The sequence below is a fragment of the Elgaria multicarinata genome, chromosome 3 (genome assembly GCF_023053635.1).
Source record: "Elgaria multicarinata webbii isolate HBS135686 ecotype San Diego chromosome 3, rElgMul1.1.pri, whole genome shotgun sequence".
NCBI lineage: Eukaryota > Metazoa > Chordata > Lepidosauria > Squamata > Anguidae > Elgaria > Elgaria multicarinata.
This window is the reverse complement of record NC_086173.1, coordinates 45,246,394-45,318,215: the sequence shown is the minus strand read 5'-3', so window position 1 is coordinate 45,318,215 and position 71,822 is coordinate 45,246,394. Positions and strand designations below refer to the sequence as shown.

General features: G+C 46.6%; 2 protein-coding genes across 2 annotated transcripts in view; one reads left to right on the top strand and one right to left on the bottom strand.

Annotated features, from left to right (window-relative positions):
* Positions 1-30,329: 30,329 nt before the first annotated feature.
* Positions 30,330-55,237, top strand: FSCN2 (fascin actin-bundling protein 2, retinal). The gene is made up of 5 exons (XM_063123188.1): positions 30,330-31,149; positions 49,099-49,255; positions 52,697-52,818; positions 53,954-54,121; positions 55,032-55,237. Exons 1-5 carry the CDS (start codon positions 30,330-30,332, stop codon positions 55,235-55,237), a joined length of 1,473 nt encoding a protein of 490 aa, XP_062979258.1.
* A 9,522-nt stretch (positions 55,238-64,759) lies between these two features.
* The window catches only part of FAAP100 (FA core complex associated protein 100), a 17,600-nt gene continuing 10,537 nt past the window's right edge, over positions 64,760-71,822 (bottom strand). Inside the window, exons 5-9 of the mRNA XM_063120089.1 lie at positions 70,823-71,631; positions 68,646-68,782; positions 66,222-66,338; positions 65,780-65,866; positions 64,760-65,027 (exon numbers count right to left, since the gene is read on the bottom strand). Coding sequence (XP_062976159.1) covers positions 64,902-65,027; positions 65,780-65,866; positions 66,222-66,338; positions 68,646-68,782; positions 70,823-71,631 — 1,276 coding nt within the window. The 3' untranslated portion in view covers positions 64,760-64,901. The remainder of the gene's footprint in view (positions 65,028-65,779; positions 65,867-66,221; positions 66,339-68,645; positions 68,783-70,822; positions 71,632-71,822) is intronic.

Below are 71,822 nucleotides of genomic sequence, written 5' to 3'. Positions count from 1 at the left end.
ATATTTGCTTGGGAAGGACATATTTTAATTGTTTCTGGTCTCTATGCTGCAGGAAAAATCCCAGGGGTGCTTCAAAACCCAAGGTCTCTGCCCTCAACACTCTTCCAATTATTAAGCAAGGCACATTACAGGAAGGGGATGAAGGAGGGGCTGGAAGCCGGAGATCGGAAGGCCCAGTCGTTTCCTGCCGCAGGCCTCAGGATAGCATGGGGCTCTTTCCTTCCAGTCATTTGCATTCCTCCCAGCTTCTTTTGTGCTGAAGGGGAGGGTGTGTTTCGTTTGTAGAAGCCAAGGCTGCGCTCATGAGACAGCCTGCTGCTGCCGGTGCTAAATCTCCCGAAATGGGCGAATCACAGCTGCATACAGCGGCAGCGGAGAGACCCAGTTCTCGTTCAACGCTGGTGCGCCAGTGCAGAGATGCCCCACCCAAACCGGGGGTGGGGGGGATATTTCATATCATCGGCCGCAACCCGAGCCGCAGACTGCTCTTTTGGCTAGTCCTCGGCCCTCCTTCCTTCCTCCCCACCATCTCTGAACAGTCCCGGGGTCTACAACGGCCGTGCGTGAGCACTAAAATGTGGACGGCGGCCATGCCCCTGAATCTGTATGCATCATAAGCTCCGGCATCACACTACTACCTGCTGCCAGTTCGCATCGCCCCGCGCGCAGCCCGCCTGCTGCTGGCCTAGCAACCCTGCTTAGGGAGCCCTGCTCGCTGATGCACGGAAGCTGGCCGCTAGGCCCGCAGTAGAGGGCGTGGTGGTGGAGGGGATAAAGGTGGCTGGCTCTGTGGCCAAGTATAGCGCGGAAGCCGGTGAACCCCGGAAGCTCCATCCCCCGGCCTCTCTCAATCACTGCCCTGCGGGCGCGTGTATGCCTATGTCACGTCCTTGAAATCTGCAGCAGCGGGGACGGGGGTGGGGAACTTCTGGGGCTGTGCTCAATGCAGAGGGTTGGGTTGGATGAAACAATACAGGGCACAGCAGCGTCTCCCAAAGGGCGATCAGACATGCTGGCGATGGTGGGGCACCTTTCCCGGGATTTGCGCATGACGCATCGTGGGAAGGGCGAGGCGCGGCTTCTGCTCATTTGTTTCTCGAAAGGAAGTTCTTTCTTTAAAAGGCCGTGCCTCCGCTCCGGAACACGCCGCGGCGTCGCTCGCAACCTACCGCCCCACCCCCCTTGATGCGTTCCACTCCGCCGCTGTTCTTCCATGTGGTTTCCCCACCCATCGCCCCCGCGCCCCTTGGACATTTTGGTCCTAGCAGCATCTCTCCAAAGCGTGGGATGTAAAGAGCCGGGCTCCGTCGGACCGCCCCTCTGGAAGCCTTCCTCTCCCCCAATCTGTGTCAGGCTGCTTGAGGAATGGTATGGGGGAAGCTCTCTGCACATGCTCAAGGGCACTCTTGATTCTAACATTTCGCCGAGCTCCGGCGTGGGAAACACGTCCTGGCTCCAATGAAGCCCTGCGGAGCCTCCTTCGTTCCTTCTTTCGGTTCCTGCAACTGAAGTGAGTGAGACAGCCCCCGCCCCCCTCTGGAAAAGGAAACCGGCAAGTGCTAGTTTCTCGCGCCGCTCTCCCTGGATACGAGTTTCCCCGTCAGCTCAGGCGGTCGCCCCCATTCCCTGATGGAGAACCCCGTGACATTCATTTCAGGCACAGCAGGACGGGACGAGGAAGGCCGCGAACCGAAACCACGTGGGTGTATGTTGTCCCAAGGTGGCGCTCGGTAGCCCAGGTGACACGGCCGACGGGGAGGGGAAACCAACGAAGGCTCTTCGCATGCCTATATTTGGAGATGGCTGGCCACTGGCTCGGAGATCCGCCCTTCGGTAGCTCGAAGGCTCGCACACCTAGGAGCCTCCCAGCAAACGCGGCGTGAGAGCGTTCCCGCTGGGGGGGGCGGGAGACTATCTATTAGACTTTGATCCCTGGTCACGGATCAAAGAGATACCAGGGGAAGGACGGAAGAGAGTCGATGCGGGGGCCACGGCGTTCTTCAGGCAAGAGTCACTTGGACGCTGGGAATCTTCGGGCTGAAGTAACGTGGCCTTCTCTGTCCCACATCTTCCACCCTCTTTGTAGTCAATGCAATCCTATGCTTGCTTAGGAGAGGGCTGGGGGAGCTGTTCAGACTTCAACCTCCATCAGCCCCATCCAGCATGGGATGCTGGGAGTTGTCTTTCAACGTCTGGAAGGCCGCAGCTTGCTCAGCCCGTTTTAAGTGGGGCTTATTGTCAGCAAAAAACATGCATAGAACTACTGCAGCCTCAGGGTGAAAGCAAGCAGAGGTGGACAAATCTTAACACATGTGTAGGAGGTGATACAGCGGCTGAGTTGGGACGGTTGTTTTCCACTTTGTTCCTGTTAAACACTCCCCCCCCCCCCCCCGCCGCCCCCTTGGATTAGCTTGTCCGAACTCAGCCAGAGTGAATAATAAGGATTCTAAGGCTGCAATCCTGGGCACACTTGCTTGGAAGTAATGTGCATGGAACATTTAGAGGAGGCCTTGCTGGTTGTATGACACCCTGCAAATGTTAAATGTTTTAACTGGGTATTTTCTATTTAAAATTTATTTATTTATTTATTTATTACATTTTTATAACGCCCAATAGCCGAAGCTATTTATGTTGTAAACCATTTTGAGGTGTCTTTTTAGAAATAGTCAAGCTGTCTATACATTGATAAATAAATAAAAAAATAAAATGTTCCCTTGTAATGGACAGGTGATTTCTGCAAAAGGGTTTAGACTTCTTGTATGGGATAGCTTTGTGTATAGCTGTGTGTCCAACTACATTTATTTATTTATTTATAATATTTCTTGGCCGCCTTTCAAGGCAGCTTATGAAAATGAAATATATAAAAACAGTTAAAATGTTTAAAGCAATAAAAACATGAACACAGTAAAAGGGCAATTAAAATAATAAAACCTACAACAACAAAGGCAGTAACAGCATCAGCAGCAATGATATCAAGAGAAGACCGAGGTAAAATAATGTTTTGAAGGCTGCCTTAAAGCCTGAAGTGACCGAGCACGTCTGATGTCCAAGAGCAACTTGTTCTTTTAATAGCTGTCCTCAGTATTGTGTGGGGAAGTATCCAATGTTAGTCCTATGTAAAATAGACTCATTGAAATGAATGGGACTTGAGTTAGCGATTAACTTAAGTCGCATTCATTTCAATGGGTCTACTCTGTAGGACTAACACTGGATACTACCCAATGGGGTTACAGCCTGCATAACAATTAAAGGAAATAAGGGTGGGCAACAGGAAAGGGTCTTTAAGTAGTATGGTCATTGTTTGTTGTGGGGAGGAAATAATTGCTCCAATTTCCCCAATTTGCTTTAAATGTTAAAAAGGTTACATGACCATTTCACGAATTAAGAGTTACAATAGAAGAGCACATAATCCCTAATTTATTTATTTTTTGCTGTATTTTTAATACTGTATTTTATTTATTATGAATTGCTGTAAACCGCCCAGAGAGTTTTGGCTGTTGGGCAGTATAGAAATGAAATATGTAGTAATCATAATAATAATAATAATAATAATAATGCAAAAAGAATGAATCTGTAGGTGGGACTCTCACAACTATGGTCTGAATAGCAAGCACAATTACAATAGCTGTGCTTGTGATGTGGGATGGGGGTGAATCACATATTCAATCTTGAATTTTGATTGATGGTATCATGCAATTTCCCCACAGCCGATGCATTAGATAGGGGGAATGTCATATGGATGCTCTGACAACCACAATTACTGGGAATTCTGTTTTAAAAGAAAGAAACAATCTGTAGGGACTTCTGAGCAAGCAGTGAGCCTAGAAGTTGTGGCAAGAGGAAGATCTGTGGGATGGCTACTTCTGAAGACGCTGGGGAGGGAAATATGTGCAGGTGTAACCTTACCTTTAAAAGAGGCTTGCCATTTTTAATGGACTCAGATACTGCAGTATGCAAACAAAAGTTAGTCTAAAGGAAAGAACACATGAAGCGAGCTCTATTGGCGGTGTGTCTGCAGTGTACTCAATGAACAACACATTGTGATTAAATCATGAGCAAACTCCAGTCTCACTCTCCACCATCCAATCCCCATCTTATTTTTGCTGATTGTACACTTCTGATCATTGGTCCTTCAATACCTCCATATAGGGTCAGTCTGGGACTGGTTTCATGATACGTAATATAACACACCCAGGGGGTAAAGGTGAAGGCAGTGGTGGAAGGAGAACATTTCTCCGCTTGGCTCTCCTTATCTTCCCAAGGTTAAACATGGTTTTGTTTAACATTCTGTATGCTGAAGGCGGCACAGGCGCACTGGCAGGAAGGGGAGGCGGATGGAGGGGCATAAAGCATTTCCTTGAGTGTCTTTCTCCCCTCACTTGCCTTCATAGGATATGCCCCAGAGCACTCCACTGTCAGCTTCCCGGCAGATTCAGGCCAATTTATTTATTCCATTCAATTTATGAGTTGCCCTATAGCCAAAGCTCTCAGGTCAGCATACATAATTAAAGAAAATACAATAAAACCTATGGTTAAACCCATTAAAAGTATTCAAAAGCAGTAACGCTAATTTAAAATAGTTTTTAAAAGAGAGGTAAATATCAAAACAGCTAAAGCATGGGAAAGTATGATTTCAAAACACAGTTTTTAGCATATTATCAAAAATAAATCAACAGCACTTCATTTATTTATTTTTAAGGCCTGAGAGAATAAACAGGTATTTTCCTGGCACCATACAGACCTCTCTAGAGAGGGCATGCCACAATTTGGGGGCCACCAAATTGATGATCTCAGGACATGAGCATGAACATGTGAGAAAAGACAGTCCTTTTTCCTTTTCTGGGCAAGCAAGTATCACCACAGAGTGTGCATATCCCACCCCCAAGCATTTCCGTTGCTTGAATTTCCCTCATGGTACACACTGTCTATTCAGTTTTATCCAGATGTTATGCCAGAGTTCAGTGGGGCCTGCTTCCTTGTAAGTGTGTGTGCACACTGGATTGCAGCCCTAAATTGGTCCAGACTCCTGTTATGAAGCAATCCTCTGCACAGGAAAGTGAGTCAAGTCCTCTTTAATTTAAGGACATTTAATATTTTTTTCATTGCCTGTTGCAATAAAAATCTGGAACCACAATCAACTAAAAAACCAAAAATGCCCTTAATTCTGAACCCTACTCATTCAAATTTACCCCACCAATTAAAATTGGCCATCCTGAGTAATCGACAAAAGCTTCTGTAGATTAATTTACTGATTTAAAATGATTAAAGCTTGCGGTCCTAACCCTAACCCTATGTCTATTTTTGGCTTTTGCCATTGGTATAAAGTTGATTTCCAGCCATAGAGTTTCCCTTTCAAGGCTATAGCATACCCACAAACAAGGACATGGATCCATCTTATAAACCAAACATCAAAGACACAGAGATATATTTGTTTCTCCACAATGCTTTAGTGACAACCTTCTTGTGAGGAGGCCTAGGCACTATTTTTGTGTGCAAAAAAAGGCTTGAAATGTAGGACCGAGATGGATTCACAATGCTCATATTTTCTCATGCTGGTATTTGCATCCTAGCCTGAATGCACACACACACACCCGCCGCCTGGCTGCATTAGTCAAGCAGAGGTCACTTGGTTGCATAACCATTCCCAGTCTTGCATGTGGAAGCACAAAAACCAGAGATGCCCATGTGCTTTAGCTCTCACTCTGCCAGCTGTGCCAGTTCTCTCGAGGACACTGTCATTGCTCCCAACATTTTTGCCTGAGTGCGTGGGTGGGGAGTATCTCCCAATACCCACTGCTTTCTGATGCAAGTTTTAACTATCACATAACTGTCTCTGTGCCTTGTAACCCAAACTAGGAAATGACAGGAATTTATTAGAGAGCGAGAGGCTTGCTGAGATGAAATCACTCAAACTCACTGGGAAGTCGGAGAAGCCATTTAGTTCGGACAGGGAGGAGGCAGTGCAGCCAACGTGAAAAGCCAAGCTCTTCCACAGGTTCAAAGATAGCAAAAAAAAATACTCAGCCAGTCTGGAAATAAAAAACCTGGAGTCTGGACTATCTTATATGCTTTCCTGACCCAATTAGCTGCACATGGTTTGGTGGGATCATAGAATTATGGAGTTGGAAGGGTCCACAAGGATCATCTAGTCCAACCCTCTGCAAAGGCAGGATTACCAATTAAATCATCCAGGATAGGTGACTATCCAGGCTCTTCTTAAAAACCTACAGAGATGGAGAACCCACAACCTCCATAGGTAGGCTGTTCCACTTTTATACAAATCTTACCGTCAGGAAGTTTTTCCTTTATATTGATACAAAAACTAGGTAGCTGTATACCCATTATTTCAGACCCTAACTTCTGTGGCAATGAAAACTAGTTCTTGACCATCTTCCCTGTGGCACCCTTTTGTGTACTTGAAACTGCTAACATGTCTCCCCATAGTCTTCTTTTCTCCAGACTGAACATCCCAAGTTCCTTCAGCCTGTCCTCATATCCTCAAGTCCCTGTAGCATCTTTGTTGCCCTCCTCAGAACCTGTTCTAACCTATCAATGACCTGGAAATGTGGTGCCCAGAATTGTATGCAATGCTCCAGGCGTGGTTTCATTAAATGTCAGGTAGAGAGGGATGATAAGAACTTCATGTGTCACCATCATATATATTACAAAGTAGGGCAGATGGGTATGAACCTAGGGAAATTATATTTTAATATATTTGTTGAGCTCTCCACACCCCAAACAAAAGCACACAAAAGAAGCTCTGCTGGATCAGACCAAGGTCCATGTAATCCAACGCTCTGGTCACACAGTGAGCTGCCTGTGAGATGTCAACAATCTAAACTCCAACTGCACTACTACGCAACTTTTAAAAACTTCTTGTTTTTACATTCCACTATATATAACTATAATTGAGTGTTGTCACTGAAGACATTAATCAAGATGCATTTATAGTGAACGTTCATGGATCTCAACTGAGCTGCATGCCGTGCTAGACAGGTTAGGTTAGACTCCTCATAAACCTGAATGGAGCTCTGTTTATACCACTCCCAGTTTTCCCTGATCCCAGTCTGGCTGTGAGTTAAGGGGGAGGACACGGATCTATAGCAGAAAGAATACTTCCATATCAGATAGTGAGTGGTAGTAGCTATTGTGTATGTGGGTTGCAAGGTAGTTGTTCCTCCATATACCGGTCAATGCATAATATGCTGAATCAAAACGATTATGCATGGTATTGGAAGGTGGTGTGTGTGTGTGCATGACAGTGTGTGCATGAGAGAGTGCAATTGTAATGTAGCACACTTGGCACTGCTTCTTGCTGCACTCAAACTGCAGCGCATAACCATTCAAACCCTATGAAATTCATTACCAATAATAGTGCAGAGGCATGATGACAGAGACATTTGCACAGGCCTATTTGAGTCATAAGCTTACTGTTCTCCACAAGGACAACATGCAGTTCTTCCCTGCAAGATAGCATCATCCCTGCCTCTCTTGAATAGCACATTTCATATGCGCCATTAGAAGCACCAGGAAATGACTTCTCTCAGAAAGGAGCAGCTTGCAGCTTGTGGGGGTTGGGAGAACGGATGGCTGGGTATGAATCTCCAGCTGTAAGAAAATCGAACCCAAAGCAAGCCTCATCATAAACACATTCCCTTGGGTAGGGCCAGAAGCAATTCCCTTCCTGCATTTTGGTTCACTGATCAGCTCCCTGGATAGATTGCATTTCCCTTCTTAAAAGGAGGAAGCTTGCTGTTTGAAGTACATTTTTGCCCACTGCAGCTCACCCCCCACCCCCAACCCCAGTCTGCTTCCTGTGGCTTCTTGCCACAATTAGGGATCACGGTTCAGTTCACTTCTCCCATTTGTTTCATCAGAAAAAGGGAGGGTTCTCTGGAATATAACTGAGCAGGTGAATAGTATCAGTGGCTGATTTAGAAAGACTTGGAAGTGTTGCTGTCGTTGCAGTAAATTTGCATAGGAACCTGCTTTATAGCAGATCAGACTATTCACTGACCATGCTGGTTGGGGGTGATGGGTGTTGTAGCCCAACACATTTACTGGAGAGTACCAGAGCTGTCTATATGTCTCTGCTTTGCCTCCTGATTTCCCCCAAACCCTACAGCATCACTGCTGCAAAGCGGAATCGAAGGAGCTACATGGCAGGACTAAACACATGCCATCCAGCAGCGCTGTTGTCCGACAGTGGGAATTGGGAGCAAATACGGAGGGACAGGGGAAACCGCGAAACCCTTTTTTTTTTAATAGCAGCTCTGCTCAACTTTGAAAGCCTGTCGCAGCGTTGCTACAGTTCATTTAATTTATGTGTGATATATATTTTAACTGCCCTTGCTTTCGTTCCCCAACTTTTACACTTCAAGGCTTGTAGGGCTCGCCCTCTGCCCTGCATTCCCCTTGTCTACCCTGTGCTGGGATCGACCCCTAGGTATGCCCACTTTCTAAACCCGAACCAAAGCCACCACTGACAGACGGAGAAACAAGTGTGGTGACATCGGAGCAAGGGGGGAAATCGCGGTAAATCAACACTTAGCAAAAATGCAGTTTCAAGGAGGAAAAGTGTGATGTGGCTGCGTCATATGAACAATAGGGCACAACTGTGCACCCTTGATGGGGGTGTTTAGAGCATATAGACAAGCCCCAGGTTGGTGAAAGTATCCACTTAGCTAAGTATTGTCTGAACAGGTAGTGGCTGTCCAGGGTCACTGGTACGGTTCTTCCTTCCACATCAACTTGGTCCTTCTAACTGGAGATGCCAATATTTGAACGTACAACATTTTGCGTGTAAAGCATGTGCACCACTGTTGATCTATGGCCCCTCCCTGAGGCATTGGGAAATCGTGCAGGGCGAGGATGGGTAAATGTACCTCTCCATTCCCCCTTGGCATGGGGAAACTCCTTGCTTTTTGTACAGCCGCATTTCCTCTTTTACCTGTATTCATGATGAGGCAAAGGCTTCTTCCTACATTATTAGAGATCCTCACCTTGGGCAATGCAGGTGCAAGGGATCATCTGGCAAGAGATTAAAGCAGCAGCCTTCAATTTTCTTTTCCCTGGTGAGGTAAACAGTAGGCTAAAAGAGGAACCAAAGAGATTTCTGCGTGTCTCTCACCGTCAACATGGAGTAATTTGCCTGTGTTCATAATAATAGACACACACATTGTTCAGCAAGATCTGTGCAGCAACATAAAAGCGTTTTGGCCCGGAGCATTGAAAAGCCACTTGTACCATGGGCTAGTTTGCATTTGTTTCAGATACTTCTGCAGCACGAGTCTGTAAAAAAACTTCCGAATAATTTAGGAATCACATCAACAGGAAAGCAAAAGTAGAAGTAGCAATGGGAGCTCAAGCTAGAGACTCCAGCTAGAAGCAAGGCACACCTTTTTAACATGAGGGGGATTTAAAGGTGGTAAATGTAATTGAGGGTAGAGTCTTTGTATCTTTAAAAGTACTGGAGATTACTTACTTTCATCAGGTGGAGGTTTTGTTTTGATCTTGGCAGCATGTGCTGTGACAAGCTGCACCAGCTGAGATGGACTCTCCTATACACTTATGAAATGTATGGGCTACCTGCAGTTTTCGTCTACTTTGACAAATGTCAAATTCAGTCATCCAAGAGAGGGATCTTAGACCTGCAGGGTCGTTACCTTCTCTATGACCTAACGTTGGGACTTTAGCTATGGAGTAATCGACATGCTCTCCAACACTTACGCAACACTATCCAATTTGTTTCTTACTGACTTTGTGCAAAGTACACCACCTACAATTGATTTCCAGTTTTGCTAATTTATGCATTACCAAAATCTACTCCTACCCACCCTGCTCTTTGTCTCTCAAGATCCCTGTTTGTTCTGCATCAGTCCTAGGGACAGAACTTTCACAAGATGTAGTGAGGGCCACCAGTTTGGATGGTTTTAAAAGGGGGTTGGAGGACAAAGCTATCAATGACTACTAATCCGGATGACTATCAGAGTCAGTATGCCTATGTACACCAATTGCTGGGGAACATGGGCAGAAGGGCGCTGTTGCACTCAGATCCTGCTTGTGAGTTTCCTGTGGGCAGCTAGTTTGCCACTATATGAACAGACTACTGGTCTGAATGGACCCTTGGTCTGATCCAGCATGGTCCTCCTTATTTTCTGAATTGGATAACTAACTGCTGGCTTTTTACACTTCCAGATGGAGAGTAAACATGCTACTCTGGCCCGTAGACTTGGATGTAACCTGAGATCCTTTTGCACCAAGCAGGGCCGAACCTAATTGTCTACATAACACCTTTTCTCTTTTGTTTAGCACTATACAATCTACTGGAGTGTGTGTGTGTGTGTGTACATGTTGATCTGTACCACTCTTCTCCACCTCTTTTTTTATTCTGTTTTAATGTTTGACATCCAGCCAGAGATGGACTCAAAAGCTTACTTACTTTGTGACCTTTTAATTAAGCCTAATGGAGGTATTATCCTACTATTACTTTTGAATTCCCAATGGACCAATATGGCTACTTGCCATTCCTTGTTCCCTGTGGCTTAGGGTCACCCCAGATGAGAGTTAAGTTTTAGCATACCATACAGGATCTCCCTGCCATGCTCATGGCTCAGAAGATCTGACAGGCTTGTTCTTCTTGCTTCAATGATAACACAGAGATAATTCTTCTTTCCCCATTCGAAACATCACTCACCATGTCATCCATCAGATGAAGCGGACACTCTAGTCTACAGAAGCTTAAACGTGTTAGTCTTCCTTTTGCTGCAACAGACTAAAATGGCTGCTCCTCTGGAAATGACAAAAGAGTAACTATGGGATAACTAACAACAGACAGTGCAGAAATGCTAGGTTTACTTCTGGAAGCTGTCCACTGTCTTGTCTTGGAGTACCATTATTATTTTTATTTATTTATTTATTTATTTATTTATTTATTTATTTATTTATATAGCACCATCAATGTACATGGTGCTGTACAGAGTAAAACAGTAAATAGCAAGACCCTGCCGCATAGGCTTACATTCTAATAAAATCATAATAAAACAATAAGGAGGGGAAGAGAATGCAAACAGGCACAGGGTAGGGTATTCTTACTAGGGGGGCAGATGCAAAAGAGGACACCTCTAATAATTGTGTAGGACAGGGCTGGGACAGATTTCAGGCTTGCGAGATCTAATTTGTTTGTTTGTTACTAGAACCCCAAGATCCATCACTGCGAGTCCTGGTGCAAAAGATACCCAGAATCAAAGAATTCGGAGCCCAGGAATTTGTTTTGAATACTGAATGAACCTCACAGTCCTTTCACATTAAACTCCTGATTAACCTGCAAGCTTTTTTCATTTCAGTATAATTTAGGGTAAGAGGAGTCTTGTTGTTGTTGTTGTTGTTGTTGTTGTTAAACTACTGGGAGCCAGAAATCCTTGCCAACCTACTACACCCAGAGATCTACCAGAAGATCCCCCATCCACCTTCTGCCCATTCCTGATGTAAGAGGGAATTTCAGCAGGTGCAGCTTGTCATGCAAGCAACACCTGCTGAAATGCCCTCATCTACACAATTATTAAAGGTGCGAGAACCTTTCCCTGTTGTTGTTTTTTAAATCTGGTCACCCTAACTCATTGGGAATCCTGAAATAAGCTATTGCAGTTGCAGAGTGCAGGAGAGAAGGTATGTCCTTAAAAAATGGAGAGAGACACTGAGCAGTACAGTGACTGGCAGTCTTATACAGACAGACCTCATTTGAATGGCAAGCCTCCTGCAAAATTGCACACACCGTGTCTTGCTCCAGTGTCCCATCTCTTTCAGATTGAGCTGGGGGGGGGGGGGGAGATTCAGCATATTTAAAGCAGAAGCCAGGTTTACACCACTCTGGTAGCTGGAACTAGGGCTGTACAGATCCTGTTAAATCCATTCCATCTGAGCTTCGTGGGTTGTCAAGTGTCTTTCATTCCATTGTCTGCTCATTGGGAGAATCAGATATTTCTTAGGGACATACAAGAATTTTGTTCCACTCCTGTTAATCCACACTAGTGTTAATTTACATTTGCACTAATGCGCATTAGTGCAAGTTAGCATGAATGTGCATTAGAGCACGTGAGAATTTGCACAATTGCCCCCCACCCCCCCAAAAAACCGGTCCACAAGTCTGCGCGACTTGGAAAAAGCCAGTCTGCTGTGGAATCCACAGGCCGGATTAATAGAAAACTGACCTCATTTGAATCCTTTGTAGATTTCTCCAGTACCCTTACCTGGAACCAGTGACATCACAAAATCACCTGCTTCTCCCTGGAATTTTAAAATTGATTGTGCTTTTTAAAAAGTTTAATGTACAGAGATCACTTAAAAAGCAAACAAACACAGACAGGCTACCTGAAGTATGGAGCAAGGAACAGTTGATTAACTCAACACTCAATTCAGTGATTAGCAATTTTATCTTTTTTTCTTTCTTTTTTGCATTCCAAACATGGGAGGAAACTCCAGTAGCTGGGGTGAAATATACTGCAGCTTTTTTGGTACTTCTCTATGCACCCTTATATGGAGTTGCATGGTTCCGAAATCAGGAATGTCCATTTTGTTCTATGGAGCTGCTCTGAATTAAGGGATGCCTCCTTCAACAGAAATCGCATCTGGCAGCCTTGCTAAGCTTTGTAACCATAAAATGCCTTGCATGACTGTTGCAACATAGTGCAGCCTTCCCCAACCTGGAGCCCTCCAGATGTTTTAGCCTACAACTCCCAGCATTCCTGACCATTGGCTGTGCTAGCTAGGGCGGATGGAAGTTGAAGTCCAAAACATCTAGAGGGCACCAGGTTAGGTCTTAGTTGGGTCTTTGAAGACAGGCTGAAGGAACTTGGATTGTTCAGTCTAGAGAAAAGAAGACTAAGAGGGAGACATGTTAGCAGTGTTCAGGTCCATAAAAAGGTGCCACAGAGAAGATGGTCAAGAACTATTTTGCATTGCCACAGAAATGAGGTCCCGAAATAATGGGTATAAGTTACAGCTACCTAGATTTCGATTAAATATAAGGAAAAACTGCCTGACAGTAAGATGTGTACAACAGTGGAACAATCTACCTATGGAGGTTGTGGGTTCTTCATATCTGGAGGTTTTTAAGAAGGGGCTGGATAGCCACCTCATGGATGGTTTAACTGGTTTTCCTGCACACTGCAGAGGGTTGGACTAGATGACCCTTGTGGTCCTTTCCAACTCCACAGTTCTATGATTCTAGTGGGCCACAAGTTTTTCAGGTCTGCTCTACAGCCAGGATAAGAAAACACAAGCTGTGTCCGTTTAGCCTGCAATCCTGCCTGCTACCGATTTTAAACCAATACGGTGATTCTTAGAATCATAGAATCATAGAATAGCAGAGTTGGAAGGGGCCTACAAGGCCATCGAGTCCAACCCCCTGCTCAATGCAGGAAGCTTCTACTTGCTAAATCTCTACTAGGAAAAAAAAAGACCCCACCCTGATCTATTTTGACTGCTGTCATGAGGAGGCTGTGCTTCATAAGCCTCATCACCCTGACAATTTCACCCAGCGTTTCATTGGCTTCCCCAGGGTGTAGATGCACACAGCCACTGCATTAGTAACAGCCTTCCTTCTGTATCAGTTTAAAGATGAGAAAACATCTCCACTTCAGTTTATTGTGCTGCTATGAGGAGGTTCGCAGGTGGAACTTATTCATGACATTTATCACAGCTGTGATCTGGCAGCGTGGCTGATTTTGTCTTTGGGCTCTTCTTTGTCTAACTGTTCCGCTGTTGCGTGCTTTTAATTTTTTGCCTGCCTTTCCCACAGGGTGCGCTTTTGCGTTGTTCTGGTCTTACATCACGACACAAAGGCTTTAAAAATGAGGAAAGTGACTCTCTAGGAGGGTGACAGACAAGCAAGCCCTTCCCACTCCTCCCAAAGGAGAGGCACACTGAAAAATCAAAGGAGACGCACCACCCTCCCTTGTGTTTTTAATGACGCACAGAGACTGAGGTAGGAAGCAGAAGAAGGACACCCCCTTGGAAGTCTGCCACCCAAAGCCACCGCCTATCACTTCATGGCAGAGCCAGCCCTGACAGAGCCAGTGTGAGGTTGTTGCAGTCTGACATGCCTCATGACTCAGATTTGGCTTGCCTCTGCTCCCTTACTCTGAACTTCCACTAGTAGATCCGTAGGCAGTGCCCTCCAGGTGTTTTGTATTACAACGCCCATCAGCTCTAGCCAGTATGGCTAGTGGTTAAAGATTGTGGAATTGTAGTCCAAAATATCTGGAGGGCATGCTCTTGTGGATTTCATATGCACATGGGCCAGATTCCCACCCAGCATGCTGTCAGACTGCTGCCTCTTGATGGTCTCTGTCCCTTTCCTGGAAGAAGGAGCACATTTAAACAGGGTGTTTTTATCCTGTCATTCTCTCAGCCACACACAAACAGAGCTGTGCATCTGAGAACCCTAGACTCAACATTGATTCTCTCCTTGTGAGCAAAGCTTCCAGGAACTCTGTAAACAACGCTGCTTCTGAGAACATAGATGCAGTTACTAAAATGATAAAGGGCCTGCTTATTAGTGGATTTCTGTTAACAAATTCGTTGCCCTGGCTGGAGTCCTGGCACAAATATAGTCTGCCACCCACAGAGCTCTAGCAATGAACTTCAATCCAGCTTCCACCAAATCCACCACCACTCTGGGGTCAGATCCGGCAATGCTTCTCAGGCCTAGTCCATTTATTACCCTATGCAAACCTTCCCCAAACTGGTGCCCTCCAGATGTTCGGGGCTTCAACTCCCATCTGACCTACCCAGCACGGGCAATGGTCAGGAATCCTGGGAGGTGCCGTCCAAAATGTCTGTAATACAGGAAGGCAGCTCCATGCAAAATATTAAATTAACACACACACACGGCTCTCAATCCCATGCCTTCCTTCATGCAGATTCACACAACTACTAGGGAATGATTCAATGGTGGGAGAATAGGAAAGGGTTAGACTAGTACATGCCACTCATGGGGCTCTTTGGCCTGCAATGTTCTTCCTGAGCATTTTTACCCCAATCTTACCTCTTAATGTAAATCTTCCTGATTTCCCTGGGGCTTGCTGTCAGACATGCCCCATCCCCAAATCCCCAGAGGTGGTCCTCCACAAAACAAAACCTAGCAGAGTGCCGTTACTTACAGAATACCATCATTAACGCATTGTGCTAAGGTTGTGTTTCTTCTAGCTAGCCCAACCTTTTTTCTCTCCTGAAGCTGTACAGCAGGAGTGACGAACCTCTTTCAGCCTGAGGGCCAAATTCAATTGGGAGAAGCTCTCGCAGGGGTGGGTGGGGGGGACACATTCCAGCGCTGGGCAAGGAAGGCAAAACAAGATGGCGTCAGAGGAGAAGGGAGTGGGCCCAAAGTACCTGTACATTTTAACTGAAAGCTCTCACTGCCAGTAACTGATGCCATGGCTAGACCTACCTGGTCTAGTGTGACGGAGGGGTGAGGAGCTTGCAATGTGTTTATCACAAGATCTCCCCTCTGTCTACACACGGAGCGTGACGTCCTAGGAGGAACAGGATGTCACGCCCGCCACTTTTTAAAAAAGGGGACGGAGTGCATGAGTGCTCATGCAGAAAGGGGTAAGTTTTTTTTTTAAAGGGTTAGTTTTTTTTAAAAAAAAATGTTTTTTTAATTTCCACGCTCCCCCACCCCACCCCATATGGGCACAGAGCTCCTGAAGAGCTCTGTGCCCCATGCCCAGCTCCCAGCTCCTCGTGATTACTCGTGAGGAGCCGGGACAAACCACGTCTCGGGATCATCCTGAGACCACAGAAAAAGCGGGCTAAAAGGCTATGCCATTATCCCGGGGCAAGGGAGGGATCATCCCTCCCTGCTCCCTGGATCCCCTGTGAGTCATGTGAATGCACAGGGATGAACTCAGGGTGATCCCTGGGATATTGGCAGGTCTAGCCATGGCCTGAGGCTGAGGAGAAGCATTTCAACCTACCAGAATGGGGGGAACACTGCGCAAAAGCAGGAAACCACCAAATGATCGGCTGCTGGGAGGAAGGGGTGGGGCCAAGAGATGGGGGCGTGGCCATCTGGGGAATCCCAAAGGGCAGGATATGCCCCACCCCGATCTGAGGTTTTGCACACACCGAGAAGTGGACATTTATTTATTTATTTATTTATTTATTTATTACATTTTTATACCGCCCAATAGCCGAAGCTCTCTGGGCGGTTCACAAAAATTAAAATCATCATAAAACAACCAACAAGTTAAAAATACAAATACAAAATACAATATAAAAAGCACAACCAGGATAAAACCACGCAGCAAAATTGATATAAGGTTAAAATACAGAGTTAAAACAGTATAATTTAAATTTAAGTTAAAATTAAGTGTTAAAATACTGAGTGAATAAAAAGGTCTTCAGCTGGCGACGAAAGGAGTACAGTGTAGGCGCCAGGCGGACCTCTCTGGGGAGCTCATTCCACAACCGGGGTGCCACAGCGGAGAAAGCCCTCCTCCTAGTAGCCACCTGCCTCACTTCCTTTGGCAGGGGCTCACGGAGAAGGGCCCCTGTAGATGATCTTAAGGTCCGGGTAGGTACATATGGGAGGAGGCGTTCCTTCAAATAACCTGGCCCCAAACCGTTTAGGGCTTTAAATGTCAATACCAGCACTTTGAATCGGGCCCGGACCTGGACTGGCAGCCAATGAAGTTGTAAAAGGACTGGCGTAATGTGATCTCGCCAGCCAGTCCCTGTTAGTAAACGGGCTGCCCTGTTTTGTACCAGCTGAAGCTTCCGGACCGTTTTCAAAGGCAGCCCCACGTATAACGCATTGCAGTAATCCAAACGAGAGGTTATCAGAGCATGGATAACTGTAGCTAGGCTATCACTGTCCAGATAAGGGCGCAGTTGGTATATCAGCCTAAGCTGATAAAAGGTGCTCTTTGCCACTGAGTTCACCTGTGCCTCAAGTGACAGTTCTGGATCGAAGAGCACCCCCAAACTACGGACCCGATCCTTTAGGGAGAGTGCAACCCCGTCCAGGACAGGGCAAACATCACCTCGCCGGACAAATGAACCACCCGCTAACAGTACCTCCGTCTTGTCTGGATTGAGTCTCAGTTTGTTAGCCCTCATCCAGTCCATTACCGTGCCCAGGCACTGGTTCAGAACAGTCACTGCCTCACCTGGGTTTGATGAAAAGGAAAGGTAGAGCTGGGTGTCATCCGCATATTGATGACACCTCAGTCCACATCTCCGGATAACCTCCCCCAGCGGCTTCATGTATATGTTAAACAGCATAGGGGATAAAATAGAGCCCTGCGGAACCCCATGGCTTAGGAGCCACGGCACAGAGCAATAATCCCCCAGCACCACCTTCTGGAATCGGCCATCCAAGTAGGAGCGGAACCACTGCAACGCAGTACCTCCAACTCCCAGTTCAGACAACCTATCCAGAAGGATACCATGGTCGATGGTATCGAAGGCCGCTGAGAGGTCCAGGAGAACCAACAGGGTCGCACTCCCCCTGTCTCTCTCCCGACAGAGGTCATCCCACAGGGCGACCAAGGCAGTTTCCGTTCCAAAACCAGGCCTGAAACCCGATTGAAATGGATCTAGATAATCCGTTTCATTCAAGAGTGCCTGGAGTTGTCCTGCAACCACCCGCTCAAGCACCTTGCCCAGGAAAGGGATATTAGCCACCAGCCTGTAGTTGTTAACATCTTCCGGGTCCAGATTAGGCTTCTTCAGGAGTGGTCTAATTACCGCCTCTTTTAAAGAGGCCGGCACCACTCCCTCTCTCAAGGAGGCATTTACAACCTCCTGGACCCAGCCGGCGATCCCCTCCTTATTTGATGTAATGAGCCACGAGGGGCAAGGGTCAAGCACACAGGTGGTCGACCGGACTTGGCCAAGCACCTTGTCCACATCCTAAATAAACAAAGTTTAAAATATAATATAAAATATAAAAATACATTTTATCCATAGCAATGTGCTTTGCCTCTCTGTATAAGCACAAGGGAATCCCAAGTGGAGAAATAAAGGTTTAAGAAGCTCATACTCAGACTATGGCTAGAGCCTGGGTTTGGAAGACCTGGGTTCATATCTCTGCTCTGCCATGGATTCCCCGGCTGGCAAGTGGCAAATCACACTCTCTCGTTCTTCATCTACATAATGGGAATGATAATTACCTACTTCGCATCATTGTTGTGAAACAAAAGGAGGCCACAAAACTCATTTCACGTGAACTGTGTGACATACATTATGAGCTCATCATTAGGGCAACTATGTGGAAAGGAGGCTCCTGTATCTTTAGCAGTTGTACAGAAAGGGGAATTTCAGCAGGTGACATTTTTAGGCATGCAGCACCTGGTGAAATGCCTTCTTCATCACAGCAGTTAAAGCTGCAGGAGCCCTGCCCTCTTTTGTATCTGGTCACTCTAGTATAGCTCCTGCAGCTTTAACTGTTGTGACTAAGAGGGAATTTATTTATTTATTTATTTATTTATTATTTATTACATTTCTATACTGCCCAATAGCCGGAGCTCTCTGGGCGGTTCACAAAAATTAAAACCATTCAAAGTATAAAACAACAGTATAAAACCATAATATAAAATACAATATAAAAGCTCAACCAGATAAAAACAGCAGCAATGCAAAATTACAAATTTAAAACCATGTTATTTAAAATTTATAGATTGTTAAAATGTTGGGAGAATAAAAAGGTCTTCACCTGGCGTCTAAAAGCCTATAATGTAGGTGCCAAGCGAACCTCCTTATTTCACCAGGTGCTGCATGCATACACTTGACACCTGCTGAAATTCCCCTTTCCATACAACTGTTAAAGATACACGAGCCCTGGCCTCCTTTCCATGTGGTCACCCTTCTCATCATCATCCTGCTGTGTTTTCTCAAAGAATTCTCTCTATGCTCATTTCTGAGCCTGTGGGGAGATTCAGCGACAACCGTCTGCTTGCTTGGTAGGCCAGGTGCTGCAATTTCTTATCCAATCCACCAGGTGGGTCCATGGGCTGACAGCTCACAATCCAATCTCTCTCTCTTTCTTTCTCTCTCTCTCCCCCCCCCCCCAATCCTTCTCCATCTCCACTGGAGCATGTGTGTCACAGCCTGGCATGACCTCCACACATGCCTAAGAAGGGAGAGAATATGCAGGTTTGCATTCCATCTCAGCACAGGGAACTTAAATGACCCTGGGCCAGCACTGTGAGGACAGCAGCACACCAAACGGTTCAGAAAGGCAAAAGCAATGTGGAAAGTGAATAATCTGATGCCAAGCAACCATCTTCTTGCAAAGATTGTTCCTTTCCCAGTTTCAAGGGAAATGAAAGTCTAAGATGATGATGATGATGATGATGATGTTGATGTTGATGACAGACAGATAGATAATAGTACAATTCTATACATGTGTACTCAGAAGTAATGTGTAACTGAGTTGAATGGGGCTTGCTTCCAGGAAAGTGTGTATAGGCTGCAATCCCATACCCATGTTCCTGGGAGTAAACCCTGAGTAGACGGATATATGACTGGTCTGTAAATGTACAGGCAAGTGAACACACAGGACTCTCTCTCTTGATATCTGTTTCATATGCTACTTAATGAAGTGCAGCCACTTCTGGGTGAGTGCCCAGCAGCCATCCAGTAACAGCAGCTTAGAATAGGAGTTGATAACACTAGAAGAGCAGCTCACCTGAGAGCTGGTACAGTGGGTAGACATGTGAACTGGAAAATCCAAACCTCACCTCTCAGTCAGAAACTTACTAGGCAAGCCCCACTGAGCTCTGAGTAGACATGCATAGGATTGCAGGGCGAAAAGAAAAGAAAAAGGATAATACAGGACTGTTACATAACTATCATATATGTGCAGCAGTTTGAACATTTGAAATTGGCTGCATTAAAGCTAAATATTAATATTATTTTAAAGGGGGTTCAAGGATAGCCCAGTCTGTGAATGGGTTTGAACTCAGACACATATTGTTGAAGTTTGCAGAAGCGTCTCAATTCAGCCATGGGCCTGGGAGAAGAGTCTGGTGGATCGAAAAGACAATCCAATTAAAACATTTTAGCTACCATGGAGGGAGAATCCCAGAGATACATGGCTGGCATTCTGCAATACTCATAACATTTAGTGAGGGAAGGGTGGGGAGGGGCAGCTGGGTGTTCCAGAATTGCACTGGCTCTCGGTATAACTACCTCAGTTGAACCGACACAACTTTTCATCATGGATTGAGCTGTACGGTTGTAAAACAAAACGGAGGCTTTGAGGACAAAGGAAGCAGAAAGGGAAACAGTATGCCAACTTGCTCCCTACTGGGGTTATTATTAGTCTTTCTTGCGGCCCACGTGCTCTTGAATATGCAGCTATTTGGAGGAAGAGACATGCCAAAGGCACGGCAACCACTCAGTGGCAGAGAAGCAGGAGTCAAGTCCCTCTATTTCCCCAGCACTTTAACTTTCTAGACACTGCCATGGCGGTCTAAATGTGACACAAAACCCAGTCCCTCCTTGCTCCATGCCTGGAAAAAGAATCCATGGGCTGTGTATCCATTACAGTGCTCACTTAGCTGCATTAAGTGTTACAAGAGGCTGTTACACTAAACCATAGCTGTGCTGCCCAGGTAACCTACACCTGCCTTGAGGGAGGAGATCAGCCAGTCTCAGGCGACTGTAAGTGGAGCCTGGGGAGAAAGAGAACGCTCTCAAGCATGAAAAAATTATTAGACAACCTATCCTCTGGACCTATTTTCAGCAACAATGCCTGCCACTGGCTACCAATGAAACACGAACTGCCCCTTCGGGGAGAAATCAGAGCCTAGGCCTATCTGAAAGCCCACCTTGGGAGATGAGCCCACACAGGAAGCATTGGGCCGGAACCCCACCCTGTCGTCTTTACTGGCCTCCGGGGGAGCAGAAAGCGTAACATGCAAGGTCTGCCTGGCTGTTTTTTAAATCAGCAATTTGACTCTGAAATTGCAGAAAACCAACACACACACACACACACACTGGACACTCTCTCTCCCCATATAAAATCAGCCTTGCTAGCCCACACATAGTTATGTTAGTCATTTGTGGCACATTGACAGCCTGTAAGACTTATTATTGCCCACAATGAGGCAAGTGGATGTTTACAAGCCTCATGTATAAACAGACGTTGGCATTATTGCCTCTAGCTTTGCTTGGGGCACATCTGCCCATAGAATCATAGAATCATAGAATAGCAGAGTTGGAAGGGGCCTACAAGGCCATCGAGTCCAACCCCCTGCTCAATGCAGGAATCCACCCTAAAGTATCCCCGACAGATGCTTGTCCAGCTGCCTCTTGAAGGCCTCTAGTGTGGGAGAGCCCACAACCTCCCTAGGTAACTGATTCCATTGTCGCACTGCTCTAACAGTCAGGAAGTTTTTCCTGATGTCCAGCCGGAATCCGGCTTCCCTTAACTTGAGTCCATTATTCCGTGTCCTGCACTCTGGGAGAATCGAGAAGAGATCCTGGCCCTCCTCTGTGTGACAACCTTTCAAGTATTTGAAGAGTGCTATCATGTCTCCCCTCAATCTTCTCTTCTCCAGGCTAAACATCCCCAGTTCTTTCAGTCTCTCTTCATAGGGCTTTGTTTCCAGACCCCTGTTCATCCTTGTTGCCCTCCTCTGAACACGCTTCAGCTTGTCTGCGTCCTTCTTGAATTGTGGAGCCCAGAACTGGACGCAATACTCTAGATGAGGCCTAACCAGGGCCGAATAGAGAGGAACCAGTACCTCTCGTGATTTGGAAGCTATACTTCTATTAATGCAGCCCAAAATAGCATTGGCCTTTCTTGCAGCCATATCGCACTGTTGGCTCATATTCAGCTTGCAATCTACAACAATTCCAAGATCCTTCTCATTTGTAGTATTGCTGAGCCAAGTATCCCCCATCTTGTAACTGTGCCTTTGGTTTCTATTTCCTAAATGTAGAACTTGGCATTTATATTGCCTATGGCTGTTCCTGCTTGGTTGCAGGATCAGGGCTGAAGATCTGGGAATGCAAGGAGACATCTGGTGTGCGATGACTGAAAGTCAGCAGCCAAGAGCCCCATTCCAAAGGCAAAAGCTAGGGAAGAGAGGAGCCACGGCCAGCAGCAGCCATGGAACCCTTTCGGAACTCAGACTCAGGGATGTAGCTGGGACAAACTGAGATCTATAGCTGAACAATCAATTCAAATGTGCAGGATGTGAATGGACAGGAAGATGGGATGGGGACAGCCAAGTGGGGACTAGAACCCAGATCTCCTGACTTCCAGTCCAATTCAGGGACTAGAAACAGGCACAAGGCACAGGCATTAGCATCACTGGCACTCAAGAACGAGGCAAAGTCCCTTGTTGTCAGACTGCATCTCCCATCAGCCTCAGGCAGCCCAGCCAATGGTGAGGGATCCTAATAGTTGAAGTCCAGCAACATCTGGAGTGCCACAAGTTGCCCACCTCTGACCTAAATGCATACATAACCAGCAGGACTAAGAGGGAACCAGTCCTCAAGCTGGGCTGGAGCAGACAGGAGGCCTGAGGCCAGAAAAAAAAACCCAAAACCCAATGCCTTATTTAATACCAATACACTGTTCAAAGCAGAAAAGATCCTCTTTCCTGCCTTAAAGCACATTCGGGTCCTATTGACTTCCCACCCATTTGCCAGGCTGTTAGCACATCAGCAGGTGGGGGAAATCCTTCCCAGTTTTGGTTAATTTTGGACCCATTTCAAAAAGCAGACATACTCGAATTATGTGGCAGCCTTTACTTATTCTGACTTTGCTGGATGGGAGAGAAAGCTATCCTATTAAGGACGGAAACAGACTGTGCTAGCGGAAATATCTGTGGCTTCCTTCAAGCAGCAGCTAAGGAACCCACACGCATCAGAACAAAGGGCTTCCCAGTTACAGCTGTGAGATTGATTCTGCAAACATTAGGTTCACACGTGCAGGGTGGGCTTCCTGTTTGTTACAAGAAAGGGATATATATATACCCGAGCTGCTCTCTTCTTAGATGGAAACATTGGATGGGTAAGACAGACAGACAAAAGCTGGCCTCTCCCTCCTGTAATTACAAGGTGGAATAATGATTCAGATGTATGATCATTCAAAGCTAGGAGAAGAATAAAGGAAGCTTAATGGTGGACATTACCAAGTTGCTTGGAAGGTGGTAGTCCTTACAGGAATGGATAAATCTCTCTATCTTTAACACTGAAGTATTGACCCAGTTCACATGTAATGGCAACAAATTGTGGGTTAATTAACCCATGATTTGCCACAGTGCATGCCAAACATGTTCCATGGCTATTTTGAATATCCAACCTGGTAATCTATGAAACACAGTTGGAACGAATTTTACAAAAACTGTGCATCCCTAATTGGGTGTCATCAGCATACTGGTGGCAACGAACCCCAACACTCCAGAAATCTCTCCTGGTGGTTTCACGTATATGTTAAACAGCCTGGGTGATAAGACGGAACCACAAGGGACACCACGGGTCAATGTCCATGGTGGTGAACAGGAATCCCCCAGCACCACCTTCTGAGATTGCCCTTTCAAGAAGGATCAGAGCCACCTGTATAACAGTGCTGCCCAGTCCCCTCTCAGCCAACTGCCTCAGAACGATACCATGGTGGATGTTAGCGAAAGCCACCAAAAGGTCCAGTAAAACCAACTCCTGTCCAGTTCCTGACATAGATTGTGCACCAAGGCAACCAAAGCTGTCTCCATCCCATAGCCAGGCCTGAAGCCAGAATGCAATGGATCTAGATAATCCACATCATCCTGAAATCTCAGAACCTTGCCCATGAATGGAATATTAGAGACCGGCCAGAAATTATCCAATACAGTGGGATTGAGGGAGGTTTTTGTTTTGCTTTTTTAAACAAAAGTCTTACCACTGCATCTTTTGGGCAAGACAGAACCACACTTTGCCATCATTACCCTTATCAACTCAGCCAGTTCCCGTCCAGCTGTTTTTATAAGCCAGGAAGGGCAAGGGTCCAGCACACAAGTGGTAGGCTTCACTTTTCCAAGGATCCTGACCACATCCTTGGGCTGTACAAATTGAAACGTATCCATCGTAACTGGAGAAGCAGGAGCCAAAGTTACATCCACTAGATCTGTATCAACTATGGCATCCAAGTCAGCATGGATGCAATCAATATTATCCACAGGGTGTTACACATATTGGTCCCAGAGGGCTATCGAGTAGTCCACCTCGTCTTCTTTTGTGCCGGAGCATGATAGGTCTCTAACCACCCCAAAAAGCTCAACTGGGCGACTCTGTGCAGGCGCAATGGTAGTGGAGATGCACAGTTTCTTCTTCACCACCTTCGTTGCCCTGGAGTACGCTTTCAAATGAGCACTAGCCTTTGTTCGATTGGCCTTGTCCCAAGTTTTCCTCCAGCATCGCTCTAATCAATGTCCCATTCGTTTCATCACCCGCAATGCCCTGGAAAACCGGGGGGCTCGTTGGGCTCTGCTCTGTGGGAGAGGACGCTCAGGAGCGATTGTGTGAGCTGCCCGGGCCATTTCTCTGTTCCAGAGATCAACCAGGGCTTTGACAGAATCGCCTGTCACAATAGAGAGCAGTTCTTTGGCAGCCCTTCAAACAGAGGATTGCCCTCTGCAAAAGAAGACACCTGGCCACCCTAGAAAATGGAGGGGGAGACTTTTCACAAAACAGTTTGATGGCCCCCTGGAAAAAGGCATCTCCTCTGCTTGGCCCAGAATTTCAGGGACAACTGAGTAATGGCAAAAATATTTGCTTCATGTGCAGCGCTATGTGACAGCAGCTTGATCCTCCCCCTGTCTTGGCAAGACAGTGGCCACTGTAGCCACTTTAAGGACAGGGTTGGCCCAAAATATTTTGCTGCCTGGGCAGAGCAACAAGTATTGCCTTCCCATCCCACACCCAAGTCAAGGTACACAGTGTGATCAAGGCCAAACGTGTTATATTAGTACCAGAGGCACGACATCCCATAAGCACCTCTCCCCCAACCGGGCAGTAAAAATACAATAATACTAAATTAACAACTAATGATTTGCTGCCTTCTCATGACACAGATTGCCTTGGGAGGTGGTGGATTTTCCTTTGCTAGTGGTATTTAAGCTGAGGCTCCCCACCCCCCACCTCTGCACCGTGAGTCATTCTCTTCCAAAGGAAACTTCACATTCCCTACCTTTCGCTAAGGAAAACCAACTCTCTGCAAATTTGATTCGTCCCTAATAGCATGGTAAAATGGACAGAGGATGGAGTTCCAGCACAGCTCCAGATCCTCAGTAAACAGGGAGGGCAACATTGATTATATTTGTGAGGATACAGGGCATAAGTCACAACCTAATAGGATGACCACCAGATGCAGTGAAGGATACAGCTCCTGTCGTTTCAATATTTGCACACATCATCTATGGTGAGTAAGAACATATTCCAGGAGACCAAGGGGCTGCTTTGTTTTATTGTCAGGCCCATTGATATTCCATAAATAACTCACTTGGGACGAAAATAGGGATGGCATGGCAGATCTGACTGTGACTGGATTTTCTGGATTTTTTATTTTTTTTAGCACCCTAAATGCAGATTTGTTTTTGTTTTGTTTTTACCAGTGGGGTTAATAGGATGTTTGTAGGAAGGGGGGATTTTGATTAGGAAAACTGAAAATTGGGGAGAAAGATCAAATACACCCCTCCTAGTGCTGCTGCCAATTGTTTCCACAATTCAATTGTCCCCCTGGGTGCTTTCTCCTTCTCCTTCGTCATCTTGGATTTCCTGTGTCACTTCAGCTGTGTCCCTTATATGTGTGTTTAAGAACAGGTGGGCTAATAATCTTGCAAGGCGGGCTGGTTGCCTGGAAGACAACAGTTTGAAAAGTGCCACTTCTCTCACCCTGCAGCACAGTGTCGTAATGAAGAGCATTGCGCATGCTCTTTCACAGGTTATGATGACGAACACACAGAGAAGGTAGTGGCGGAACCAGCATGCATGATTCCCCACCGCCGCCACCACATGGACCTACAGGCAACATATGAGGCATCCTTCTGCCTGTCACCTTAAGAGCTCTGGGGCAGCCGGGCAGCCTGCAGCACCCTTTGCCACTACGGTGCTTAAAATCGGTGCTCCATTTCCCCACCCTTGTCCACTTCCTGCTGTAGTTGCCAGGTCTTGGTCTAGTTCTACCTTGTTTGAGCACTGGACCAGGGGGTGCTTCCAGATGAGGCTTTTCTAGCGCCATTGCCCTGCCATGTTCACAGGATTTTATAGTGAGTCTAGACAATGATGTCTCCTTTTCATAACCTTCCTGTGTTTTCTCACCATTTCGCCTGACTTTTTTCTTACCGCAGAAAATATGTTAAGGGGGCCCGGGGGGTGGGGGGGAGACAGAGTACAATGTTTTCTGATAGGGAATGCTAGAAGCCCTCTATTTGGAAACACCTAGGATAGTGTGGGCTCTCCCACACTAGAGGCCTTCAAGAGGCAGCTGGACAAGCATCTGTCAGGGATGCTTTAGGGTGGATTCCTGCATTGAGCAGGGGGTTGGACTAGATGGCCTTGTAGGCCCCTTCCAACTCTGCTATTCTATGATTCTATGATTCTATATGCTGTGTTGCTGCTGCTGCTGTTGATATATCCCAGTCCCTTGAAGCTCATACCTCTATAGTACAGACATATTTACAATACACGCTTAAAGTAGTTTAACACTTCCAGTTCCATTGAGTGCTACAATTAAGCGAGAGAGGATGGGGATCTCTAGCAGGGAGCACTTAGCCCCTTCAGCAAACTACAATTCCCAAGATTCATTGGGGGAAGCCACTGCAGTTCAACTGGCAGCCAACTGATACAGGTTTGTAATGTAGATATATTCTCAAGGGCTGAAGCTAGCAACCCTATCTGGTGCTCCTGTCTTATTGTGAGCCTTTGGAGCACAGGGCTTAGCCTCATTGCTGTAACCCAGCCTACACATCTTATATCAGTATAGGTTGTTAATCCAGCAATGTGATGGCTGCTATTCAGAACACAGCAGTGAGTGACGGGGGCCGGCCGGCCGACAACACACCTCATTCAGTTACTTTTCTGCCTAAATAATACAGGCGGAATGAAAGTGAAAGCAGAGGAGAGGGTTTTGAAAAGAGTCCGATGGACAGAAAGAACAAGAAAAAGTCTTGTGGCACCTTAAAGACTAACACATTTATTACAGCATAAGCTTTTAGGAACAAGTGTCTATTTCATCAGATGCAGATGATGGTTTCTAGTCCGTAAAAGCTTGCCTCATACCATAATAAACGTGTTAGCCTTTAAGGTGCAGGATCTACACTACTCTTTATAATGGTTTATACAATATTGACAAGTGTTTGGGCCCAGGACATATTCCATATACCGTTTTCAAACTGTTTTCAAAGTGTTATATATTGCTTGGTGTAGATCTGGCCGCTTTTCTTGTTTTTTTTATGTGTGTGTTTTTGCTGCAAAAGACCAACACAGCTACCACCTCTGGAAATGATAGAAATGGGTTAAACCCATTTCCTCCAGCCCAACGCTCCCCCATATATTGTTGGATTACAGCTCCCACCATCCCTAGATAGCATGGTCCTGGACCATGCTGCTTGGGGACTATGGAAGTTGTAGCCCATCTCATCTGGAGGTTGGCAGGTTTTGGAAGGCGGGCAGAATGGGCAGAACTGCTCTGTTTGGCTGTATTTTTAGGGGTGCCAATGAAGTAGTGAGCAATCCAAGGGATGCAAACCAGGGTCCCTTGCAATACCAGGGAGGATCCTATGGCACACGAATTGTACAGGGCAGCCACTTTGGGATGGCAAAATGCCCTGGCCATCCCTGGGCCTAACGGCCTTGTGGAAGAAGTAGGTTCTGAGGCAGTATTTAACAGCGAAGAAGTTGATTGACAGACGAGGTATCAAGAGGAGGCACAAGGGAACTCTGTACCTCTGTGGCAGAGATACAAAATAACTTTATGGGGGAAGCCCTAAGGGAGGAGAAACCCCCAAACCAGCCCAATGGGGACTGAGCATGTTCAGTGCACACAGAATATAAACCGCTGGGGTGGGGGTGGGGAGATGGAATAGAGTATCCTGGAAGAGAGCATGGCTGGCTCTGAGATCCAAACAGGAGTATTGTACGCTACAACATTTTGTTGCAGGTCATGTAACAGGTCACTATTAACAAAGATATATATATATATATATATATATATATATATATATATATATATATTTAGGACAGGCTAGATTACCAATAAATGCACTGCTCCTCTGTCTTTCAGCAGTGTCTTGCAAAATGTTAAATGGGGAACAAAGTGGGTCACAGCAGAACAAAGTGGGTCACAGCAGAGAGCCCCCATGCCACTCATGTCTCCCTAAGCCCATTGTGTGGGCATCTGAGTAGCTTCTTCCTGGCTGGGCTGGAAATCTGTTGGGCAGGATGTCCTTGTACAACATGTGCTGTTCACTGCAGACTTGTGCAGCTAGTGGGAGCCCCCCCACCCCACCGCCCCAAGCTAGTATGACTCCCTGCTATGTAGTCCTTGGAATTTTGTCTCATGCAACGCCAAACAAGGAACACTGAGCAAGCTTCATCTGCCTGTATGGAAGGATGGCTTCCCTTGCACTTCTAATCACCAGAATTGGCTTGGATCTTACATTGTTCCTGCATACGCGTAAGGGAGAAGGTGGTTTCCACCAGCTCTTTTCTCCGGCAACCCCCACCCCCTCCTCTCAACACCACCATATCCCATGACATTTCCAAGGGCTGTTAACTCCTAGGCGGTGCAATGGGCTGTAGAGGGAAGGAAGGGGGAAGCCAACCACGGGAGGGGAGTTAGGAGCCAAGCCATTGTAAATTGCCCCCACCCATACACAGAGTGGTTATCTTACACTCCGTAGTCATGGAAGTAAAGAGTTATAATGTGCCTGGAAACATCTTGGGTCAGGTTCATTCTGATCACTTTGGATCTCTCCCCTGCCTGTTTCATAACCATCATCTGCTAGCATGTTTTCCTCAGACCTATTTTTGCTGACTGTCAACCGTGGTATCATCAACCAAACCCTCCCATACGTTAGCCTTTCTCTGGCTACATGTGGTGCCCAGAGATGGAACTTTAAAATATTTGTTGTGAAGTCATGGCAGGAGAGGACGATGCTTCTGCCCAGAGAGAGAGAGAGAGAGAGAGAGAGATTGTTTGGTGTGGGCCTCCATTGTATCAGGTTGCAAGTTCTTGTTTTGAAATAAATCATCTTTCCTTCAAGATGCCTTTACCCATCTGCAGTCCTGGCTGTCTCCCATTTCCCTGCCTGCCTGCCTGCCTGCCCTGGTTCGATTCTTGGCCAGGCCATTTCATTGGCTTCAAGGGACCCTGCAATTATCTCTTTTAATAGAGCCGTGGATTTGGGGCTACAAGACAGATGGAGGCAAAGGGGCCAAAGGAGGATCAACGGTTTACACTAATAGAAATGCCCAGCTAATTGTTAAGGAGATTAGAGGCTGGACGGAGGAGGCATTTGGCTCGGAGGTGACCCTACCGCACGGAATCAGAGAGCCCTGTAACTTTACCCAGGTGCAAAGAGGAATAAATCCTCCACCAGGGGAATCGGCGGGGGAAGGTAGCAGCTCGGGTTGCCAAGCCAGTTTTCCGCCTTAGAAGCGGGATGTGAAGAAGGAGCCGGGGATCCACGAAGCACGAGCATCAGGAGAAGAGGAGAACGACCGCAAAGGCAAGAGAGACATAGATTCAGTGCAGAGATGGCGAGCCAGGCTAATACTGGAGAACAGGCCTCATCAAAAGGCCATTGTGCAGCCTGTCAAGCCCCCTTTCTTTGTGGCTTATGCAGAAGCCCCACTATTGGTTACAGGAGGCTGGCAGCTCATTGAAAGCTTTGTAATCCTAGCTGTGCTAATTAAGCAAGACCGCAGTGCCTAAGCATGCACATTTTCTGAGCATTCTCTCCCCCCCCTGCCCCGCCCTGTCATGCTGGAGAAGACGAGGAGGAGGAGGAGGAGGAGGAAGAGGTCACTGTGAGCCCTGTGGGAGGCAGCAGTCCTGCCAGCAGGGGGGAAGAGACAGCCAAACGAGATTGGCTTTATGGGATGCAGATTAAATGAAGGAAGAGCTGGTGGTGTGGAGAGACCGACCAGGAACTGGGGCAGTCGCACGTCACGGTGGCTTTAGCTGAGGTGTAAGGTGCATTTGCGCTAATCCAGATTGCCCGATTGTGAGGCTGTGCATATGTACACACACGTTTTTGTGCCCTAAGAAGGACGGGGAAAACCTAGACTTTTGCCCCAGTCTTTCGGGCTCTTTCCTCTCCAGACAGAAGATGCCAACAAATGGGATCCACCAGGTCTTGAAGATCCAGTTCGGCTTAATCAATTCTGATAACCGCTATCTAACGGCAGAGAGCTTTGGCTACAAGGTCAATGCCTCAGCACCCAGCCTGAAAAGGAAGCAAATATGGACCCTGGAGCAGGATGGAGACAGCTCTGTGGTTTTCTTGAAGAGCCACCTAGGTAGGTACTTATCTGCTGACAAGGATGGCAAGGTCTCATGTGAAGCGGAGAAGCCGGGAAGTGATGGGCGTTTTATCATTGTCACTCAATCGGACGGGCGCTGGGCCCTCCAGTCAGAACCCTACAAGCGTTTCTTTGGTGGTTCTGAAGACAGGTTGTCCTGCTTTGCCCAAACCATCACTGAAGCTGAGCTCTGGGCTGTACACTTGGCCATCCACCCCCAAGCGAACCTCTTGAGCGTTAGCAGGAGAAGATATGCACACCTCAGTGCCCAGGAGGATGAGATCTCCACTGACAGTAACATCCCGTGGGGTGTGGATTCACTCATCACTCTCACCTTCCAAAACAAGAAGTATTGCCTGCGAACCTGTGACAACCGCTACCTGCGCAATGATGGTACTCTGGTCAAGGAGCCAGACCCCCGTGCGGGCTACACCCTGGAATTCAAGGCAGGCAAGCTAGCCTTCAAGGATTGTGATGGGAAATACCTGGCACCCATGGGACCTACCGGCACTCTAAAATCTGGCAGGAGCTCCAAGCCGGGGAAAGATGAACTCTTCGATCTGGAAGAGAGTCACCCACAAGTAGTTTTCATGGCCTCCAATGGCAGATACGTCTCCATCCGGCAAGGTAAATCCACTACCTTTCTGTTCTATGGAATTACATATAGTCAAGGACTACCCCTCTCCTTTCTTGAAAGCTAGAATATAGGTATCTACTTGTTTGTCTGCCTTGTAAAATGGAAAGGAGAGCAGGGGGTGGGGGAGATGGTGGTAATAGTCATCATCAGTTTCCTGATGTTTCTTTGCCTTTTATTTTCGAGACCCCAGTCTGCCATTGACTGCCTGATCTTCATGTGCATTCTACAGAGGTACAGATAGCAAGGAACAGATAGAACTTATTTTATAAGATGTAGGACACCCTTCCCCAACCTGAAGCCCTCCCAGTATTTTGAATTACAGCTCCCATTATCCCTGACTACTGGTTATGCTAGCTAATGCTGATGGGAGTTGTAGTCCAGAACATGGGGAGGGGCAGCAGATTGGGGAAAGTCAGTGTTCAGTGTAGCTTCTCATTAGTTCCCACTAATTCACAGATCCTTGTTTGTAGTAGAGGGCAGGGACGGTTGTCCCAGTTGTATCTGAGAACACGAGATCATGTGAGTAAGAGATGGGAGCAGGTGCAGTGGTGGACAAGTGTGGAACCGGGTTGCCCTGTGTGTGAAAGGAGGTGGGAGGTCCATAGTTTTGTTGTGGCCTCGATGGCTGTGGGTCAAAGTGGAGGTGCCTCCAGCCCACATGACAATCAGTTCTGAGCCTGGGAGCATCACAACCTCACCAGGCAATCTCACCAATTAAAGAACAGAGACAGCAGCCAGATCTCTTACATTCCAAGGATGAGGGGCAGAGAAGAGTATAGCACTCACTCTCCTGTGATGTCACTAAGGCTTGCACAATGGCTGCATGGATAAGACATGCACCTACTGGTCTCTGTTCCTTTGCTGCACGTGACTGGAAAACAAGCAAGCAAACCCTTGGATGCCACCCATCTGTTGTGAAGTTGTTCTGCATGAGCTCTGCTTAAACGAATGGGATTTGTAAGGGGACTTGCCAGCAACTCTCATTAATTTCAATGGCATGTGGACAGATGATCAGCTCATTACATTTAACTTCCTTCTGTGCCGTTAGGCAATGGCACTTGGATCATATCATCCAATTCATTGCTGTCTTTGGAATAGGAAAAAAAAACAAATTGATAATCCTCCTCTTCTCAGCCAGTAGAGTGTCACATATTTTGCTTTTCCTATGTTGCCTATAGCAGTGGTCTTCAACTAGTGGGTCGTGACCCAAAAGTGGGTCACGAGATCAGTCCAGAAGGCTTGCGGCAAAGCTGTTGCTGCCATGTTGGGCAATTGCAGAATTGTCCAGCTGCCTCTTGAATGCCTCTAGTGTGGGAGAGCCCACAACCTCCCTAGGTAACTGGTTCCATTGTCATACTGCTCTAACAGTCAGGAAATTTTTCCTGATGTCCAGCTGGAATCTGGCTTCCTGTAACTTGAGCCTGTTATCCTGTGTCCTGCACTCTGGGGTGATTGAATAGTGATCCTGGCCCTCCTCTGTGTGACAACCTTTTAAATATTTGAAAGTGGGTCCCATGTTACAGATTGGGAGTCCGAGGTGGGTCTCGGGTCTGGACCAGTTGATCGCTGGCCTGTGGCGTGCCTCTAGAGGTATCCAGGAAAAGAGACATTTCTGTCCCCCTTTTGCTTCACTGCAAAGCAACAGTTTGTGCCAATGTAATTCTCCAGGCCTAATCAAATCCGTTTCCCCGTACTTTCTTTGCAATTCTTTAAAAAGGGACCAAGCTGGTGGGCAACATTTGGGGAACTGGCAGTCTCTAGTTTGGTATCCACCTGCCACTAGGGAACCTGACCAGCTACCTCTTTAAATATAATCTGCCCACCATCTCTGAAGGGGCTGTGTTGGGTGGCCACGTATGAATCACCAAAAAGGAGCACATGTATCACCCAAACACACACACACACACAAATATCACCGCATAAAATTTGTACATGATTATTTCTAAATTTGCATTCATTGACATTAATTAGAACATACAAGTTAACATGTATAGATGCAAATTTAGAAAGAATGATTATTATAATTTAAATAGAAATACAGTACAACTATCATTGTGGGGAAGGCTGTGACCAGGTGTCCTGTGTCCCTTGCCCAAACTGCTGTCCAGGTGCAACTTTAAGGCCCGGCTCTTCCTTCTGAAGGTTCTTTACACATTGGATCTGGACTGGGCAACTCTTCAAATAGAGAATGCCTTCAAGATAGAGGACAGTCCTCTGTAAAGGAAGATGACTGGCCACCCTTCACATTCATTGCTCGAGCTGCCAGCTCTAAGTTGCCTGTTCCTATGACTCCACTCCTCAATCATTAAGTATTGTAGGACACCCCCCCCCGCTCCCCTCAAGTCCAGTGGATGTCAGAAAGGCCTGTATGGGTTAGAGAAGGCCCACAAACCCCCCCACCACCATACAGCTTTCTCATATGGCTCCAGAACTGAGCCTTATATTATATTATATTATATTATATTATATTATATTATATTATATTATATTATATTATTTATTACATTTTTATACCGCCCAATAGCCGAAGCTCTCTGGGCGGTTCACATATTACTAAAGTGGCACATGTTTCCATCAGTCCCCAAACAAACAAAACAATTTAATCGGCGCCCAGACAATTCATGATAAAAACACTTTTATCATTTTTACATTTTTACATATTTTACATATTTTTTACATATTTAAGCATTTTTACAGCTTTTTTGCAAGAGTATTTCCCTTTTGAAATGATTTCCAGGAGGAGGTTTGTTTCTCTCTCTCTCTCTCTCTCTCTCTCTCTCTCTCTCTCTTTAACTCTTGTTTCCACTTCTCTGAATGAAAACTAGCTGCACCCCAATTTCCCTGTGCTGTGGTGGAACGGGGAACCTTTTGATGAATGTAGAGTGCAAAGATTCCAGCCTTTAGCAGGTCAATCCTATACATGTCCACTCAGTTCAATGGGGCTTACTCCTAGGTAAGTGCGAACAGAATTGCAGCCTCAGAAAACATAACTTGGTAGCACACTTACAATAACTAAAAAATCCCACTCCCAACCCATTTTCGTAACAGCGACATACACTGTTTATGAAAGATAAGCAAGATTGCACTGACTGTATTTCAGGTTGGGTTGCCATCTTTTATGTTCCCCCTGTTCCCTGTGCCTTTAACAGAATTCTGGCACAGGCATTTCAGCAAGCCCAAGTTTTTGCCATCACTGTATCTCCATGACAAGAAAAGCTTTGCCTGCTTTGTGTGTCGGGCTGCAGTTAAAGACACAGGAGCAGGGTCAAGGGCCTACCATGAAACAGAGTGAGACAGCCAGCTCAGGTGGCAGATGCTAGAGGGGGGAGGGAGAGGTGGCAATATGTTTGAGGACTGAGCTGTGTGTGTGCCATTCACAGACTGTCCCTGTGCCTCCTAAGCTAGCCTGTTGCCCTCAGATTCAGTGGGAGATGCTTCCCTGTCATCAATGTTGAAGTAAGATTCAATGACCAGTCTGGTGGGCTTCTGCACATGGAAGCAGGGGCAATGGTGGTGGTGGTGGTGGGGGGAGACACTATCTTGTTCTTTCCTTCAGGCAACACAATGTCTTGGGTCAGCCCTGGCAGGGCCTGTAAAAAAGGGGGAAAGCTGGTAAACCTTACTGCAAATATATTAATCTGGCATAATTTAGGTTCTACACTATGAACCTAGGGGTGCTACATTTTTTTTAAAAAAAGAAAAACTGGCCATGATCCTGTGCCTTTAAAACAGGAAGAAATTAAGCACGTGAAACATTTTGTGACGAGGAGATTAACTGATGAGGAAATCCATGGGTGGTTCTAGTTTTTTACCCTGTAATCACCCTGCCTCCAACAAAAATAGGATTTTAGGAGGGGTGCAAACAACATCATCTTCCTTTTATAATCCTCCCGTGTTTTTCCACCAATTCCTCTTCCGCCTTTTTTGCCACCAGAAAAAAAAATATATGAAGGAGGAAAAGTGGAATTGTGCACCATGCCTTTTGACTGGAAGCACCTTATCTGCTTCATTTCTGATGTCGGGTTGCTGTCAGAACAGCGCAGGAGCAGGCAAAAAGAAAAAGAAAAAAAGCTGGCAGCCTTATCTGAAGCACCAACATAGTTTAGAATTATAAGCACACATGTAGATATGCATTAAAAGATGGGTGGGGGGACACGGATGGGGACACACATACACACTTTGTGCATTATTTAATTTAACCCTTTGACTGCCTGTATTAAAGTGTGGCTGAATTTAAATTTTGGTGTATTCCTGCCCATAGGTGCTTATCTGGACTTCATTACTGTAATATATTCTGTGCCTTTTCTCTCGGTGAATATTTTCTTAGCTTCCCCACAGACTTACCAATTCGTTGGACAGAAAGAGGGACAGCGAGAGGACAATTGCTATTTGCATATGTTAATTCATTTCAATATGTGCATATTTTAGTTTCCCTAGCATTGAGAACAAACCTAAAAAGAGTCAATTGAAAAAAATTAAAATATAAAATCTCCAGACAGAAAAAAAGAATGATGAGACTGATTTAAACTTCACTCCTTCACCCAGAGAAAAATGAACTGAGAATGTGAACCATTATTCTTTTTAATGCTTCTTTTTAAAGTCATTTTTCACTGGCTAACTACACCAAAGAAGTGCATTTTTATTATTAAAATGAATATATATGTGCACACATATTATTCTGGTTGCTTTTTCTGAATTTGAAATGTGAATGGGAAAGATTAGCGTTCTAGGAGGTCCAATACATGTGAAAATATTGAAACACAAGGCATCAGGGCCGCAAGCGTACACAAAGTGCACATCCTCCTACCATCACCCTACCAGAGTCTCACCAAGGAGGTGAGACTCTGAAAAGGAGGGCAGGGCTCCTGCATCTTTAACAGTTGTATAGAAAAGGGAATTTCAGCAGGTGTCATTTGTATGCAGGCAGGGCAATATAGCCTCTTTAGCTAGAGTGACCACATACAAAAGAGGGCAGGGTTCCTGCAGTTGTGATGAAGAGGGCATTTCACCAGGTGCTGCATGAATACAAATGACACCTGCTGAAATTCCCTTTTCTATACAACTGTTAAAAATGCAGGAGCCCAGTCCTCCTTTCCACCCTAATTTGCAGTCTAGATTCTACATTGTGTGGTGAGACTCCTGCAACTTTGTAGATTTCTTGGCTGTGAAGCTCAAAGGCAGCCAGTATTGAAGTACATAATCTCTCCCTTTTCTGTCTTTGACAGGCAGGAGGCTGCTTGGTCTCTGAGTTGGAGGAGGGGCATATAATGATATTCTCTTAAATCTTAACTGCTTGCCCTATTGCCAGTGATTAAGGGTGCAATCCTATGCATGTTTAGACAGGAAAAAAGTTCTTCAACTCCCAGCATGCTGGCTGAGGAATGCTGGGATTTTCAGGACTTTTTTTTCTGTCAACAACATGCATAGGACTATCCGTAAAGTGTCTTATGTGTGCCCACACCTCCACCACCACCCGCCATAAGCCCAGGTGTATATGTTTCGCTGGCATGCCAATCAGCGGATGCATTTCCACTACTGCCCATTGCAATGAGATCTTGAGAATCAAACGTGCAGATGAAGACGCCAGCTTCTTGAACCTGTCAGCAGTCATCAGCTTTGCACAAATTGCCATTTCTTAGGGAGCTTAAAAAGAAAGAAAGAAAGAAAGAAAGAAAGAAAGAAAGAAAGAAAGAAAGAAAGAAAGAAAGCTTTAGCTTCTACAGCAGCCTATAAAACATTTTGAAATGTGCATGCATTTAAATAAATTACCATATGCAAATTTGATGATGCAATGGGAGATTCCTCTACCTCACTGCAGGGGGAAAGCTTGCTCTGGAGAAATGAGGACTGAGCAAACTGGTGTCCCAAACTGCCCCCACTTTCACACAATACTTTCCTTGTGATTCATTAATACAAGCTTCCCCAAGCTGGTGTCTTCTAGCTAGATGTTTTGGACTATAGCTCCCATCAGCCCCTGTTAACATGGTCAGTGGTCAGGGATTATGGGAGTTGTGGCCCAAAACATCTAGTGGAACCAAACACATGGGAGCTGAAGAAGTGACAGGTGTAGGGTGGCCAGTTGACCTAATTTACAGAGGACAGCGCTCTATTTTGGAGAGCTGTCAGAAGACAGTCGTCTATTTGAAGGTGCCCTCTTTTTGATGGGATGACCTGTTCCAGTATAGTTTAACACCAAAGAACCATCAGGAAGGAGTGCAGTGGCCTTAAAGTTGCCCATCAACAATTAGCACCTGGACAACAGGCTGAGCAGGCACACAGGTAACCTGGTCAACTGAGATGCCTTGTATTCTATTTGAATTACAGATAGCATTTCTAAACCTGTACCGATGCATATAAATGTGCTGGTGCAAATGTAATGCAAATGTGTAGTGCCCTCTTTTGGGGTCATGCAGTTCCTCTTTTCTGTCAATGCATAAGAGGCCATTCTAGACAGGTGTCAACAGGATGTGCCACACTGCCAAAGGAACCTGAGGCAAGGCGCCTCTCTCCCCAGAGGGGCCTGCATAATGTAAGGAAGCCAAAGGGCTTATGAAGCCACATTAGCCCACTCCGTCACTAGACTAACCCATTCCGTCCCAATTTCTGGGAGAGAAGGGCAGAAAAAGTCCCGAGGACCGGCATGTAATGAGGTCCCCATCCAAAGGCAGGTACTGAAATTTGCCCCTCAGGATTAACTCGCATTTTCCATTTTCTAGCATGACACAGGCAGAGAAGGGAACTGAGGCCAGTGCCTTCCACATCAGCAGTACCTGCATAATGTAAGGAAGCTGATGTAGTGGGGTGGTCAAGATCATGGGCTGGGAAATTCCCAGTTCAATTTTCAGCGCATCTTTCATAAACTCACTGGATGGCCTCAGGCAAGTCACTCTCCTCTCAGCTTCTACCCTACTCCCTCGTTATCTGGGGATGAGAGCTACACTACCAGCCTGTTTTGCAGGTTGTCATAAGGATTATCGAGATTAGGCCTACGAAGTGCTGCAGGGAAGACAAGAAAGCCATAGGGGTTACTAGTAAATCTGTCCGGGGGGGAAATCTAACATTGGCAGTGCTAAATCCTGGGATTTGGCGATGCTGAGCAGCCTTCCCCAGCCTGGAACCCTCCAGATGGTTTGGACTACAATCTCTATCACCCCCAGCCAGCAGGGCCATTAGTCCTCTTAGCTGGGGATTATGGGGGCTGTACTCCAATACACAGCCTGTGACGTTACCCACATTTCTATTCCCTTAGGTATGTCTGCATGAGTATGTCTAGAGAGAGTACGGGATGTTAGACTGAGTGGGTGCGGCTGGTGATGCTGTGGAAAGGGGGGGAGGGGTATTATTTATTTATTTATTTATTTATTACATTTTTATATCGCCCAATAGCCGAAGCTCTCTGGGTGGTTCACAAAAATTAAAACCATAATAAAACAGCCAACAGGTTAAAAACACAAATACGAAAGTATATTTATGGGGGAGCTGAGTGGTCTGAGGTGTATGTGGTTGGTGATTGGGTTTGGAGGGTAGATGGGTTTAGCTGTAAGTGTTCTTGTCAGGAGTTGTGGGAGGAGTGAGTGGAAATATGTTCCTAGGGACTAAGGATTGTTATTATCGGAATTATTACTAGAATTCTTAAGAACAGGCAGGATTTGAATAGAATTTGAAGGAACTAAGAACTGTAAACAACAATAAACATTTTCTTTCTTTATTATTATTTTTTATTTTATTTATCATACTTATACATTTTCTTTATTATGCTACCATAAAACCACATGTCAGCTTAGCTGTTGTCTCCTGCTCTATTGGTTCATAAATAAACACATTACATTAAACCTTCAGCCCGCTATATTCACAGAAGAGCCTTGTCCAAACCTCCTTACCATTTCCCTCTGCTATAAGGGAAAGGTTATGGGTTTCTTTTTACCCCTTCCTTAGGTATTTAAGTGGTAGTGCTTAGACTGAGGAAGGTGTGCGCGTCAAAGCCTGGTGTATGAGGTAGTGGCGTCACACAGCCCTCTTTCCGGGGTGGGCGGAAGGATGTTTTTTTTTCTGAACGCAGGTCCTTTCCATCCAACAACCATGCACAAATCCAACTCTGAGGTGGAAATCTAAGACTTGTGAGGGTGAGAGAGGGCCCTTTTCTTTTGTCACTCAAGGAGGTGCAGATCAATCTGTAAAATAGGCTTCACACATTTATCCATCCTTAGAAATTAATAAGGTTCTTTACTACTGTTACGGATTGGAGGGCAGGGGCAGCAGGAGTGGTGGTGACATAGCTTTGGATTCAAGCTGTTAGAAAAGAAATCATTTGTTTAAATCTTGCCTCACTGGCTAAATGTCCTTTGGCAAGTCACTCTCATTAAGCCTTAGTTCCCCAGCTGCAACATGGAGATAATAGTGGCCTACTTTACAAAGTTGTTGTAAAGGATGACTAAAACAATGTAAAGAAATTTTAAGTATTTAAAGCGCTAAATAAATGTGTGAATACAGCTGTACCTGACTGTGTGTCCCTCTTCCAAAGGTTTATTTGCACATTATAGATTTTCATATATTTTATGTGCACATTTTCAACAATTCTTAGAGACTTACTTGCTCACCCTGGCTTTTCTCAGCCATTATCTTGTCTAAATGTTCTTGCACTTTTATAACACTATATTGTTTTATCATTTATATTGTAAACCTTTTGGGATTTTTAAAATGGGAAACAGTATATAAATATTCTAAAATAAATAAATAAATAAATTCTGTTTGTATATTATTGTATCAGTGGGCCTTCCCAAACAATACATTTACAGTTAACTTAAAGAGCACGGCTCTTCCACACGTCGTACTGAAAGCGCTTCCATCCGCCCCCAGTGCACCCCGAAAACGATCGTGTAGCTTGCCTGTAAAAGAGACGAGGAAGACGCGTCCTTGCCAGCGCCGCCACCCACCTCCCTCCTCGCCCGCCGTTCATAGGATTCTGCTATCTTCCTTCAAGATAGCAGCTGTGGGGATAATGGATTTCTGGGAAAGGGAGATTCTTCCGGTAGTTAGCAGTGCATGTGCCTTGCTAAACTTGGATGCTGTATATGTCATCCATTTGTATCAGCATCCAAAGCCACATATACTGCCACATGGTGATGGCTTTAAAAAGGGATTAACACAAAAGGAAGGCACGGTTACAAATAAAGACAACCGAAAAGTGCTAAAGAGCATACAACGGATCTGGTTAAACTATGCTTTAATGTTTATGCTCATTAATGCATACATTTACGCCATATATTCCATATGCCATATACTTATTTGGCTCTTATTTCCTGTAGGTTACACTTGTGCATAAACATTAGAGTCTAGTGATTGTACTATCTCAGTTATGTGCTCTTTAGCACTTTGCGTTAATCTTTAAAAAGGGATTAGACAAATTCAACAAAGGCTGGTCTAAAAGTGGCTATTAGCTATGATGAATCAGTCCTGCAACAAAATGTTGCAGTGTGGAGTGTTCTTCAGCACCCTTGTCCAAGATACTCCATTCTATTTCCTCTCCCACCTGATTTTGTTTTTTCCTAAAAAGAGTCAGACAGGCAGCATTCTTTAAGCACCAAGTATGCTTGAACTCACCGGGCTGTTTGGTGGTTCCTCCACCTCCCACTTAGGATATTTTTCTAAAGACTTTTTGTACATCTGCAAACCTTGAGGTTCCTCCAAGCCTGCAGGAACCTCCCACTTGAGAGTGGGTGTTGCTGTTTTGTCTACCTAGGCAACAGCAGACACAGCTTGAACATTGGAAAGAAAGGGAATAGGGCTACCAAAATGGAACTTCCATGTTTAGAGTTGCTATGTCTCTGAGTACCAATTGCTGGTGTGGGGGGAAATATGGGTGGGTGTGGAGGACAGATCGTTTCCTTCATGGTGTGTGCTTGTGGACTTCCTTGAACCATCTGGCTGGCTACAGTGAGAAACATGCAGCAGGGATCTTCTGATAGGCAACTGTTGAATGGGCCAGTGACATCATTGGTGATGAGTGATGCAACTCACACACTGCCATTTTGTGATTTTTTTTAAAAAAAAATGGTGGCAGTGTGGAGGTGACCATATGGAACGGAGGTCAGGACTCCTGTGTCTTTAACAGTTGTATAGAAAAGGGAAATTCAGCAGGTGCCATTTTTATGCATGCAGCACCTGGTGAAATTCCCTCTTCATCACAACAATTATGCTTCAGGAGCCATACTAGAGTGACCAGAAACAAAAGAAGGAAGGGCTCCTGCAGCTTTAACTGTGGTGATGAAGAGGGAATTTCACCAGGTGCTGCATGCATACAAATGGCACCTGCTGAAATTCCCTTTTCTATACAACTGTTAAAGATATAGAAGCCTAGTCCTCCTTTCCATATGGTCACCCTATAGCAGTGTGCTTCCTTGGTGTGCCACTGCAGCATGAAGCTCTCATTCAGAGCTACTGGTTTGTGTATGTGTCTGTTTATTGAAACATACTTTTCCATATGAGTAGAATAACAGAATTACAAAGAAACTTGAAAAAATGGGCCCGTTCAGATGCGTATTTACGGCAGGTGGGCAGGGGAATCACGGAGGGAGAGTAGTAATGGAACTATGACAAGTGGGTCTGCCACACGATTGCAGAATTGCACCATGGCCCTGCTACCCACCCCCTTCCATGGTTAAATCACTTACCTCTACGCGGTTTACTTGCGCAGACCATCATCCTCCATGCACTGACTATTTACCCAACAGCCACTCTGTTGGGTAAATAGAAAAATATGGCCACCGACCATAGAAAATGTCCATGGCAGCAAGAGTGTTTCCGGAAGTGGCAGCCGCTCTTGCTGGCGGATTATGGTCACTGCCATCCCCCGCCCCCCCCCCCCCCCCCCAGCGAAACAGGCAGGACTACAGGGTTCCCTTCACATGACATGGAACCACTGTGGAAGCCCACTAAACATCTTGCAGAGGATGGGTAGTGGAAGTCGGTACTCTGCCCACCACAGGGAGGGAATTTTGTCTGCACTTGAACTTGGATGATTTGAAACTGCCTAAAGGAAACAGTGGGTTGACTTCTCAGTTCCTAAATGATTCCCTCTGTATCCCTTTAATCCCAGCCGTCTGCACCATTATTCTCCCCAGTCTTACTCTGCCAACTGTACCAATGTCACTCAGCCTCAAACAACCACTTTATCTCTTTCAGTATGGTTATTCCACTTTTTAAGTTCAGTCATAGCTTATCTTATGCTGATGAAACCTAGCAGTGCTTGTCCCTGCAGTCAAGAGGAAAACGCTTGAACAGGCTAAGAAGCCGGTCTCTTCTCCTAGCACCATTTTGGTCCTTGTGGGCCAACAGATATTAATCCTAGCCACAACCTTTCTCTACTTTTCTGCGAGGTCCGGGTCATACCGACTGGGATTGCTGCATCCCAGAGATATCAATACATTGGCAAGCGCCTTTCCTTTGTTGGCAATGAGTAATGGCCAGCACAGCGGCTCACAGTACTTCTTTGCCTGTTCCAAGCCACTTAAGAGCTGGGGACGTGGGCTGGCAAGTTATTAATAGGGAGCCTGTGTGTCAGCCAGATGGAAACAACAGTAATCAGGTTAATGAGGCCAATTAAAGTGATTGTTTGAGGATTTGCTTGTAACACAGCAGTAAGGGAAGGGGATGCCCATGGATCAGTGCTGCAGGAGTTAAGTCTGGGTGTTGAGCATTGTGATGTGGCCATCATTTCAGGGGGATAACAGGCAAGGTCCCAGCCCTTTCAGTTTGAAGGATTATCCAGCTCTCTTGTAAACGGCAAATGCTTCATTGACAGCTGTGTGAATTCATACGACTCCACCACTCTCACAATGAGTGTTCCCCCCCCCCCCCCCGGCAACATGTACTAGGAATCCAATAGAACTAGTTTGTGTGAAAGTGTCACTAGACAATGGACTCAGGCAAGCTGGAAACATTTAGCTTGCCTATTAAGCATTGGCTGTGGAATCTACTGGAAAATCAATCCCTTCAAACAAACATGGCCAACCTCACCATGAACAGTGTGAAGCAGTTGCTTCAGGCAGCAGATTCCTTGTGGCATTAATGTTTAAACAAATGTAAACACCACTGGCTGTTAAGGAGTCTACTGTGTAGACCAGGGCTGGGCAATTTGGGGTAGAATCCAGTTAAAGTCCTTTTTAGAATAGACTCATTGAAATGAATGAGATTTATGTTAGCCATGACTCTTAATCCCATTCATTTCAATCGGTCTACTATAAGTAGAATTTCAGTTGGGTTCTACCCTTGGGGCCCTCAGACGTTTTGGCCTACAACTCCCATCAGCCATAGCCAGCATAGCCAATGGTGAGAAAGAACAAAAGTTGTAGGCCAAAACATCTGGAGAGCCACAAGTTGTCCACACACAGTGTAGTGACACCCTTGCTCAAACAAACTAGTCTGATTTGATTCCCAATGCGTGTCCGTGTGTTCACGTTCAAAGGCAAGGATGCAATTAAGATTAATAGCGCCTCTCCTTCCCCGACATAACATTCCCAAGACAGTAAGGAGAAAGTATAAATATCTGCCTAGCTTTGTGAGCTCCCCTGAGAGAAGAGCCGTTCATGGCAGGTCTGAGTTGTGTGGATGTTCTGTGTCCAGAAATTTCAGCCTGAGGCAAGAGGACTTCTCTTCCCCATTTAAATTATTTTGGCCCTAACTGTACATGCACTTTTAGCATGCTAGGGTGGTATTCCTAGCCCTGGTTGGTAGAGTGACCATATGAAAAGGAGGACAGGGCTACTGTATCTTTAACAGTTGCATAGAAAAGGGAATTTCAGCAGGTGTCATTTGTCCGCATGCAGCACCTGGTGAAATTCCCTCTTCATCACAACAGTTAAAGTACAGGAGCTATACTAGAGAGACCAGATTTAAAAGAGGGCAGGGCACCTGCAGCTTTAACTGGTGTGCTAAAGAGGGAATTTCACCAGGTTTTCCATATATAGAAATGACACCTGCAGAAATTCCCTTTTCAATACAACTGTTAAAGATACAGGAGCCCTGTGCTCCTTTTCATATGGTCACCCTACTGGTGGGTACAGATTTATCTATCTATCTATCTATCTATCTATCTATCTATCTATCTATCTATCTATCATGATCATGAAGAGCTCAAGGTGGCTAATGATGATAAATTTATAAATTAACCATTTTAAACATTCCTTATAATTTAACACTAAAACAGGAGCAAGAATTTATTTATTACATTTTTATACCGCCCAATAGCCAAAGCTCTCTGGGTGGTTCACAAAAATTAAAACCATGAGGAACATGATAAAACAACCAATAATCTAAAACCTCAAATACAAAATACAATATAAAAAGAATATAGTAGCAAGAAAATATATTTAAAAATTCAGGGACAATTAAAGCCAATTCTATTAAAGGTGGTTGGGCGGTTTACCACCCAACCACCTTCCTAAAAAGGGAGGGTTTTACCAGCTTATTCAAGGCCATTACATAGGAGGCAAGAGAGGTGTCCCTTAGATGGGAGCTCAAAAGCTGAGGCACAGCCATGGAAGAGGCTACCCTGCTAACATTGCAAGTGTTGTGGCCGAGGGCCTGATGTACATGAAATCTCAGGCATGTGCAATGCTAAAAAGGTATGATCTTCTTGCCTGCCTGTATTCACATTTAAATTGACCTCAAATTTGAGGACAACACTCCTGGGCAAGCTGGCAGCAAAGTGCATTCCTCACTAGTAGGATTCAGATTACTCCATTTGTTTGTGAAGAAGTGCCACAGAATCTCTGATCCCAGACAACTAAAATTGCGTTCTGGGCAGGATAAGGACTAGGAGTTTACATTCCAGCCAGCCTTACTGTAGAGTTACAACCTGATAAACAAGGTATTGTGCAGATGTGGCCACCCATTTCATCACATCAAGAATGGGACGCTACAAATGTGTGGGCATATGGGGTTGAAATGACAGATGATGTGGGAAATGCATGTGGAAGTTTCCGAACATTTTTGCTTTTACTTTACGGGAGAGTTCTCATGCATTCAGTGAATATGTGAGGCATTTGTTCAAATGCTCCTTTAGAGTTAATTCCTATCTTACCACAACACTGCGGAAAGTGCTCCCTCTGGGCTTCTCTGTACAGTGCTCCAGTGAGGTTGGATACGTGAAATATATGAGAAGGCAAATAATATGGCTCCTTCCAACCTGAGCATCACCTGACTGAGGAGTGCAATATACAGGTAAGGAGAAACCACATCACATATGGGACAGCAGCTGTCTCTAGCTCAGACAAGGCACTTAAACAAGGCACATAACATCTTTTACAGGTAGGCTTAATGATGTGGTTGGTGTGGAAGGTACAGATGATCCACATGGCAATACTGTGTGCCAGGCTTTAACTCCTGCCTTTAAGGGCAGCTTGAGGTACCCGGAAGTTTCAGGTTTGGTGTGGCAGGCAGGCACCACAAGGATCTCTTGCAGCTGTAAGATTCAACTGTAAGCTAACGCATAAGCTCAGCAGCATGTGGTGTAAATGAGAGACCAAGGTAATGAAGGACAGCTTAAATCAGTCTTACTCAATTTGGTCCCCTCCTGACATTTTGGACTTAGGACCCAAAATAATGGGTATAAGTTACAGCTACCTAGATTTCGATTAAATATAAGAAAAAACTTCCTGATGGTAAGATCTGTACAATAGTAGAACAGTCTACCTACGGAGGATGTGGATTCTCCATCTCTGGAGTTTTTAAGAAGAGGCTAGACAGCCACCTCTCATGGATGGTTTAACTGGTTTTCATGCACATGGCAGAGGGTCCAACTCCACAACTCTATGATTCTATGACTTCAACTTCCATTATCTCATCCAGCACAGCCAAAGGTCAGGAATGCTGGAAGTTGCATTCTAAAACTTCTGGAGGGCATCAGGTTGGGGAAGTCTGGATTAAATAAGTGAGAATTAAATAAATGAAGGACATTTGAAATGTTTGTCCCTCACTCTCATTTGGTGTTGCTCAGATGAGATTGAACAAGTGAGATGTGCAACAAGAACTGTTCTACAAGGCATTTATAGTGTACTCATCATTCCTTACTCACGGTTGTTTACGGGTTCCTTAGATGATGTCATGACTCTCCAGTTTCGCTTCTGTTTTTAACAAGCACTTTTGGGTGGGGGGCAGTTACAGCATGTTCTCCCTTAAGAGCCTGCCCATGCCCTGAGTGAGATCTTCCAGAGAGGCCTTTCTCTTGGTCCCACCACCATCACAGGCACGCCTGGTGGGAACGCAGGAGAGGACCTTCTCGGTGGCTCTGGAACTCCCTTCCCAGGGAAGCTAGACTGGCTCACTCCTTGCTATGTTTCCAGAGGCTGGCAAAACATTTTTTTGTTTCGTTTTGTTCCAGCAGGCCTTCGGGGAATAGTCTGGAACTCTACAATGAATATTTATGCATTGGATTTTTAAAAAATTGTTGTATTTTAAATGTTTTAAAATGTTTTAATATTGCAATATGTTTAATTATATTTTAACTTGTGTATATTTATATGTTTTATATGTTTTAACTGTACATGTTTTAATTTGTAAAGCCACCTTGAATCCCAGTATTAGGAAAAGGCAGGAAAATAATAATAATAATAATAATAATAATAATAATAATAATAATAATAATAATAATAGATGGAGTATTATTTCTGAAAGGGAAAGAAAAGTTATTTTCCTACTACTGTAATTGGACTAATCCACTATAGCACAGTGCCACCTAGAGATTATGTAGCAGGAAACGGAAAGCTCTTTGGGTTGAGCTTGGATCTCAATTCTGCAACAAAAGGAATTTGATAAAGCAGATTTACACCCTTGTGTAGAAAAGCTCAAAATGTCATCATTTTGGAGTGCTCCTGTTCAGGGTTTCAGCACCACACAGGACCTTTTCCAGGATAACCCCTCCTGCCAGGTTTTCTGTTTTACTCAGTCCTTATTGAGATGGGTTTGGTTCCCCCCCCCCCTTCACCATACATGTGTTTTGCACTTCTGTAAACCTCAGGTTTCCCCCAAGCCTGCTAATACCTCACCCTTGTGCTTGAATGGTGGCCATTTTGGCTTCATAAGGATTCATAAGAACAAGGTCACTATTAGTATATACTGTATTTCTTCGATTCTAAGACGCCATTGATTTCAGTACCACCAACCGAAAACAAAACAAAACCCTAAGACACACCCGCAATTCTAAGACGCACCCCATTTTTAGAGATGTTTATATGGGGAAAAAAGTGTGTCTTAGAATCGACGAAATAGCATCCTTCCTCAACCTGGTACCCACCATATGTTTTGAACTTCAACTCCTATCAGCCCCAGCCAACTTGAGCAATGGCCAGGAATGCTGGGAGCTGCAGTCCCAAACATCTGGAGTGCACCAGGCTGGGGAGGCTGGTATATTTCAACCTGGGTCAAAGGCTAGCTTCTGTCATGGACTACTCTACTGGGTGGCTTAGAGCAAATCACTATGTCCAAGCACCAGTTCCTATCTATCACATGGAAATGAAAGTGATTTACATCACAGGGTTTTTGTGAAGGTGCCAGGATTCGATCATTTTTGTCATTTTTGTCTGTCTCTTCTGCCAAGACGCTTGTTCATGCACTGGTTATTTCTCGGTTGGACTACTGCAACCTTCTTCTCTCTGGCCTTCCTTCTTCTCACATCAGTTGGTTTCTGTTCACCACTCTGCTGCTAAGATTATCTTCCTGGCTCGCCGCTCTGACCATGTTACTCCACTTCTGAAATCTCTTCATTGGCTTCCAATTCACTTCAGAATCCAATATAAACTTCTCCTGTTAACCTTCAAAGCTTTTCACAGTCTAGCTCCTTCCTATCTCTCCTCTCTCATCTCACACTATTGCCCCGCTCGTGCTCTTCGCTCCTCTGATGCCATGTTTCTCGCCTGCCCAAGGGCCTCTACTTCCCTTGCTCGGCTTCGTCCATTTTCTTCTGCTGCCCCTTACACCTGGAACGCTCTTCCAGAACATTTGAGAACTACAAGTTCAATCGCAGCTTTTAAAGCTCAACTAAAAACTTTTCTTTTTCCTAAAGCTTTTAAAACTTGATGTTGTGCGGACCTTATACTGTTAGTTTTACCCTACCCTGTGCCTGCTTACCCTACCCTGTGCCTGTTTGCATTCTCTTCCCCTCTTTATTGTTTTACTATGATTTTATTAGATTGTAAGCCTATGCGGCAGGGTCTTGCTATTTACTGTTTTACTCTGTACAGCACCATGTACATTGATGGTGCTATATAAATAAATAAATAATAATAATAATAATAATAATAATAATAATAATAATAATAATGAGATAAGTCTGGATTACCTATGCATTGCCCTAGACCTTCTGGAATATTAGCGAGGAACAGTTAGCGAAGACTGGTTAGTGAGGGCCAAACTAAACATGAAACCGTACACACAATTAGCAGTTGCTTGAATGGCAAGCACAGTGCCCCAAACCAAATTGGGACCCTGGTGGAAGGTAGAGGGTCTCTAATCCTTGCCCCGTTGTGTCCTCAACCAGTTCAGAGATGGCTCAAAGCTGCTATTTACTCTTTACAATGAATACTTCACGCAGTTGTTAGTTGTGTGAATAGTATCACATTTTAATTTGTCCCTCAGGGTGAGAAAGAGAAGGAAAATATAGGAGGAGAGATTTTTCTGTTGCCTATAGTCTCTGGATTTACTGTTAATTATTACTGACCACATTATTGGTGTTTTTTTTGGGGGGGGCGGCTATTAATAAAATATGTTTAGCATTTATTTCTCCCCCAGTAATTATTTACATGTTGTCTATCTCCTCCACCACCGTGGCTGAAGTGTCTCTACTTGAACCCTCCTTGCAGGTCTTGACATCAGAGGCCTTAACAGTGATCAAGCAGGGAGTGTGGTGAATTTAAATGATATGAAAAGGATGTCCTTCCTTCTAGGTGTCAATGTCTCAGCCAATCAGGATGAAGAGACACACCATGAGACCTTCCAGATGCAGATTGACAAAGAGACCAAGAAGTGCATCTTCCACTCCAACACGGGCAACTACTGGACCCTGGTATCACATGGGGGGATTCAAGCTATGGCCACTGAAGTGTGAGTTGGACTGTGTCCTTGTTTCACTTAACTATTCAAGACTTCAGAAGTCACACTACAGTTTTTGTTAGGGATCATGGTGAAAGGAGAAACCAGGTAAGGAAGAAACAGCCACAAGACTTAGCGTGAGTGCCTATGGGAAGCCCCATAAGTAGGACATGAGGCCAATAGCCCCCTCCTGCTGTTGTTCCCAAGTGACTGGTATTGCGAGGCATGAAAACGTAAGAAGAGTCCTGCTGGATCAGACCAAGTGTCCATCCAATCCATTTCACACAGTGGCCAACCAGCTGTCCATGGGAAGCCCACAAAGAGGACATGAGTGCCACGGCACCCTCCCACCTGTGATCCCCAGCAACTAGTAAACAGAGGCATGCTGGCCCTAATACCGGAGGAAGCATATAGCCATCAGGACTAGTGGCCATTAATAGTCTTATCCACCATGAATTGGTCTAATCCCCTTTTACAACATCTAAATTGTGGCTTGTGGGTTTTCTGTGGGCAGCTGGTTAGCCATGTCTTATGGCGGCAAATTCCACAGTTTAACCGTGCATGGTGTGAGGAAGTACCTCCTTTTGTCAGGGGCAGTATGCTTCTGCACACCAGTTGCTGGGAACATGAGTGGGAAGGTGCTGTTGCACTCATGTCCTGCTTTGGGGTTTTCCATGGACAGTTGGTTGGCCACATCTTGTGGCAGTGAATTCCATAGTTCAACAATGCACTGTGTGATGAAGTAAAAAGGTTGAAGACTTCTGGTCCAGCACTGTCTCTCTACAAAGGGAGAGAGAGTGTGGTTTGAGCACAGTGTTGCAAGACGTACAAGAATTTTCACATAGGTACAAGAATCTGGGACCTCTGTATGAGGGCTCCATCACACCAGCGATTTAATGCACTCTCGCCATGCCTGGTGTGTGGTTTTGCAGCACGGTACTCACATAACACCATGCCTGTCCTGCAGACACCCAGCCTCTTCCCCAAGCTTTTCCATCTTTTCTTAGAACAGGGGAAGTCTGGACTATTTTCCCCAAGCGCATTTAATGCACCTTGAAGCCTCCATGTAGTGCTGTCCTCTTACTTTTTCCTTTGTTGTGCTTTGAATGGAGTCTTGATGACAAAAGGGGAGAGTGGGGCAGTTCTCCGCTAGCACTCTGTGTTGAACGTTCGAATGAATGGACTTTTTACTGCTCCAACCCCACCCTCCTTGCCTGCAGCTCCCTCATTTTTAAAGATAAAAATATGAAACTTTGGACCTTGTGAGCTCTTAAGTAGAGCTTTAAGCATGCCGTGTTAATCAAATTGGTTCATCCCTTGATTTTTAAAGAATTTTTTAATTCCCCCCCACACCCCCTTAAATTGTTTCCCTGATAGTCCACCAATGCGAAAGTCCACCTGTTTGCATTTGTGGAGGATCTATTTTCCTTTACTTTGATCATGCAAAGCTGTGCATCTCCAGTTCATAAAACAGAGATCTGCTGGTTCCCTTATTCAAGAGTAAATCCCAATGATTTACATTTACATCCAAGTCATTCTAAAATCCAGGGCATGCTTCCCTTTGAGTAAACCCCATTGAACAGACAGACACTTACTTCTGAGTAAACACGTATAGAACTAACTTTTAATAGTGTGGTTGCTCAGAAGCATTTTTTTAATGTCTAAAAAAGAAAACTAGAAAGAAGTGTTCTGCAACCTATGCTTACTTCTGAGGTCTTCTGTTTCAGCAATTTTGAGATACAAATGAAAGTAGGGAAGGTTTAAAAGGGGCCTGCACAAATTATTTAATGCCCTTAAAGTCACACACTCAAAGCTGAAATGGGTGTGATGTGAAAGATCTGTGACTGGACCTACAGATGGTTTCCGTGTTATTTAATATTTGTTCTTGTGAGAAACATTCATTTTATTTATTTATTTATTTATTTATGTATTTATTTCATTTCTGTATCACCCAAGAGCCGATTGGTGGTTCACAAAAGTTAAAACCGTAAGCATAAAATATAGAGAAGCGTATAAAATCACAATATAACCACAATCCCTGCATCTGTGTGAGGGACACCTGGGCAGCTGGTGGAATGTTAAAATGAGCCAAACAGGGCCAATCATGTGGATCTTTTTCACAGAATCTAATTCCGTGGAACAGACGTGTGTAATTCACCCCCTTTCATGTTAAATGTACTTTCAGCTGCATGGGAGCTGCTAAGACAGGCATGCTACCAATGCAGTTGGAAGAACATGTCACAGGCATCTTAGAGCCGAACTACTTGAGACAGTGGAAGAGCCAAGACTGAGTCTCTTGCAGGACTTTTAGACATTGAAAGCAACTGTGGGACAGGGATGAATTAGACTGGGGCTGCAGTGCAGGGAAACCCACCATGGAAAGTGCTGTTTTGTCTTGTGGAGGAAACATACAGGAATCCATGTTGGTATCAGTTTTCCCCCTGCAGGGCAAGGAGACAATTTAGATCAGAGGAGACAACATGGGGAGAAAGGGTTAAGCCTCCACTCCCCCAGTGTCCTGACTCCAATCTGATTCAATCCTCCACCCCACCCACCCTGCATAGCAGGGGGGTTGTTTTTTTAAAATCGGTGAGCCAATCACAGATCTCCTGCCATCTCCTCTAATTGTGCCCTCGCTCTGCCTTTAATATGCAGCAAGGGTTGATTTTTCCCCCTTTTTTACAGGAAGTCTGGGAGCACTTAAGGACTCTCTAATCCAGAAAAAAAAACCCATATGAACTGGAGGTTAAAGCTGGACGAATGCAGATTAGAATAAAGCAACAGGAATTTATTTAACAGAGTGTAGTTAACCCTTGGATCATCTTTGTAGCTACCACTGAAAAATTGTTTTATCCAAATGCGTTCAGCACACTTAATCTGTTGCTAAAAAGGAAGGGGGGCTGAGTGCGCTTTGCTGAGTCTCCTTGAGATGAGACTCAGTGATATCCCCTGACCTTGATATGAAAGAATCTGGAATAACAGAAATGAGGATGAATAGGTTGCAACAGAATGTGGCGGTTTTGTAGATACCACCGTGCTCGGAGTGCAATCCTGTGCAAGTTTATGCAGAAGTAAGAACATAAGAAGAGCCCTGCTGGATCAGACCGAGGGCCCATCTAGTCCAGCACACTGTTCACACAGTGGCCAACCAGCCATCGGCCAGGGATGAACAAGCAGGACATGGTGCAACTGCACCCTTCCACCCATGTTCCCTAGCAAATGGCCCATATAGGCTTACTGCCTCAGATACTGAAGATAAATCCCATTGATTTCGACTAGATTTACTCCTGTGTTTGTGTGGGTGTAGGGTTGCAGCCAACGTATGACATATCTAACAGGGAAGAAAGAGCAGAAACTTCGGGAGAAAACAAACACTTTCCCCTTGCTGGTTCTCCCATTGACCAATGTCCTCTATCTCCCCCACCCCACCCCACCCCGCCTTGGCTCTCCCAGATCTGCCAGCACCATGTTTGATATTGAGTGGCGTGGTCGCCGTGTTGCCCTCAAAGCTGGCAACGGCAAATATATCTGCACCAAGAAGAATGGGCAACTGGCAGCTGTCAGTGACACCGTGGGTGAGTCTTACCACTGGATCCTGGGGATGAGTCTTCCTGTTCCCTAAATTCCAGAGGCTTCTGCCAGATAGACCAAGAAGCATGGCCTGTGTGTTGTTCTAAAGCAAGGGATGAGGAACCTGTGCCTCTCCAAGTATTGCTGCCCTACAAATCCCTTCAACCCTGACCAGTGGCCATGCTGGCTTGGGCTGATGGGAGTTGTAGTCCAACAGTATCTGGAGGGCCACAGGTACCAGCTGTCTTATTGAAAATGGTGGCTTAAAGTGTTAGGAAAGCCCAAGCCACACTTGCTGGGCTTCAAGAGAGTGCCTAGATCCAGGGTGTTGAACCTTTTTCAGCCCCAGGGCCAGCTTCTATTGAGAAGCTCTCAGGGGCTGCATCCCTGTGGAGGGTAAAAGGGGCGGAGCCAAAATACCAGCCTATTGCAGCTTAAAGCTCTTACTGCCAGCAACTAATCCTTAGAAGCATTTCAACCTTTTAGAAGGGGGGGGTGAGTGCAGACAAGCCAGGAAATAATTGGTGGTTGGGGGGGAAAGGGGTGTGGTCATTTGGGGAACCCCAGAGGGCCGGATTGGGACCCCTGGAGTTGTTCCTCCTTTTGATCATTGCAACCTGCTTGTTTACCTGACTCTTGCTCTAGCCCACGCAACGGTGCTAGCGGTGGTGAGGAGAGGAGGGGGTGCCACTGCCTACTTGATCACAAGCTCTCTCCCTCTCAAGCAAGCAAATGGCAGCAATGATGAGAAGGAAGAGGAGCAATAATAACTGGTGACAATGGTGGTGAGAAGCCAGACTCACTGATTGAAGGAGGCCCAATGAGGGTATCTTGCGCAAGGACCTTCAAAAACCTGGAACAGGCATTGAGGCCACCCATAACCTTAGAGCCCTGCCTGGAAGGAGGAATTGAGCCCAGCCTGATCCTACTTATAAATCTCTCACCAAAAAGCAAACACATCAGCCGCAGAACTGCAAGTGCAGGTTCTTGGAAGTCCGTATGCAGCTAGGAGAGCAATCCCTGCACTCATTCCGGCTGAGGCCGGGGTCAAATGTATTCACCGATGCCCATTTTGGATTCCTAGCTCTCCACAGTCCCATTAGCCTCAGAACTCACTGACCTGCAGTTATCTGACTACAGGGGAGGATGAGGAGTTTATTCTCAAGCTGATCAACCGACCCATCCTGGTGCTTCGTGGGTCGCATGGCTTCGTGTGCTACCATCGCAACTCCAACTTGTTGGATGCCAATCGCTCCATCTACGACGTCTTCCATATTGTCTTCAATAATGGCGCTTACCAGATCAAAGGTAGTTGGCTGCACACAGGGAGATGTGGGGGGCTCAGGGAGGGGAGTTTGCTCATTTTCTTTATAGTGAAATTTAATTTTGGACCATACATTGGAGGGATGCTATATGCACATTTGCTTTCCAGATGCAAACACAGGCACACCATCCTTCCATACGTCTCTGGAGCCCAGATGTTCCATCCTGTTGTTCAGCACAGCAGTAGACACCCCAAACTATCAGAATACTTGCATTCTCCCCACCCAAATGCAAAGTCCCTGGCAATTTTCACACTAAAGGCCAACTTCTCTTTCACACACAATGTACTGGAGCTTCCTGTTCCCCATAGTCTGATTCAGCTTCTTCTGCACCAGCTCTGCTGGCTGCGGATGCTGAGAGTTGTAGTCCAACACATCTGGGGGGCACCAGGTTGGGGAAGGCTGTTCTGGACCCTCCGCCAACTCTGGGTTAAACTAGATGTTGTGGTGACATTCTCATTTATTTAAGCCCAAGTCTGTCCTAATCACATATAAAGCAGAAGGAGTGTCTGTTTGATAGAGGCATACGCATGAAGGGAGCTGAACTCTCCCCGCTACAGTCTGTCCCCCCAGGTTCATTGTACCCTTCGTTGGGCTCTGATACTTGAAGTGCCAGGAACAGCAGATGGCAAGGAGACAAGCCACAGAAGCAGGGATGGTTCAGCTCCTCTCACCCCTTTTGTACCTGACATCCTCCCACCTTATAATTCATTTCAACAAGGGGCCTGCCACCGTCACTTCTAGTTTGGGCCTCTGCGTGTGAACTTTGCTTCCTCCGAGGCCTAATCCACATGCAGCCATGTGGAGACAGTTCCCCTGTGGCAAGGTTTGCAGCATGATTCTGCCATGCTAGTTTATATACATCCCAGTGACTCCTGTGTCTTCCGTGCTCCTAGGCCTCGGGGGCAAGTTCTGGTACGTGGCCAGCAACGGCACCGTCTGCAGCGATGGCGAGATGTCCGAGGATTTCTTCCTCGAGTTCTGCGAGTGCAGCCGCGTGGCCATTAAAGGGAAGAATGGCAAATACCTTCGAGGCGACCAAGCAGGGACCCTGCGCGCTGATGCCGACCTCCTGCTCCGCGCCACACTCTGGGAGTACTGACACCCTGCCACGTAGAACCATAGATGCTCTAGGGCCTACCACGGTGGCCAAGGCTGCGCAGGGTGGACACAGAGGTGGGATAGGAGGAGATGCATGGTGCTCTTACCTGGACTCCAGTGGCATTATAATACTCCTACACCATCCATGGGAAAAGACCTTGCTGAGATGGGTGGAGGAACCTCTTGCGCTATCCTCTGTAGTCTTATCAGTCTAAATTTAGAAGCAGCGCCCTCATCAAACATCCAGGAGGCAGAAACTATGATGTATCAGTCAGGATTAAAGTGATAGAGGCCCCATGTCAGAGCCAGCATAATAAGCTTATGACCATCTCCACTCTCTCTCTCTCTCTCTCCAGAACTATCATGTGTTACAAGACCTCTTGCTTCTATCCTTAATACTGTCAAAGTTCCAATGTGTTGTAACATAGGTGTCATCTACTCTGCACCTCAGTCAAGGGAAGACGGAGGGAGCAGGGGCAGTTACAAGTTCCAGGAGGCGTCGTAGATGTGGGAATTAAACTTGTTCCCTCTAGACAATGCAGCCTAGAGGATTCACAACCTGTCTAAAAGTGCAAAAGGTAAGGATTAAAGAGGCTTATAGGACCCAATTCCGACATTGCTGAAGTTATGAGAGCTACATGGGAGTTTAGGAACCCAAATTTCCCCGCTTTAAACCTGGAGAGCACAAGTGGCAGTATCCTTCAGCCCGGGCCTGTTTTCTATCTCTTGCCTTCTTTACCAAAAGCTGTCATTCTCATGCATACCTCACCCAACTTTCTGGCAGAGAAATGGTAGGCTGAGGGGTTTTGTGTGTGAATGTATGGGGCCCAGCTGCTGCTGCTTCTCCTACCCCTGCTGCTTAAGGATGGACAGAAGCTGGATGTAGTTGAGAAACCAATGCAGTCAGGAGGAACTTGGCAGGAAGGGAACATCTTCCTTGGGGTGGTCTGGCCACAAAGAGCTGTTTAGGGTAAAATACTGGGGCAGTGGGGAGGAGAATTGAGCTTTGGATTGGGCTGGAGGAATATAAGTAACAACAACAAAAATTAGAAGAAGGGAAACTGGAGCTAGACTAGCCAAGAGGACTTGGGACTGGAAAGGCCTCAAAGTCAGGACTCACCAAGACTTTGCAGCCCTCTAAGTCATGTTCACAAGGCGTAAGCCCATCTGGCCGTCAAAACTGCCTCCCTTCTACTGCTGCTCTAAAAGCCTCTTTCCCTTCCACATTCTATATCCCTTCCACAAATAACCTAGAAAGGAAGGAAACTGCCTCAATGGAGTTTCCTGCTCCAAACAGCTGCACATGGAAGGCAAGTGAGTAGGAGCCCCTTTCTACAGACCGTCTACAGACCCTACTTCCCTTATGGCCACCTGATATGTCTGCTCTCACAATACTGGAAGGAGAGAAGGCCTTGCTCCAGGACAATGGGGTTGAACAAGTAAAAGGCCTGTGGAATTCTGCTGGAAAGTTTTTGGTCTGCTCATTTGTTTTTTAAAAATTCTCACATAGCATTTAACTGATTTGCAGAAGTCACCTCCCTTCTGGATTGTATTCTGAGTATTAAAATGGTGCTAGCCCTGATCTAGTACCAAAGATACAATATGCCATCCCCGTACAACGCATGGGAGACAGGAAATCTTCCTGTGGGGGGTATCTTTCCATCACTTTTTAATTCAATTTAAAACATGGTTGTCATTATTTAATTTATATTTTAAGAGAATGATGTATATACTTCAGTGCTGGAGAGGGGGAACTCAGTTTCCAAACACAACTGATGAGGTGCTGATTCTGGTTGAACAGGTACTAGTCTTGAAGATATTTAGCATTTTTCCCCGAGGGTTTCATGAGCATTCAAGTGGTACTAGAGTGGTTATAACCGGATTCGTATGACTGCTCCAGCTTGTCATAATTTCTTTAAGACATGATGAGGTATAGTGCCCAGGGGTACCATCCTGAATATTCAAGCCACAGCTTATGTCATCCGAACCAGGAAACCATGGGTTATGCATCACTGACAGTCCCTAGGTTTGGATGACATGACAAGCCGTGACCATGGCTTTGAATATTCAAAATGGCCACCTGCCCATGCCACAACCCATCATGGCTTACGTAAGCCACCGTGGTCTGTTTCATCATGCAAACTGGCCCAATTCACTTCTGCTTCTACAGATATTTTTTTAAAAAATAGAGATTAGCAAAACTTTATGGGGTTATTCTGTGGAAAAATCCATGCATATGGATCACAGCTGCATTGTACACATAAGTACTGTAGTTGTTACCGTGCCCATAATAATGGAGTGAATCACACATAGGTTTTTATTGTACTAAATATTTGAATTTTGTCTATACCACCCTGAAATTGTGTTTTCGTTCTTGGGCGGGGGCAAGGGGGCAGTCTCTAAATAAATAAAATACATAGGTAGAGGTTCACTGCCTGTATTACCCTATTTCTTCAATTCTAAGGCACTTTTTTCCCCATATAAACATCTCTAAAAACGGGGTGCATCTTAGAATCGCGGGTGTGTCTCAGGGTTTTTCTTTTCTTTTGGTGGTACTGAAATTAGTGTGCGTCTTACAATAGAAGAAATACGGTAGTAGCATGCAGGACCGTTAAGGCTTTTGTGCATAGGCAATTCACCTACCTATACAGTGTTCAGTGGTAAAACCCTTCTCATAGGCTGCAACAACAGCGTGATCTTACTGGGTTTGAACAGTTTGGCATTATTGGTGTGAGACAGTGATTTCATCATCCATTGCCAGCCTTTAAGGCCTTTTTCTAGGCCTAACAAGATCAGTGCCAAGATTATGCAGTTTCTCCTGGGTACTGAAGATATAGACAGGGCAATTGTTGACCCAGAGACAGCTTTTTTTTAATTTCCACATCTGCCGATTGAAGTCGGGGGTGGGGGTGGGATTCCGTTCGCCAGGGCTGGGGCTGATGTGAAGTTACACCACAGTTGAGGGTGTGGCAATGGTCTGGACTACAAGGCACGGCCTACATTAGGGTGACCATATGAAAAGGAGGACAGGGCTCCTGTATCTTTAACAGTTGTATTGAAAAGAGAAGTTCAGCAGGTGTCATTTGTATATATGGGGAACCTAGTGAAATTTCCTCTTCATCACACCAGTTAAAGCTGCAGGTGCCCTGCCCTCTTTTAATTCTGGTCACTCTAGTATAGCTCCTACAGCTTTAACTGCTATGATGAAGAGGGAATTTCACCAGGTTTTCCATATATACAAATGACACCTGCTGAAATTCCCTTTTCTATGCAACTGTTAAAGATACAGGAGCCCTTTCCGCCTTTCCATATGGTCACCCTAGCCTACATGTGCTCCTCCCCTGTGCTGCTCACAATGCTGTCCCATTTTGGCTTCCTGCTGGCGTATCTTCACCAGCAGAGCATACCACCATCATATCTGTCATGGTGCTGGCATCCCTTGCATTCCCCTGGCATAGCAGAGGTTCTGCCAAATTCGATAGCCCCTCAGCTGGCATAATTCAATTATAGGGTTGTTCTGTTGGCTATCTTTAGTTATCTTTAACTGGCAATTGTCTGAGTAATAGACCTGAAGTCAACATGCAGCATCTTCAGGTAGCGGTGTCCCAGTGATGACTGCTATTTAAGAACATAATAATAGCTGTGCAGGATCAGACCAAGGTCCATCTAGTTCAGCATTCTGTTCATATAGTGACCAACCAAACACAAGTAGGACATAGCATGCTGGAGCTAGCATAGAGTCAACAGGACTAGTAGCCATGGAGAGCCTTCTCCTCCAGGAATTTGTCCAATCCCCTTAAAGCCATCCAAATTGGTAGCCATCACTACATCTTGCAGCAGTGAATTCCATCGTTTAACTGTGCACTATATGGAAAACTACTTCCTTTTATCTATCCTGAGCCTCCCACCAATCAGCTTCATGGGATGACTTCGGGTTCTAGTATTATGAGAAAGGGAGAAAAATGTCTCCCTATCCACATTCTCCACACCATGCATAATTTTGTATATCTCTAAGATGTCTCCCCTCACTCGTCTTTTCTCTTAAGGTAAACAGTCCCAGATCTTGCAACCTACTAAGAGTGACATATAGGATTTACATTATTTTCACACAATTGGTATGTGTGTGAGAATAGGTAAACTACTATGCAGCATAGGAGCAGTATTTAATGAGCATGCCTTATCACACCCTAAAGCAGCCTTTACCAACCTGGCATCCTCCAGGTCTTTAACTTCAAGCCCCAGCCAACCTTGCCAATGGTCAAGAATGCTAAGAGTTGTAGTCCCAAACACCCCGGAGAGTATCAGGCAGCTAGAGGCAGCTTCATTTAAACTACAAATGTGACAGGAATCCGGATTCCAAAGGGGAAATCCTTGCGTACCACAGAAAGAGGGCTGGTAGTTGGGCTCTCCCTTTTATTGGCCCAACTGGCCACAGCCCATATAAAGGCAACTTCAGGGAGATCTCTGTAGAAAAGGGAAATGGAACAAGCTCGGACAAGGCCATATAAGGAAAAAATAGTGACAGCACCAACCACGCGTTCGTCACCGTGAACAGCAAATCTGATCAAGCAACCACTTCTTTTTTCCTGTCCAGAAGAATCGTAACAGCAGCAAGCACAACATTGCACTGAAATGCGCAGACCTCAAACAGGCCCTCGCCGAAGATGGCTGCATTTATCTGGAAATGCCACTGAATTCAGTAGCACTTACTTCTGAGTAAACAAGGCTGGGATCGAGCTGCACGCCCCTTTCGGGGGCCGGGGCCGGGGAGAATTGTACACTTATAGGGATAGGGGTGGAGCCAAAATGCCGGCGCCTTGCGTTTCCAGAAGAATCAAACTAGGCGAACCGACCACAGCTGGCGCGTAAAGGGTGGATTGGAGAGATTGTTGGAAATCAGCAGTGCAGTCACGCCCCCCGCCAGCTCACGAGTGAAAAGGGACCCACTTTCCTCAACCCTCGTGTCTCTTATGCAGGACTTACTTGGATCCTAAATACGGGGCTTTCCCCCTATAGATGTCCTCGGTTTGCCCAAACGTTGATGATTGAACTTGAAGCGCGCGGGTGGAATTAATTTCTACTAACCCAGTGATCCACGGGTTAATTTCTACTAACAGAGCAGCTGCAGAAAGAAGCGGCGACTCCCTCTAGGGGCAGCAGCACGAGGGTGCATTAACAGCAGCAAGGCTGCTCAAAGCGTCAAAGGCCGCCCTCCCCAACACACGGGTCCCTTTTATCAGCAATGGTAGCTTCCCCGGCGGGGCTCCTCTAGCAACCGAGGAGGAATTCCCGGGTTTGGTTAGGGTGACCATATGGAAAGGAGGACAGGGCTCCTGTACCTTTAACAGTTGTATTGAAAAGGGAATTTCAGCAGGTGTCATTTGTATATATGGAGAACCTGGTGAAATTTCCTCTTCATCACAATAGTTAAAGCTGCAGGTGCCCTGCCCCCTTTTAAATCTGGTCACTCTAGTATAGCTCCTGCAGCTTTAACTGCTGTGATGAAGAGGGAATTTCACCAGGTGCTGCATGATACAGGAGCCCTGTCCTCCTTTTCATATGGTCATCCTAGGTTTGGTAGCTTTACCATTCACGTTGAGCCTCACAGGTGAATCAATGGAGGTAGAGAGAAAAATCAGGGTCAAGGCTATTGATTTACAGAGTGTTATTTCTCTGGTTTTCTGGCAACATGACAGGGTTCCTGGCCCTGATCCGACATGGGTAGCTTGACAGGCCTCCAGAATTAAAAAAACAGATGAAATATATGCAACATATTTTAAATTCTAACGTGCAATTTATAAGTAAAATGCACCAGTCAACACTGGTAGGGGGCACTACCCAAAATGGGCATCTCTGCTCCATGGAGGGGCTTGTTCCGGCTTACCCAAAAGTACGGCTGAGTGTGCCAAGAACTGCAAAAAGCAGGATGCTAAAAGTGAACTAGGGGAGCCTGAGCCTGAGCAATGGTAGCACTGTCGTGTCTCAACCAAGCCTCTGCAAAGCAAAAGCTGCAAGCAACGTAAAGCACATTTACTCCCAAATAAGTCCAACTGAATTTATTGTGTCTTACCAAGAGTAAACATGCTCAGGATTGTGGGGCAAGCGGTAGGAGACCCAGGCTGTGCAGGAGCGATTGTGAAAAACTAACACAACAGAGCCATCATCTTTCTGTGGCCCTGATGTTTTAGCTGAAACAGGTTTTTGAAGTGCTACAAAAATATGCATGCCTTGCTTGAGCAGAGTCCATACAGGAAGACAGGGGGAAACAGGAGTGTATGGAACTGCAGGCGAAAACAGCTCTTATCCTCCAGAGATAGTTTTTCCACAGATAAAAGAGCATCACTTCAGAGCCCAAGAGTTGGATGGGATGTTTATTTAAAAAATAGTCCTGGGAGCTCAGAAGAGGAGTAGCAATTGAAGTCTAAAAAGCATCAGGTTCCAGCATCTTTGCCACCAGCGTGATGTTGGTGGGAGGAGAGGTCCTCTCCTGATACGGTAGCAAGCAAGGGTTGGAGCATGGTTAAGAGGCCTTCAAGGTGCTGCAATCTGCAGCAGGAGTCAGAAAACAACAAGGGGCTAGTACAGAACAGCAGAAGCAGCTTCAGCTTTCAGTTGGGAGGAGACCTGGTGGTGAGGCTATCGAGACACATGCTGTGGCTCTCGGTGAAGCTGCTATGGCCCACTTGGCCAACTACTGAGTTTACAAACTGGAATGACACAGGCAGCAGCTCAGCGTTGGGGCTGCCTTGTAGGGAAACCGTTCTAGGTGCGCAAATGAGAATCATTTCAGTGGCATGGTGACCCCTGCCGACAGAAACGGGGCAGTGCACCCATCCAAACAGACTCCACCCCACTTCCCCATTCATTTGACGGTGGCTACAGAATTCCCAGCACAGTGGCTTGCAGAGGGCTGCTCCTAGTCTTTCATGGAAAATTCAAGGTAAGGAGGCGAAGCAGAGGCATAAGCACTTTTGCTGGACAACTCCCTCAGGAGCTTAATGGTGATGTATTGGGGCAGGGTGGTGGTGTGGACCTACTGCAAAGCAACGGCGGGCCAGGGTTCAATTTGGCAGTGGTAGCCCCGGCAGAGAGGAGTGTTCAGTCCATTGGTTTATCATCTGCTTATTGGCTGGGACACTCGAATCTACTTCTAGCAGAGGGACTGAGAGGTTGTGTAGGCTGGAAAGCCGGTGCTTCTGGGCTCGATTCCTGCATTCTTTTGCCAGAACAATCTCAGCTAGATGCAGAAGTTGTACGCACGAGTTAGCCACTCTCTCCAGTCAGGACACTGGCTAGCAGCGATTAGGACTCCAGGGGTCATTCCTAGGGCTGCTTGCTTCATTAAGCCTCCTCTTTTACTTCTCTCCGGCTCGGGAAAGCGTTCCTCTCCACAGCAGCCCATCCTGCTCCTCTGAACGGAGCGTGTCTCTGAAAAGTACTTCTTGCTCCTGGTGGAACCCGCTTCCACCAATCACAAGGCAAGCAGGGCTCGGCTTTCCGTACGCGCTCCACTCTGACTGGCGGTTGGCTGGAATCCAATTAGGTTACCCCTGCAGGATGACTGAGAAGACCCAAAGACCCAGATCTGTCAGTTCCCCCGTTCAAGACTCGCTGAGCAGGAGGTGTGTGTGGGGGAGAGGCAGGCGGCAGGCGCGCTCGAGTGGGTAATCGCAACCGACACAACCACCGGCAGCTGCCGAAACCCTAACCTTTCCCAACACGCAGAGGGGGGATACCGCAGCCACCCTCCTCCCTCTTAGCACCTCGCTTTCCCCATCCACTGGACAGAGCTGACCAGGTGCATTCCACCCACCACCACCACCACCACCCCCCTGGCGTTGCAGAGCTTGCCTGTGGAGCGCTGACTGCCGACATTGGTTTCCAAGGGGTGGAGAGGAGATGGTGACACTGCATGACCCTTTCGGAAGGGACCGCTTCTCTCTGTGTTCATATTTATTCAGGGGAAGAAGAAAGGGGGATGCCGGAGAGGCAAAACCACCCCTACCTTAGTTCAAGGCTCACAAGCCCTGGATGGCTCACTCCACCCTCCCTCCCGAAGGCCCATGCCAACATACAGAAATGATACGTTGACAGAATCCAGGATGGTTAAAGCGCTGCCCCTGCAAAAGGGGAAGGAGAGCACGGGCAAAGCTGCAGGGGCCCTTTCCCGGAGATCAATGTGGGGGAAGACATCCCACCCCTCAACCTGGCCAGGAGAAGAACAAAGGCAGGGCAGGGACCTTGACCCACCGTAGGATTCAAAATGCAGTTTTTCAGGAGGCAAAAAAAGAACCTTTTATTGTCATGACTGCTCTCGCTCTCTCCCTCCCACACTTCCCTCTTCAGGCTGACCTAATGGCTTCAAGGGGGAACAGTAAAGTGGGGTGAGAGGGGAGGGGGCTCAAGGTGAAGATCCAACTGGAGGTCAGAGGGCAAACACGACATCAATTATTCCAGATCGGGGCAACAGGAGAGTGCGCGCCTCTCTCACCCCTGAGTGTTGGAGCATTTCCTAATGGCGTTTAGTGCCGGCCAGCGAGCGCGCCGAATGGCTTTTCAATTATTCACGGGGAGGAGGCAGCTTTTAAAGCGGATGGCGCATTAGCTCAGCGGGGAGGCGGCAGCCGAGGCCCCCAAGCTGCCGGAGAGAAAGGAAGAGGAGATGCAATCAGACTGCCCAGCAAAGAGAGAGGTTCTCATGGCAGTCGGCAGCTTTACTAAATACTGGTGCTTCCTCGTTAGACACATGGCCTTTGGGGAAGGAGGAAAGGAAGGGTGGAACGCGTACAAAGAGAAAAAACGACAACACACACAACTGTGCATAAGTCCCCATGAAGGAAATAGACAAGCAAGTTGTTTATAGAAAGGACAAATACTGGAAAAAGGAGCAAAACGCCCCATTAGAAAAAGGGGCACTATACTAAGAGCACCCCTGAGTTACTTATGCATGTGAAATCCTGTTTTTTTTCCACAGTGTTCCCGAAAAATATGACACAGCTAGAGGCATAGCCCTTTGCGTTGTTGTTTGGAGTGAATAAAACTTCTGATTTAAATCGCCAGCAAAACCTGCCCCCTCCCTTCCCCACCCCTCCCCACCCCACAGACGACTCACCAGACTCCTGCCTGCCACAGCAAAGCAACCATCACCAAAAGCGAAAGAAGCTAAACTAGCAACGTCGAGTGCGACCCACAACACGCCACCCACACCCAACACGGCACCTTGTCGGCCATCCAAGTTACACACACGTACAGACACACGCATGATGTGCGCACGCACAGTCTAGCTGGGCACTGCCTGCGCATGAAACTGCCACGATGCACCGATCGGATCTGCCAGGAATCGGCAGGAATTCAGAACCCTGGGAAAAAGAAACAATCACATTAAAAGGGGGGGGGGGGGAAGGGTGGCAGCCAGCGTGGGGTGGGGACACAAATGAAAAGGCTGAGCCCCTGGGCTTCTGGCCTCCAGCGTGGGCCCAGTCAGGCCCAGGGCTCGCCCAGCTGGAATCCCCGCCCCCCGCTCCTCCTGGCCATGCCGCTGCTTCAGCCCCTCAGTCCGTTCACAAGGTGTACAGCCAGCTGCTCCCTTCATCCCACCGGCACTGGGCAGAGATGGTAGCGGAGTGATCCGAGGTGTGCCAAGACGGAGAACCGCAGCTCAGTGCTCACAGGACTATGAGGCTGGGGTTGCGTAGCTCCCGATAAACGTGCAGGAGCTTTTCCACAGTCGCATCTGAATCATTCCCCAAGCACAGACTGTCACGCAAGGACTGTGCCTCCTTGAGCAGCATCTGAAGGAGAGGAGGGGCTGTGTTAGAGGCAGCAAAGGAGGCCAGGCGTGATCAGGCAGGCCAATACCTAACTGGGGCAGCTTGTTCCTCCCTCATGGTTTACGGTCCTCATCCCAACCTGACCCTGCTCCTTCCCAATACTATGGACCAGGCATCGCTTCCATCCTTGGCTTCGACTACTCAGTCCTGCCCCCAATTATGCAGGCACTGAAGCATCGGCATAGATTGATTCTGAGCTCGGAATGTAATTTTCTTTAGTGCAGAACGTTGGTGTGTGCGTGTATGTGCAGGCGTAGGAGACCAACTTCAGCCCTAAGTGACAACCTTGGGGTTACATTTTCTGTTCCTGAAATCATATGGAATGCATTATATGAATGTCTGCTTTAAGCCCTAGGCAGAGGGAAGGAGACGGCGGGGAGTGGGGAGGGGAGAGAGAGAGAGAGAGAGAAATGGGGTTACTAATCAAGTTATGGAAAGCGTAAATAGAATGAACACAGCCCCTGCCAGATTGGGTCAGAGCAACTGCCTGTCTTAGCCCAGCAATTACAGGACAAGCCATAAATCCATTCCCTGTCATTTACTCTGTCAACCCAGATTCCTGTACTACGGTGGTGTAGCATCGCCTGATACAACCGGGTGTCTAAAGGCAAGTGGGGAAAGCCAAGTCAGTGTTCTGTGCAGATCCAATTGCAAGGATCAGCCCAAGTGCAAGAGGCTGGGATTACATGCACCAGGGCAGGCGTGCCGTTTACCTCATGGTTGGCTTGGATCTGGTGGAGGTATTGCACACGGATCTCTGGGGGAGACGAATCCTGGGCTGCTGGCTCCAAAACCAAAGCCTGCATTAAACAAGCAAACAAAAGACAACCAAAGGCCGCGTTAAAGCCAGGGCAAGATTAGCTAATTGAGAAGTTAAAGTCCTTGTCTTGTCATTAGAACACCTGCACTTTCCAAAGATGACTGAAATGGCACAGAGCACTTCTGAGAATCCCAGCTTCTCCCACCCTCTTGAGAGTCTAGGCCTCCGTTCCATTTTATTAACGTAAATTTACTGTGAACGAGCCAAAAGAGAGAGATCATGCAGCCTCAGCAGTAGCTGGATTACACCCCAGACACGCAGACATTTACGACTCTTTCCATGCGTTGGACAGGCAAGTAGCTTTCTCCCTCCCACCTCCCTGGAATCTCTTATACCTGAATGCGTCTAACCACGGCATGGTGCAGCTGGCACATGTTTGCCAGCAGGGAGCTCTGGATCACGATCTCCACTGCTTGGATGGGGCCTGCTGGGTTCAGGTCACTGACAGCCACCTGGGTGGAGGCGGGAGGAGACAACAAGGACATCAGGGAAACAAATCCCACTGAACGGTGCAAATTCAAAAACACGGTAACAAAGGGACTCAATCTTTTTTGAAAAAGAGGTTACCATTTAGTTTGTTTCCATTTTACAGATGGAAGAACTGCGGTTGAAGTTAGCAAGGTGCCCAAGGGCACCCTTACATCTTTGGCAGAGCTGGGGGTTGATTTTCCAGGGCTCCTCTTTTGTTCTTGGCCCTACTCTACTCAACAACGTCTCCCTACAACTGTGGCAGTCTCTGATGCCCCAAAGATAGTGCCTCTTCCACCCCAGTAACTTCCCAGATCTCAAAGGGATGCCAATGAGCAGCTTTCATCCATCTATCCATAGATTCTCTGCTTCTACCTTCTTGAATTTACCAGGATTATGCAATTTCTCCCAAACGCGTTCAGCTTAGAATCTGAGTTGGCATCCCAGAGGTGGTCATCTTGAACGCCAGGCCAGCAGCCCTCGCATTCTGCCGAAACGAGATGGCTTGTTCTCCGCACGCCAATGAGATACGCCCCCAATGAGATTAATCCAGGGGGTTTAGCTGGAGCAGAATTAGCGCGGCCACTAATCACTCTGGCGTTATTAATGCTCTCATGCGCAAAGCTGGAGGAACTCGGCCGCTGCTAGTGCTCAAGCCGACCCTCTCTCTGGAGGGTTAACAGGCCATGGCAGGAGAGGCAGCGAGCAATTAACATCAGCCGTATGCTGCTCCAAGAGGATTAAGGGGGGGGGGGAGCTTAATGGCTCCAATCTGACCATCCTCCCCCTTGCACGGAAGAAGGAACAGAAATCCAGCAAAGCTGAAGAGCACAAGAAACCTGTCATTCAATGCTTCAGACCAGGCAATACTGGGCTTAGCTCCGTAACTGTGGGCACGGAGACTGTCCGTAGCTGGGGGGTAGGTGGAGGAGGAGGAGCTGGACTGGAGGCTCTTGTATACACTCTGGTTCTGTGGCATGCCAGCTAGGAACGAAGGGAGCTGCAGACGAACACTTCTGGTGGGCACTAATTTGGAGAAGGCTGCCTGCCGGAGGGCCTTTGGATCTACTAGAGCACAGGTGTCGAACCTCTGGCAGCGTGAAGGATGAAGTCAGTTTCGGAGACGCTCTCCAGGGCCACATTCCAGTGATGGGCAGCAAAAGGGCCGGGCCAAAATACCAAAAATGCAAAAATGTACCAGCAGATTTGAGCTTAAAGCTCTTTCCTGCCAGTAGCGAAGCCTTAGAAAAGGCATTCCAACCTTTTGGAATGGGAAAAAGCCACACAAAGGCTGGGGAAACCCCAAACAGCAGCGGCTGGGGGGAGGGAGTGGGGCCATTTGGAAAACTCTGGAGGGCTGGACTGGGACCCCAGGCAGGCCGCATTTAGTCCTACAGGGCTGAGATTCAACAGCCCTGAACTAGAGAAACTGATCTCCCTGCCTTCCAGGGTACTAAAAGCTACTTTAGTTAAACTCGCACGTCTGTGAGAAAGAACGAACTACAGCAAAACATGAAGGCTGGAGCGAGAAACCGAGGCCTTTGGCCCAGCAGCCTTGCTGCCTTTGTTCATGAGGTTGCCCTTAACACAACACTGCTGGCCAGGGAACTCTTGCTCACCTCTAACGCCACAGTACTTAGGGAGGATGGCTTGCAGCCAAACCTAGTCACTGTGATCCAGTTGCCCCAGTGAGTAGGCAGAGATCCCAGTGTACACTCAGCTGCCCTCTTCTCTTCTACAAGCCAGGGAAAACTTTGCAGAAGCAGCAGCAATTTCCTGACTTGTTGAAGGTAGAGAATGGGGCGCGTACTGTGGTGGGAGAGCTCTGCATATGCACAGGAGGTCATGAAGAGCTAGGGTTTGTCATCCCTTCCTGCTGAGCGGGAAGACGGGCACACAAGCCTTGGAAGACGGAAAAGCTCTAATTCAGTTGCAGGGTAGCCAAGACATGAGACTCTAATCCCACTACACAGATATTCTAGGATCTCTTCTCCCCATCCCTGTTGTAACATGCAGACCCCTTTATAAAATAAGACAGACTTGGTCAGACCACAGATCTTGTGAGATAAGTAGCAATAGTGCTTTGGGGACATGACAGGGGGATGCAAGTGGCAGAGAGCGCTTGAGGTCATTCCAGCAATCCGGGACAGGAGCTTCTACTCAAGGCCACCTCCAAGAGCAGGGTAAGGCTTCCCATGTGGATCTTTTCACAAGGAATCAAACCCACCCCAGATCCTGGCTTGGTGCCCATCAGAACATTCTCCCCTCCCAGTCCATAACTCATGCCTTGCCTCTCGGATGGTCAGCTGCACTTGGCCTCCATCTGGGGCCAGCCCCCGCACTGCTGCTGTATCCTGGCTCCGCAGGGCCTCCACCTCGGCGTTTTCCGCTAGCAGCCACCGCAGCACAGCACAGCAGAGGGACGTGTCTAGGCGATGACAACAGAAGAAGGGCAGACATTGTTACGCAGATGAATCCTGCTTGATTGATTATCCCTGTCACTGGCGTCCAAACTTACAGGGCATGAAACTGGCTAAACATTTAGGAAGATGCTGCACAAAAATTACCACAGTGGCTGATTTGATGCAGTTTGACCACCAGATGGGGTCCAAGGAGTGGCCATGTACAGCATTCAGTCTATCTAAGATCAAGGTGCATGCCTGGTTTAAATAGAAGAATCCAAAGGAACACTAGAAGAATCAACAATGAGCACGAAAGGACCCATATCCATCCTTGACTGCTCTATCAGCCAGAAGCGAGATCTTGGGCAGACTTCGACAGGGTTAGACACATTCCTAGAGGATAAGGCTATCCATGGCTTCTCATAGCTACTTCCAGTATCAGAGTCAGTACGGCTATGTACTCCAGTTGCTGGGGAACATGGTTGTGAGGTTGCTCTTGCACTCATGACCTGCTTGTGGGCTTCCTGTGGTCAGCTGGTTGGCCACTGTGTGAACAGAATGCTGGACTAGATGGACCCTGGGCCTGATCCAGCAGAGCTCTTATGTTTCAGCAAGATGGACCCAGGCAGTCTTCATAAGTCCCAATCTTTACATCACTGTCACAATTTCTGGCAAAATATTCTGGATCTTACCCTCAAAATCACCCCTACCCCAATGAGGACAATTATGCAAATTAATATTCAACATAATTAAGTGTGCATGCAAAACCGGAGGCTCCTTGCGGAAGAGCTTTGCTTGTTTTGGCAAACAGCACACTCTGACCTTAGTTGAAATTATTTCTCAGGATCTGCAGGTTGGAAATCAGGATGAGGCCCATCCTATTATTTAGCAGCCTGTGTGAATGGTGTACTGGTTGCATCCCTTTTCATTGCTAATGGGGAGTTTGTCCAGGTGCTGTTAGGGTTTTGGATGCTGGTGAGCAGTATTAAAGCAGGGAAGATAGGAAGACTCAGGTGATGCTGGCCTCCAGGTCCTCTAGTCTGACATACTATGGACCCAGAAAGGATTTGGCCAACAGCACTAAAAACAAAGCCTTTCACTGCAGAACACCCTGGGTCCATCCATTAGCTGACTACTACTTAGGCAGGAAAAGGATGCTGAGAAAAGCAGTTCTGGCTCTTGCAAGACGAACAGCTCACAAGCAGAAGAAGAATCCAGTTCCAATGTTAGTTCTGCGCTTCGCAAAGGAAACAGATTTCCAGCCATCTTGGCACAAGGCAATGCGCCATGCCAATATGCCATTTCTCTGGAATTCAAAGTAACAGAACATTCATACGAAGCACAAAACTGAGGCCACAGGCCACCCATCAGCAAAAAGTTTCTGCCTGGATCCAGCAGGGTCTTGTGGCAACATCCATGGGAACAAAGGTGTGGCAGAAATCCACCTTTTTTTTCCTACAGAAAAGGATTCATGTGGGGGTGAAGGGAAGGAAGAGGTGGTCGTGAGTTTAGTCAAATCATTCTGAAGCCACTTGCAACTGGATTGTGGCCTGGAGACAAAGTAAGTGTAAAAACTGCCTCGAGCAGCTTGCATTTTCATCTGCGGCAAGAGGAGCAAATTGGCAAAGAGAACAGCTTAAAGGTGCACAACACTGTTCTAATGCAGAGGCTCAGCAGATCTGGTCTGCTAAACTGCCTGGATTGGTGGGGAGGGGTGGGGGAGGCGAGGCATAGACACACCCTGGGGAAGCATATGTAAGCTGCTCTGAGCTCTCTGGAGGGAGAGTGGCCCATAAGTGCGATTAAACAAAATAAAACAAAATGGCAGCTGGCCATATTGCTTGGATTGAGGCTGCCCAGGAATGTGATAAACTAACCCATTGCCAAAGGGCCCCCCCTCCCCCGCACCACAACAGCATCCTTTGCAAACAAAGAAAACGGCCTTTACCGGTGTGTGCGAATAGCATCTGGGAACAGCTGATGCTGCTGGAGGCTTACCGGCACTAAACTCTCACTGTGAAGGAGAGAAGGCAAGCAGGTTACCCGCACTCGTTGGAATCACACACCTGCACAGAAGTCCTTCAGGGCCGTTCTCAGCAGTTCAGAGGACACCTTGATTGAAGCCACCGACGGAGCCAGGTAACCCTCTCCCAGGGTGCTCAGCGCTCTTGGAACAAGCTCATCGCTCCCTTCAACACTCTCAAGGTCAGACTGCATCTGGGACAATTTCAGGAAGGTCTCAAGTGGATCCCCAGGGAGGGCAATGGCAGCTGCAGGTGGGGTGGCTTCAGGCGTGCCACTGCCACCGCCCAGGCGAAGGCACTGCAGGAGGTCAATCGTGACTTCCCTCAAGGGCAGGCAGATGCCTTCTCTGTCCGGGGAAAGGCCCGGGGAATCATCAGAGAACAGGTCGTCCAGCAGTTCAGTGGACTCCGAGACAGTGCCTAGGATCTCCTGAAGGCTGTAGTAGAGGGAGCAGGAGACTGTGAAAGGCAGCTCCAGCTTGGAGCCTTCGGCAGGGCCCAGAGGGAGGGTCACCTCCGTCTTGTTCCCAGGAAGGAGCTGATCGATAGGGAAAGTGTAGGTGGTGATGGCGGAATCGGAGGAGTCCTCTTCACAGTCGGAAGAGCTGGCAAAAAGCTGGACGCAGAAGGTCCACCCTCGCTCCAGGCTGCACTCACTCGAATTCTCCAAGACGCAGGAGACCGTCAAGGTGTCCTGAACCAGGATGTGGCTCCAGTGGGCAGCAATGGCGCACGTGATGGGCTTTTGGCCATTCTGGCTCGACAGCAAAGCCGCACTCACGTTCATCACCTGGTTCAGGCATGTCAACGCTTGGTTCTTCTGGTCCACGGCCTTTTTTAGGGAGGACACTCTGAAGGGACCAGGAGAGAAAACAACACTGGAGCCATTTGAGCATGCCCTAATGAATAATTACAGCTAAAGAGACCAAAGGCTGGCATGAACAGACAGGATCTAGGGAACTCATCTGCTAAAGGCATATATAAGCCTTGGAATGTCTATGCCAGAACTCCTGCCCAACTCCCCAGCTCTAGCCTTCCACGA

Excerpts from the sequence above, each read along its gene's own strand:
- FSCN2 (XM_063123188.1), top strand. The coding sequence starts at position 30,330 with ATGCCAACAAATGGGATCCACCAGGTCTTGAAGATCCAGTTCGGCTTA. Across the intron at positions 52,819-53,953 it reads AGCTGTCAGTGACACCGTGG|GGGAGGATGAGGAGTTTATT; the intron begins GTGAGTCTTACC and ends ATCTGACTACAG. Across the intron at positions 54,122-55,031 it reads TGGCGCTTACCAGATCAAAG|GCCTCGGGGGCAAGTTCTGG; the intron begins GTAGTTGGCTGC and ends CCGTGCTCCTAG.